This window comes from Engystomops pustulosus, chromosome 2 (assembly GCF_040894005.1).
Source record: "Engystomops pustulosus chromosome 2, aEngPut4.maternal, whole genome shotgun sequence".
In the NCBI taxonomy this organism is placed as follows: domain Eukaryota; kingdom Metazoa; phylum Chordata; class Amphibia; order Anura; family Leptodactylidae; genus Engystomops; species Engystomops pustulosus.
Window position 1 is genome coordinate 157,021,214 of NC_092412.1, and position 72,089 is coordinate 157,093,302.

Here is a 72,089-nt window from a genome sequence, read left to right on the forward strand (position 1 = left end):
GTGAGCAGTGTCTGCATCAGTGAGGAGGGCAGGGTATCTTAACGGTATACTTCAGCTGCCTTCCTGCATGACTGGAACAGAAGTCTTTTTTAAGAGAATGCTGGTTATAATTCCATGGAGAGAGGCATTAATGGAAAATGGATAAAGGCATTAAAAGGTACTATGGTTTGTGGGGTGGGGGTTTCACTGGTTATAGATTATCTTTAATCAGCTCCTCAAAGCTAGTAAAGGTGAACCCTGTAATAACGGTGAATAAAATATACAGTAGTTTTAAACATTGAAACTTCTGAATCCCTACTACGCAGTAATGGACATTGGAGATCCCATAGGTTTTTGTTCCTACAACCTTTCCTGCCAGCCATAACATATAGTCTCTTCCATTTGTGGTTTTCCATTGTTCTTATATGGCCTCTTTGGTATACATTGTAAATTGTTGCATTTTATTACTCTAAAGGGGTTTGAAAGAAAATTCTCATATTTCAATCCCCTAGGTATGTTTCCACAATAAAGGTCATTTTTAGCCCCCTTACTTTACAATTTTACTCAGTTTTATTGCTGTTTTAGCTCCTATATGATATCAGTTGTGATGTGCCTCCCTTCCCCAGGATAAAGAAATTATCTGCCTGCAGCTTGTAGCTCTCCTTAGGATGTGATGTGTTGTTTGCCAGCAGAAAGTCATCTTTGTGTTTCTGAGCTTGTCCTGAAATGCAAGTGTGAGGGCTAAAGGCAGAGAGCAGAGAACAGCACAGCTTTGCAGTGTCAGACAAGATGACTGCCACCCTGAATTCAAAAGATACAAGGTCAGAAACCAGGGGCAACTGAAATTGAAACTGATAGAGACAGGTTGGACTTATATCTGTGAAATGCTGTATTTTTGTTAGTAACACCGAATTAGAGATTGTGTTATTTTGTTATCCTAAGTATATTTAAGAAACTTGTCTTCGTGGGAATACCCCTTTACTGCCTTGAGTAATCCCTGTAGTTATCTAGAAATTGCACAGCCAAAAATGTTCTAATGATGTCTTTGGAGACTTTACGTGAGTAATTGAGTACAGTGTAGATACTTTTATAATGGGGTGTAGACACAGTATAAATGTATAGAAATGTCATCCTCAGTTTCAGGTTTAGCTCATGGCTTCGGGGGAAAGGTAGGGTATCTTCACAGTCAAATTCCTGAAATAGATGACGGTTAAACATTAAAGATCAACGTCAAGACTTTAAATGAGGGAATTCAATTAGCCATATTCACCCCAAGCTAGTACCTCCCTCTTCGGTTTGACCCAAATAGCTTTAGGCATTTTAACACTACCCTATTGCATTCCTCCAAACCATCCTGTGTGGTTGCTATTGCCTTTCTCGCTTAATAGGAGTATTTCTTCTATAAGATCAACACACCGTCTCTGCATCAAGTGTTAGCACACAACACTCCATCCAGTGTCCATGAAGAAGAGGAAAAACTGTTAAAGGAATGAAATCCCTCCTCTTGCTTGCCTTGTGTGCTCTGCTGAAATATGCAGGTAATGTATGTTAATGTTAACTGCAATATTATCATCAATGCATAAATCTAAACCTTTTTGGTTTCATTAGTTCATCTCAAAATATTTTCTTACTGTTCAAGATTTGCTGTAAAATACTTTTTATAAAAAAAGGTTTTTATTTGTGGGTTTCCACATATACATCTTGTTAGAAAAAAAATGCTTTTCATGTGATAAAATTTCAATTATTCCGGTATTACAATATTTATTGTGGTACTTTAAGTTTCTATAATGGTTGTCACAGAAAGTGTTGATTGGTCATTTCACCGGAACCTATTATATGGACACTAGCTTTGACTATTGCTTTGTTAAGCTCAAGACAACTGTGAATCAACCTTCAGTGAAGACAATAAGCAGCTCCAAAATCTAAAAGTAAGATCCTTAATGCATGTGCCAAACTTTATTAGAATCAGTGTCAGATTAAGGCTATCAAGGTTGTATGCAGATTCTGCCCCCACCCATTGGTTACAGTTTTACATACATACTGTACATACAGAGGCCTACCCCTGAAACCTCACACACTAGAAGTTTAGTTAGTGACAAAAGTGGCATCTAGCAACTTACAGCTGTGTTTCATCCAGATCTTCATGACAACTTCTCCTGGCCATAACATATCACTGATGAATCTGCCCTCGATGTCTGCAGCTCCATGCAGCAAATATGTTCACCGCAACTCTAAAATAGCGGTAATTTAAAGTATAGATTCACCTGGATAACAACACCCAACTGAGCACATTGTTCCCAACATAAACACATAAGAATATACTGTATGGCCCACTTAATGTATAACAATGATCTTGAACTAATTACATGCAACACAGCACAATTATAATTTTTTTATGTTTACCGTAATTTTATTTTTTCTTACAAGAAAATTATACATGGCAAAGAAACACAATGGGGCAGATTTATAAAAAGTGTCTTAAGGCTAGACAGCACAAAATTAGATGAGACAGTCTTATTCTGCACCAGATTTATTACAGTGTCTAATGCTGGATGATAAATCTGTCCTAATATAAGACAGTCTAGTCGTACTCTGCACCTCCTATTAGTTGGTATATTTTACACCAGAAAAGGACGCAATTCTGTCAGGTTAGCAGTATTTCTGGCGCACAGACCTTTTTGGTGTGAGACCACGCCCCCTTTTCTTAGGCCACGCCCCTTTGCCAGGCTAGTCCTAGGAGAGCCAGAAACTGTCTAAAACCCTTTATAAATGTGGTGCAGTTTTTCTAGTGCAAAATATGACAGAATTCTGCCATGGACAGATTAATAAATCTCCCCTAATGTTTTGAACTTTTGATTTTCAGGCTCCATATAGCAGGGGTTGGGAGTTTTTTTGGATGCCATAAACATCACATTTTAAAATGTAATTCTTTGAGAGCCATCGGGGGCGTAATTACAGTGGTAGCAGCCATAGTTACGGTTGGGAGTTTTTTTGGATGCCATAAACATCACATTTTAAAATGTAATTCTTTGAGAGCCATCGGGGGCGTAACTACAGTGGTTGCAGCCATAGTTACGGAGCAGAGGGGGCCCGCAGTGTCAAGGGGTCCCATCATCCAACTTGACACACTAAAGAGTGGAGGATGTGCATGATTAAATGTACAGCATAATATGTATGTAACATATATGTGATGTATAGATGCTGTATCTGTGATGTGTATTTGCTGTATGTATATACAGTGTATGGTATCTTTACTGTGAGTGTCTATATATACTGTATGTTTGTATATGGCACTGTATTGTGTGTATATATGCTCTGTGTTTGTATATGGCACTGTATTTGTGTGTATATTCTCTATATGTGTGTGCTTGAGTGTATAAATGTGTAATTGTAACTTGCAGGTGTTAGTATCCAAATATGTATATTTTTTAAGTGGGAAGGGGGGCCCCATGGAGAAGCCTGCTATGGGTTCCTGTCTCTCCTAGTTATGCCACAGCATGCACACAATATGCAGATGCCATACAGTGTGTTTTTCTAAACATAAATTTGGTATAAAACTTTTTGACATATGCTTTGTTCTGCAGAGTCATGTCATGTAACTGCATTGTTACTGTTTCATTATTATTAATTCATATTATTTTATTAGTAATTTGTAAATCCACTTTTGGCTTTCAAACTGACTGGATCCTTCTGGGTATGTTCTCAGAATCAGAGTCCAAAAATATGCGGAATGTTTGCAAGTCAAATTTATGTAATAGATAGCTAAGATGATTGTCTAAAACATTATGGACGTCTCATGTAATGGTTGATGAGATATGAAATTATCAAAAAGTAAATATTCAAAACATGGTTAGCCTATTGCTCAACAATGCATATATTTATGCAATGGGGGATTTATTGCCCCTCCCTCCATATATAGAGACGGCTGGCGTAGAATTGCCCTATACCCTGCATCGGGTGCTAATAAATGTCCTTTTTAATTGGGAACATTGATCCTGGGAGAACTGACAACTGAGGAGTATATTGTACCCCCATTCCTTAATAAACAAGATTACAGGTACTTTCTCCCAAAATGGATCAAATTAGAGCGTGGTGCCCCATTATTCTCACACCTTCAGCACTTAGCTGATGTCCCAGAATGCATACTTCAGCAGTCTAAAAGACAATTATAATATCAGCATAATATTTTTTACGCCCATCCAATCCGATTATATACAGCCCCCTAATTTACTTTAGCTAGGATGCTGTGTGAGAGATTGGTCAGTTCATATACTGTTGCAAGTAGTACTTTCATGCATATTAGCTGTTTTACTGCCAGAAGGGCTTGCACTGCATGTTGCAGCAATGCACAGTGATGGGAATATACATACAGTACACTCTGCCATTGCAGAATTATGCATGAGAAATTCACTCATCTCTAGTGATAACCATTGTACATTTATAAATTATCAATCAAGGCAACAAAGACCTTTTAGCTACTTACCATAAACATACCTCAAAGACATGATTACAATTATGTACATTAAGTTGATGTTTTATTAAGGTACAGTATTCAAAAGCCAAACTGCTTTTCATTTCAGCAGAATATACATTGCTTTCTCCTTATCGTATTTAATGTATTTTTTCTTTTACTCTTTACAGGAGCAGGCTGCTACAGTAAGTCATTTTCATATTTATATGTTTGTTTATACTTCCCATAGCCATATAAATTCCATATTTGTAAATAATTTGAAAATACTTAAAGGAAACCTACCACTTAGAATGGCAGGGGTAAGCAGTAAGTACCGAGCATCAGCTCAGGTTGAGCTGGTGCCGGTACTTACTTTCGTTAGTGTTATAAACCGCGGTACTGCGGTTTTAACACTTTTTAAACTCTAGAGCAGAAGAGGCTTCGGCGCTGTGCGTGACCGTGCACGCGCGATGTCTCCGTCATTTCCTATGTAGGCGCGCGCACGATTGTGCGCACGCACGCAGCGCCGAAGCCTGTTCTACTCTACAGTTTAAAAAGTGTTAAAACTGCGATACCGCGGTTTAACACTAACGAAAGTAAGTACCGGCACCAGCTCACCCTGAGCCGGTTCTCGGTATTTACTGCTTACACCGACCATTCTAAGTGGCAGGTTTCCTTTAAAGCGAACTTAACATTCTCACAAATACAGCTAGTGGCAGGTTCCCATAGAGCCCTAGTAACTATCGGACCCACTTCTTTTAGCTAAAAAGTGTTTAAATATTATATGCCACTTGACTGCAGTAATTTCTTAGACCATAATCACACAGACTAACTACAGTATTATAATAAACTGATATTTTTCTGTAGTGTGGTATTGTATGCCACTTGATTGTAACGATTTCTTAGACTGTGTTCATATAGACTGACTATTGCATAGGAATACCCTGATATCCTGTAGACTAAGTGGCATTATATACAACTTGTTTGAATTGTTTTCTTGGACCATGTTCACAGAGACTGATTGATAATAATTATTATTTTTAAAATTCATCAAATTCTGTATTGCTTTATAGATTTTGGGTAAAATCTAATATATAAATTATTATTATATACAGTATGATAATAATAATAATAATCATTATTTATATAGAACTATTAAATTCTGTAGTGCTTTACAGATTCTGGGGAACATCTAATATATAAAGGTTTGTGTGTGTGCATGCGCACGCGTGCGTCCGCTAAAGGAATCTTTACCGTCGTGTTTACAATCACCAAATTTTGCACAGTTGTTTCCTGTGACTCAGGGAACGTCTTAGACCATGTTTTGAGCCAAAACTTTCACACCGCGCTTTCCAAAATCCACTTATTAACCACAATGTACAGGTCTACTGTTGCTGTGGCAGTTGGAAGCTGAGCCGTGATTGGTTGCTGTTCTGCTACAGGTCATTAGTATGAGCTCAGAGCTTTGAGTGGCTACACAGGCAATGAGTATAAGACACTTATGTGTGAGGTAAGCTGGATAGGGATACAGAGATAGAGGCAGATTTATCAGAAGTGTCTGAGATAAAACTGTTCCAGTTGGAGTGAGAGTGCCCGAGACCGACAGTCACTGGAGTGCCCGAGACCGACAGTCCGGAGTGAGAGTGCCCGAAACCGACAGTTGCTGGAGTGAGAGCGCCCGAGACCGACAGTCGCTGGAATGAGAGTGCCCGAGACAGACAGTCGCTGGAATGAGAGCGCCCGAGACTGTCGGAGACAGTCTGAGACAGTCTATAGATACATATAAAATATTTTATTTACTATCCCAGGCAATGCAGGGAGCTAAAGCTAGTATACAAATAAAATAAGACATTAGAGAGTAACAACACTCATAAAACAATAGGAGGTCTATGAGGATGAGGGGGTGACACAAGAGGTATAAGAGCTTGTATAATGATCCAGGCATTTTAATTGGGATGGAATAAAAATAGTTTTATTAATAAAAACATTACAATAAAGAAATAAACTGATATTTTTCTATAATGTGGACAAAATGTTTTTATATTCCAGTTGACTGTATTCGTTTTCTGGACTGTGTTCACATATAAAAAATTACCTAAGAGAGGTGTTCTATGTAAGAAAGGTGTTTTGTATACTAAATCGCAATACAAAAGGTACCTGACATGTTTATGATTTTTACTGTTTTTCTATTTTTATATGGGTTCTAGGGATAGGGGGGTGATTTGAACTTTTTATGGGTTTTTTTTACTATTTTTCAGATCCCCCTACCATATACTGCCATACTAATGAATATAGAGAGGGCTCTGCTTGTGAGCCATCTCTATACACCACACCTGATGTGTCAGCAACAGGTTAATCTCAACATGTGTAAAGTTGTGACAGGTAGAAATGTACAATCTGCTCCGTTTTGGGGTGACAATTACCGTATATACTCGAGTATAAGCTGAGTTTTTCAGCACAAAAAGTGTGCTGAAAAACTTCGCCTCTGCTTATACTCAAGTCATGAAAAAAAAACAAACACTGTACTCACCTTCCATGACATCAGCCGCTGGGCATACACAATGATGTCAGTGAACGTCTGACATCACCATCCCTGCGACGGACCGTGCAGGGACACAGAGCCGAAGCCAGAGCCGATGCCAGAGCATTGCGGTATAGAAGAGGACCTGCCAGGGGGGCGTCAGAAGGTGAGTACAGTGTTTTTTTTTCCTAAAGGAATTGTACTTCAGCCAAAGGCTGGGCAGGCTGTATACTACGGGTGGGGCCTGGGCAGACTGTATACTACGGGCAGGGGCTGCAAACGCTATATACTATGAGCAGGGGCTGGGCAGGCTGTATACTACAGGCAGGGGCTGGGCAGGCTGTATACTACTGGGGCTGGCTGTATACTGGGAGGCTGTGACCAATGCATTTCCCACACTCGGCTAATACTTGAGTCAATAGGTTTTTCCATTTTTTTGTGTTAAAATTAGGGGGTCTCGGCTTATTCTCGAGTATACACAGTATTATTGATTTAAAATTAACTACCAATGGATCTGTAATGACCCACCCAGAAAGGCATTACAAACTTAACCCACTTCCTTTAAGTTCCTATATCATACTCAGAGCCTGCTTACTTTACTTGGTCATTTACAGGATCACTAACTATCTTCAAGGATGCATTTCTCCTGCTCACATCTGGAATTGCAGTTTTGTTTCCTATCTGCCTGAAGGAAAGGGTTAAAGTTAGAGATATTTAGAATGTCTGTTTTATACAATGTTAATCCTGATCTGCACCAAGCTCAGCAATTGATTGAATGCCTGGAACCCCTCCCAGAGTGGAAATTAATACTCCCTCTGACTGAAGTACCAGAGAGTTGTGTGAGTCTTTTTCCAGAATATAGTTCAGTCGCCTCCAGAGTGATATCACAGCACAAGGTTTGCAGAGACTATCAGCCTGCTACTGCTGTCTCCCTATAGAGGGCTTTCCCTCTACTAGACCTGCAGCTAGCTTCTCCATTATAGAGCCTGCCTAAAGTTGCTTTCCAGCAGCCTACTACATCTCCAACCCCAAGTTACTGCATCTGGGCTGTGAGCCACTACCAGAATACATGAAACCACCAGCTACATTGGACCTGATAGATAGGACCTTTGTACATTAGCCTGTTAAATGAAGCTGTATTGGATTCTTGGAATAAAGAGACTGCTAGTGTTAATGATCATAACATCTGCCTGCTTGTGATACCTGGCTGCTGCTAACTTCACAAGCCTTCCCTGTAACTTCTACCTGGGGATCCCTTTATCGCACATACACCAGGAGTGCCCTAATGGGAACCCTCAATCATATTACGGCCTCAACCTCTTCTTACGTCCCCTCGCTGGCCCTGCCCAGCGTGGAAGAGGTCTGTACACCTGGAACCAAGCTACTCAAGACCCGTCGATTTCTAGGACACTCTTCAGTCAGCCACTCAGGTACCAGGGGAAACCAGCTGCCCCCAGACCATAAGGTCAGTCCACATTGGGTGGATGTTGCAGATCTTCAAAAAGATTTATTAAGGAAAAAATGAAGCATTATAAACTAGTGACACTTAATTATACTTCCAGTCAATATGGTCATAGTAATCTTCTTATTTATGTTATTAATGCTCTTAATAAAAATAAATTTTTATATAATTATTCTAATGAGCCTAAAGGACTATGGTGTGTGTTTCCAGAGCCACTTAGTGCTGCAAATTCACAAGCTGTCCAAATGAGGAGAACCCTCCCCCTGCCTGTGTAATCTAGTAGCATCTGGAAGTGTAGGGAGAGGAGAGACCTGCTCTGTACAGTGTAATAGACTGTGAAGCTACAGCACTAAGGGGCTCTGGAAACACCCATCATAACCCCTCAGACTCATTATCAGAATTAATTTTAAAAATTCATTTTAGAAGTAAAGAGGCCATGGATAATAAATATAAGATTACCAAAGTCACAGTGCCTGGATCTATCACGGTTTATCATGCTTGATTTTGATGGTAGATTTTCTATAAGGGTTCAATACAAGGAAATATAAGTAAAGAGTAAAAACTAAGGAACACGCACACACATAGCCCACACACTGTCTATTCAAATACCACCACCACTATAAACTTAACCAATACGACAATTGCATGCAGTCGATAGATGGCATCCTTGACTTCATAGATATCTTCTTAGGAGATCACACAGACTTGCAGGACAAGTAATTTGAGTGTTTGCTTTCCCCAAATCTGGGAGAATCCCCAGAGGGCAAGGACATGCAGCTACCCTCTGTTATCTTCCAGTTAGAGCTGGGAGAAGGCATTTTGGTGCCCTAGGCATACAAGCAAAATTTTGGATGTGTGGCTGTAATTATGTAATTACATAGGAAGCCGTACAGGAGCCAGAAGAGCAGGATCTTTATAGTGAGGAGAACCTAATGATCCAAATCACTATAAAGAGACGGACGTTCCATCTGTGGGGATTTGGCCCAGTAGAGACCGTGGTAGCGGGGTGCTGGGATGCAGTTCAAGACAGGGACACCAGGGTACAGTCCAAACAGGTCTCGCCTGCGTTTATTGCAGCAAAATTAAACCAGCCTTTACATTCAGGTATTTGAATAAACAAAAGAAAACCTACCCGTCAGGGTGCTAACTATACAAATAGTCCACTAGCTCACACTAAACAAAGATCACGTGGCTGCTCCAGACACACAGGTCAGAGCTGTGTCCTCTCAGCCTCCTTCCACAGAGAGACAACCCACTCAACTCTGCTGAGTCATTTTATCCAGGCTAATTAGGCTGTTCCCATCACCTGTGTCCAAGGTGCTGGACAAAAAAAACCCACCTCAGCACTAAGGCCTTGCATAGAAGCAAAACCTAGGGGAAACATACCGCCCATCCACAGTTAACCCCTTCAGTGTCTCACACATCGTTAGGTGGCAATGTCTGAAAATGCAGCCATTTCACTGTCTTACCTCCATTCCACTGTGCCTGCCCAACCTGCACTTTGAGTGAGCCACATAGTGACTTCACATGGACCTCTTCACAAAAGTGGATGCAGCCGCTTCGGGAAACATGCTCTATCAGCAAAATAGATATGCCTGGAGAGTCAGTACGCAGGCTGAAAGTCTTCACACTCAGCCCTGTGAGTCTGACTCCCCTGGGTAAGTAACCATCTTGATCTCCAAAATGACGTCAGGAAAGCAAGAAACTGTGTAGAGAGAGCAGCAATGACTAGGGAAAAAGGGAAGGAAAAACTCTCCCTTACTCTAAGGCTAAGCTAGTCCCTGCGGGGAGGAAAAGGTACTAAAGTATACAGGGTCTGGTGTGCTAAAATTGAACCCCCAAAAAGATTGCTGCAAGTTAAACTTTTGGGAACTAGCAATCTCAGCATACACACAACTGACACTGAACAGGAAGGAGGGCAATAGGGAGGAGAGGAATAATGGGTAACAACCAAAGCAGGTCCACAAGGCACTCACTATTAATTAAACAGGACAACGGGGAACAGACAGCAAAGTGGTGAGTGAATACAAGAGAACAAACTTCACAGACAAAGTAACTAGCAACTAGAAAGTATAGATGTTCCAACAGAACAGAGCCAGAGATAAGCTGCAGATACAACAATACCAAATACTGAATGACAAAACCAGCCTTAAATGGATTCTGACTACTCCTGATAGGATAATACAAAATAACACAACTCAAACCTAAAAATACCAGCAGGTAATACAGAAACACGAGCAACAAAAAGACGGGAATAAAACACTCAGGCTACATAGCTCAATGGTAAAGAACCAACTAGAAAGGCTAGAAAATGCCGGTTCAAATCCTGACAGTCAGTTTCATACCAGGTCTGCCACTAATAAAATCACTGTACAAACTACCCACAGGAACTTCACTTCTCCCATTATACCTTGTTTTTATCATTCATTGATTCTTGTCAGCCAACTTTATCATATGTGACTCTCTCAGCTGGTATACTTGTATTTATTTTATGATTATCGAGGTTGTATACTCATTTATTTTCTGATTATTATTTATGTGCTACTCTTGGTCATACACTTTTATAGTGTATATATCTGTATTTAGTAAATAACTTTATGACATTTCAAAGACACTATATAATCTATTCCCCAATGAAATATTCTTTTTATATGCCTGAATTTCCTAAACTGATTCTTCTATGTTAGGTCACACGCTTTATTTTTCATTTCTTATCTTATGTACATACACTCACCGGCCAATTTATTAGGTACACCTGTCCAACTGCTCGTTAACACTTAATTTCTAATCAGCCAATCACATGGCGGCAACTCAGTGCATTTAGGCATGTAGACATTGTCAAGACAATCTCCTGCAGTTCAAACCGAGCATCAGTATGGGGAAGAAAGGTGATTTGAGTGCCTTTGAACGTGGCATGGTTGTTGGTGCCAGAAGGGCTGGTCTGAGTATTTCAGAAACTGCTGATCTACTGGGATTTTCACGCACAACCATCTCTAGGGTTTACAGAGAATGGTCCGAAAAAGAAAAAACATCCAGTGAGTGGCAGTTCTGTGGGCGGAAATGCCTTGTTGATGCCAGAGGTCAGAGGAGAATGGGCAGACTGGTTCGAGCTGATAGAAAGGCCACAGTGACTCAAATCGCCACCCGTTACAACCAAGGTAGGCAAAAGAGCATCTCTGAACGCACAGTACGTCGAACTTTGAGGCAGATGGGCTACAGCAGCAGAAGACCACACCGGGTGCCACTCCTTTCAGCTAAGAACAGGAAACTGAGGCTACAATTTGCACAAGCTCATTGAAATTGGACAGTAGAAGATTGGAAAAACGTCCAGGCACTTTTCTCTTCTCTATTTCTGTCTGAAGCAATAAGGTTACTTGAGGACATCTAATGTTACATTAAAACTCAGTGTGCTGAACCTATAATAAATATCATCAAATTTTACTCTCTTACATATGCCTGATGTGTTTTCTCTGTAGTATTTGTTTTATTTAGAAACTCAAGAGTAATACTTTATATATCTGGGATGTGTAGTAGATTATCTGGAGCACCAGATGGCAATAAAATAGTTCCTTATTAGTAAAGTATGCTCTTGTTAGAGAATATTGGTAAACAATAAGAACTGCTGAGTTGTAGGCTTATTGTACATATAAAGATGACACGTTATATAGAAGCAAAGCAGAGGGGAATGATTGAATCAGAGCAGAAATTGATGGAGAACCAAGGTCATGTATGTGCTGGATACAGATGGTGTCCAAAGTCTAACATCATCCGTAGCTGGTTAATTACAGAAACCATAGAGGTTCAAAAAGAGTATGCATTGCGGTCGTCATATGTTTTTCCTTGATGAAGCCACCTTGAGTGATGGAATACGTGGGGTGTGTATCATCCCGGCTTGCCTTAGGTCCTTGGATAGTGATGTAGCACTGTGATATGATCTGACTTGCACGTCACATGGGGATGTTTGTCCTGTTCACTTGAGATCGCAAATGCCTCCGTGTAGGAAATTGGTTACTCACAAGATTTTTCCTCCTTATGATAGTAATTGTCCTTACATTGGGATTCTCTTCCACAATTACTATTAGTGCTACTACACTTGTGTAGTATTTTCTGCTGCATAGAGCCGGCAGCGATCGCACAATACATGCACTGCTGCAGGTGATTCTTACAGGTCCCTGACTGACAAAGGCGTGGATGGGGTGTGTCGGTCGGCCCCCTCATGAATACGGCCAACTGCCAGGAGACCTGTACGACGATCCGACCTCTTATTTGGTAAGAGGTAGGATCGATTAACCTCTTAACGCTCAGCGTCCGATATATCGGACGCTGAGCTCAGTGACTTAACGCTCAGCGTCCGATATATCGGACGCTGAGCCGATGCCGGTTCAGCTCAAGATTTGAGCCGAACCAACATCGGGAAACACGGGGTGCCGGCTGTGACTGATAGCCGGCACCCCAGTGTAACACCCGCGATCGGAGTTGTCTCTGATCGCGGGTGATTAACCTGTTAAATGCTGCGGTCATCGCGACCGCGGCATCTAACATGCATCTGGGGGGTCTTTCCCCCACGATCGGCCCCCCCGAATCATTTTCGGGGGGCACCGATCATTGCTACGGTATCACTGGGGTCCGATCTGGACCCCAGTGTTACCTGCAGGAACTGCCGGTAAGATGGCGTCTATGACGTCATCTTACTGGCAGAGTGCCACCCTATGCAAGTGTATAGGCTGACACTGATAATGCCCTGCAATACATAAGTATTGCAGGGTATTATTATGAACAAGCAATCAGATGATTGCTTGTTCATTTCCCATGGTGGAAAAAGTGAAAAAGTAAAAAAAAAAATTATTCAATAAAAAAATAAAGTAATAAATCACCAAAAATGCCCAAAAGCCCCAAAACATATAAAGAGACATATAACTGAAAAAAAAGTCTAAATCATCACACAAACCCCACATATATAGTATCACCGCGTCCGTAACAACCCGTAGAATAAAAATAAATAATTATTGAACCCGCACGATGAACACCGTAAAAGAAAACTGTTATAAACCCTCCAAAAATTATGATTTTTACCTATTCAATCCCACAAAAAATGCTATAAAAAGTGATCAAAAAAACATATGTACTCTAGAATGATACTGGTGCAAAGTACAACGTGTCCCGCAAAAAACAAGCCATCAACCAGCTCCGTAGCCAAAAACATAACAAAGTTATGCCACTTGGAAGATGGCAATACAAAAATGATATTCATGTCTGGTATCCCCGTTATCGTATCGACCCATAGAATGAAGATAATATGATTATTAGTCTATATGGTGAACACCACAAAAAAAAAAAAGTAAAAAAACCAGTAGAGAATTGATGCTTTTCTACTCCTGCTCTCAAAAAGAAGTTCCTAAATTTTCAACAATAGGTGATACCAACCCCAAAATGGTAACATTGGAAAAAACATCTCATCCCGCAAAAAAAATGGCATCACATGGCCCTAATAACGCAAAAGCGAAAATTTTACAGCCTTCAAAAGAGGCCAATGAGGAAAGTAAAATCCTGGCAGCTGTAGGGTGCTCCTTCCCTTCTGCGCCTCACTGTGTGCCCATAAAACAAGTCACGGCCACATGTGGGGGGTCTCTGTACTTGGGAGAAATTATAGAACAAATTGTATGGTGGGTTTTGTATTTTTATCTTTTGGAAATGTGTAAATTTTAGGGCTAAATGAACGTATAACCGGCACAATTTGACTATTCTAAATTTCGCCTCCATTTTGATGTAATTACTATGAAGATCTCAAGGGGTTAACAATCTTCGTAAAATCTGTTTCTGATAGCTTGAGGGGTGCAGATTTGAAATTGGGTTGGTTATATAGGGGGTTTTGATGCTAAATATGTAAATTTTCATTCAAAACTGTATTTATCCCCAAAATAGTCAATTCTGAAAATCCGGAAAAGCGCTATTCGATTTGTAAGCCGCGTGACATCAAAATAAATTATCCAGACATTTCAAAAATGGTGAAAATGTAAAGTAGACAAAAGGGAAATGTTATTCAGCAATTTATTTAGGTGGTACATCTATCTGCCTGAAAACGCAATGATTTCAAATTTCAAAAATGGCAAATTTTTCAGAAAATTCATCATATTTTCTTTTTTTTTGTAAATAAACGCAAAACTTATCAGCCAAAATTTACCACTAAAATGAAGTACAACATGTGGGGAAAAAACAATCTCAGAATCGTTTTGATAAGTAACAGTGTTCAAAAGTTATAACCATATAAAGCGACGCATGTCAGAATCCAAAAAATGGGACTGAGCCTTAAGCTGTAAAATGGCTGCGTCCTTAAGGGGTTAAAACTATGTTTGCACACGCAAATTGTAAATAATAATAAAAATGTAATAAATATAAAGGGGCTTGGGACAGGATTAGGGAGAACATATTTGGTGGAGGGTATATTCCAGGGGTGATAGGTCGTCTTTAACAGAGCTGTATGAGGGCTTGATACTCCCTAGTGATGGTATTTCATATTCAATGCCAATTAATGGGAAGCTGGAAAAGAAAATCCAAATGCAATGAAATTGTTAAAAAAACACACTTGCACTATTTCTTGGGGACAGAGTTTCTACAGCTTTCACTGTGCACTCTAAATGACACCTTTACTTTATTCTTTGGGTCGGTACGATCAAGAATATACCAAACATATATACAGTACAATCTATCAATCTTTGCCTCTTAAATGTTAGTTGCTAAGTGGTGTAGAAGCCCTGAAATAATCACAAAGGCTAACATATTGCTAGCACTTACGATTATTTTCCCCTTTCTGCCACCTACTTGCCGTTGGGGCTTGGATGGGTTTGAAGGGACATGGCCAGATCAGTGTAAAAATGTTTTTTAAATTGCCCTGGAATAGTATTGTCAGTATTGACAATGTAATATTTATATTTTTACAGATGGTTCTGATCCTATCCTGTGCAGTGATCCTTCCTGTGGTGGGTCATGTACTTTTGAAAACGGGTGCTACTGCGCTGGTGATATAAAATTGTGTGTACCAACTGCAACTGAATGCCCAATGGAAGATAACTCGTGTTGTGACAACCTTGTAAGCTGGTCCTGGGATGAAAGTTTAAAATGTTGTTCAGGTAAATAAAAAATTTTTTTTAACTATTGTATTTGCGCATTATACAAATGTACTAGAATATCAATTCATTTCTATTTTTCTGTTGCAGAAGCAGATTTGTGTAATCCAGAATGTTTCTCTGATGAGGTTTGTGAGGTTGTAAACAATAAGATAACTTGTTCTTGTAATGCCTCCACGTATAAAGGATTAGGTAAGTTTTATTATTCCTCACTATTCCATAGATTTACTGTATAATACTCAGGCCACACAGAGTTAATGTTACTGTTGTCTCTGCAGTGTAGGCAACTTAGAATCAGGTGTTTGTTACAACTAACCACAGATTTCTCTGCAGTCCCCATCCTTGGTTGCAGCCAATGTATTTCAAAGTTAAAAATTTGCATACAACACCTGCTGCAATAACTGACATGCATAAAAACTGCAGATCTAGTCTCTTTCTTTTCAGTTTGTGCGCAGCAGGTTGAGTGTTTAACCCTTTCATGACGTACAGCTATATTGGTCTTAATTCTACATACCCCAAGCAGCACGTGCATTGACGTCATGACAGATGGCAGTGGCAGACTTCAAATGGCTATATCTTCGGGACCTTTTGAGGTTCATTATAAAGAGGTGAATCTACCCTTTAATACTTTGTCAGGATTATGTTTCTATGGGCCACAGTTCCGAAGATATAAGAGTTTGAAATCTGCCCCTCTAGCCGGTCAGCTGAAGGCAGCATAGAGAAGGAGTTGCAGGAAGACAGAGGCTGCAGAGTACATGCTCGCTGTGTGATGCAGTGAGGTTACATCAGGCAGAGGGAGGGTGAGACAGTCCAACAGCCTGTGAATCTGTTACACGGAGTCGCTCTGGGAACCACCCCAGTTCATTAGTGTCATTTTAAAAGTAAATTTTAGAAGAAAGGAGGCCATGAATAATAAAGGTAAGATGCCAAGAAGTCACAGTTCCTGGATCTATGAGTAAGTCCCCCTGGTTTATCCTTGATTGATTTTGATGGTAGATTTTTTTTCTTTTAAAGAAGAGCATAACAGGTATCGATGACCCTTGGTCATGAAAGGGTTAAATGCTATCTGATATCTTAAAAATTAAATTTATTGTAGCTTTTCTATTGGAGAATATGGAGAATATTATAATCATAGGATTATACTAAATGTATCCCTATACTTAGGCCTCTTGCATACAATGGTTTTTAGAGAATGTTATTTTGTTATCCAGAGTATATTTAATAAACGTTTCTTCATGTGTATACCCCTTTAATACATAGACAGTATATACTGCCAGACCAAAATTAATAAAGAGTATATACAAGCAAAAGAAAAACATTCTGAAAAAAGCCAACATCGCTCACCCGATAGGCGCTTCCGGCACCAGCTTCCACTTCTACGACTTGGATCTCCACGTGACCAGCGTGTTCAATAGGGAAGAATCCAAAAAAATACAGCGATCCAGCGCGGGATAGTGAAAAAATCTTAAGCACTTTTATTGGCTTCAATGGTAACAGATATGCAATCACATACGCTCAAGCACTGCGTCCACAGCGAGGGCTTGTGGTTCCTTGCCTACACGTCTCGGGTGCGTTATGCACTCTTACTCATGGCTGAGTAAGAGTGCACAAAACAGTAAAGGATAAGGAATATTATCCCCTTAACGACTTGGCCATTTTGCACCTTTCTAAAACGGCCCTTTTTAAAAATTCTGACATGTGTCACTTTATGTGGTAATAACTTTGGAACACTTTAACATATTGGGGCACAGTCAGTAACATATTGGGGCACAGTAAGTAATTGTAAGTAATTGTTGGATAATGCACTCTTCACTAAGATCGTGCGCCCGATATCCTGCATATGTCGCTTCCCTGCTCAAGTCCGATGGAGTTCACCTTCTTCTTCTTCGTGCATTGAAGTGCTTGATCTTGCGACACAATTTGAAAGTTAAATCCTGTGCCCTGTGCGAATCTGTCGTCCGTCGCCCCCCCTTTTCTGTTGCATGAAAGCCAGCTCAGCTGCGCCAAAATCCGAACGAGTGCAACATAATCCCAGCACAAACACCTGTCAAAGACGCGCAAATCCTGAAATAGGTGCAAAGTCCAACGAAAGTGAGATCCGCAATCCTTAGTAAATAAGCCCCATTGAGGTGATTTTAAAATTTGATTTTTGTTTGTGACACATTGTAGGCAATATGTTTAGTATTTATTTATGAATAAATTTAATTTGATTAAATTTGGTTAAAAAACAATATTTGGTGAAAATTTGGAAAAAATTTTTTCCACTTTTTGGAAAGTTAGCTATATCACGTAAATAACTTGATAACAAACATTTTCCATATGTCTGCTTTAACTTAGTATCATTTTTCAAACATCTTTTTCTTTTATTAGAATGTTAGGAGGCTTATAATTTTAGGTGTCATATTTTCAGATTTTCACTAAATACATCAAAACCTATTTTTGGAGGGACATGGTTCATTAGAAGTGACTTTTTAAGGCCCTTCACAAGGAAAAAGCATCTCACAATTTTTGGTGCAATTTCTCCTGAGTCTGCCAATACCCATTTTGTCATTATACACTGCTGTATTGGTACAGGGTGGTGCTTGGAAGAGAAACAGGGCTATTTTGTTTTTGGAGGACAAATAAAGCGGAAATACTTTTCATGTGTCAGGAACTCAGGATGCATTAGAGAACATCTAATCCAGAGGTACTGGGGCCCTTTCCTTTTCTGTCCAAATATTAGTGTCTTAATCACCACCTCTTGAAAATGGAGAAATAGTATGCAAGAATGTGGGCGGGGACTCTCTTAGCAGACACTTCATGATTCCTCTGTGCTGAAAAAGTGGTTAGATCATCAGGGTACAGGTTTATCTACACTTTTATTTAGCTTCTGAAAACTGGTATCTGACACATAAAGAGAGATGAGACATAATGAGATCCATCAGATGGATATAACGCACAATAACACACTTCAGGTCTGCTATATCTCTAGCAGTCTCTGTAAGGAGAACTCTTACATCCCAACCCTAGTCATAAGCCTCTCACTCAGCCAAACCAGTACACTACGCTTTACTGAAGAGACCCAACCAGGTCGAAACAGTGCTGTCTACAGTTGGGAGTCTGTTCCTTCTGAAATAGATATACTGGTTTGGTTTTAATCCCGAATCATGTCATAAGGCCTCTCGTAGGTCATGCTTGATGTCAAGGGAGCTAAAAGAGGCATGGTTTTCCTTATCCCATCCTGGAAAACTTATTTGCTTATTTTCCCACATCACTGCTACATTAGAGTTATAAAACCCACAGTCAGCTCTGCTAAGGCTACATTGACACACATGTATGGGGGACGTATATACTGCCGACGAATATACGGCCGATGTACGTCCCCCATACACTTCTATGAGCTCACGGCACCTAACCGCTCCGTAGCTCGTAGAAAGATAGGACATGTCCTATCTCATTACGTGATACGGCGCCGTGCGCTGTATATTCCTGTGGAGAGGGCCGGGGGAGAGCAGCGCTCATTTCCGCAGCACCGATGTATGCCCGCCGTACTATGGTACGCCGGGCATACATCGTGTGCATGTAGTCTAATATAGTATATTTAAGAATCTTGTCTTTGTGGGAATCCTTTTTTACGCAAGAAAAAAGAAACCTTATCATGTTTATCTCTCCAATAGCTAAATTGTTAAAACAACACTACAGATGATAAAAATTTGCATTACTTTTACTTATCTATTTTGCTTATGCTAGACCTATTTCTAATCATAAAAAGTCGACTCTATGATTAAACCCTAATGATCCCAGTGCCATAGATATCAAAATCCAATGTGCCTCTCTTTGCATCAACATTTTATTATTTATTAATATCTCCTCCACTATTCATGGAGGGTGGGGGTACAACTTCAATTCCTGTAAAGGTTAAAATTTCAGGATTGCCCTTATGAAATTCTTAAACATGTATTAATCTAGGAACTTCATTTCCACTGGTTACAGATTTCATGTTCTCTAATCCTGACATTCATATTTCTGATTCTTTCCAATATAGAAATGTCTACATAGGCATATTAAGATATAGACCAAGTATTGTGTCTTACATCTTACAAAGTGTTTGAGGGAGATTTATCACTGAAAAAGTGTAAAAAGTTGCAAAAAAAATAGCAAAGGGTTTTTTTGGGTTTTTTTTTTTTGAGTCAAAAAATTCCAAGGGCCTTTTCCAGCCACTCAAATCTGCACTGCAAATCTAGATTTATGATTGGAGATTTTTTAAATTAATCGCAAAAAGTTGCATGGTCACTCCACACCCCTCCTTGCATATGTGCTGTTGCAATTATTTTACTAACCTTGCAATTATTTGTTAAAAATCTCAGAAAGATTTATTAAAGGGCCATCACCACTTTAATAAATCTGAAAAGCAGCGGAGCTTCAAAAGCAGACATAGAACAAAGAGAACATAAAACAAACAGGCAAAGAGCCTGCCTAATGATAAATCCCCCCTTTGATTCTATAGTCTTTGACTCTACAGTGTCAGCCTGATACAGAACAAGATAGAACATCCTAATTAGCAGGCCGTTGCAGCATTATCTCATCTATCTCAACCTGTTGCACTAAGCAGTTAAAGACCACCTTATCATGTTTTAATGATTCTGCATGAGAAGAAGATTGCCCCATCTAGCATACTGCTGCTGCCGGTACTATCATAGCCTAGCCGCAGCACAAACACCTAGGATAAGAAAAGCTCACATCCTAGATATTTAATCCCTTAGACACTGCCTCTGTCACCCATGAGCACACCATAGCTGCAAGTGCAGGGTGCTGATATTGTTGCATGCCAGCCCGGACTCAACTGAAGGATCCCAGGGTTGTCTTTACTAACTTTCTAATAAAATGCCTGTTAATAACTGACCGTAAAATGTCCTCCACTATATAGTGCAATATACAAGAAATCAAGTGATATCATGTCAGTGCCCCTTGAATAAAGTTTAATGCAAAAAAAAAAGTCTAAAAGCAAAAGTTAGATGCAAGACATTCAAAAGTCCCCTGCCCCTTAAAATATTAAAAAAAGGAAATATCGTGGCTGGCGGTACATGGAGTAAGACGTGCCTCACCTCGCTCCATGCACCCAGGCTAACTAACAGCACACAGCGCCAACACGATAGCCAGAATTGTCACCCACAACATCACTGGGGTGATATCCTAGAACCCAGGATGATGGGAAAATCCGAGAAGAAAGCAGCACCAGTTAAACTTCGCCTCGGCCTCAAGATGGCGCCGGAAGACGTAGAGATGCAGCAAGAGCAGCAGGATGTCTCCCCCAACCCATTGACATGCTCCTCTCCAGGATCTCAGAGCAATACAGGTATCGGGAATAGATACCAGACCCTCTCCTCCACAATGGGAGAAGATATAACAGTGAGTACTCCCCATATTAAGATATAGACCAAGTATTGTGTCTTACATCTTACAAAGTGTTTGAGGGAGATTTATCACTGAAAAAGTGTAAAAAGTTGCAAAAAAAATAGCAAAGGGTTTTTTTGGGTTTTTTTTTTTTGAGTCAAAAAATTCCAAGGGCCTTTTCCAGCCACTCAAATCTGCACTGCAAATCTAGATTTATGATTGGAGATTTTTTAAATTAATCGCAAAAAGTTGCATGGTCACTCCACACCCCTCCTTGCATATGTGCTGTTGCAATTATTTTACTAACCTTGCAATTATTTGTTAAAAATCTCAGAAAGATTTATTAAAGGGCCATCACCACTTTAATAAATCTGAAAAGCAGCGGAGCTTCAAAAGCAGACATAGAACAAAGAGAACATAAAACAAACAGGCAAAGAGCCTGCCTAATGATAAATCCCCCCTTTGATTCTATAGTCTTTGACTCTACAGTGTCAGCCTGATACAGAACAAGATAGAACATCCTAATTAGCAGGCCGTTGCAGCATTATCTCATCTATCTCAACCTGTTGCACTAAGCAGTTAAAGACCACCTTATCATGTTTTAATGATTCTGCATGAGAAGAAGATTGCCCCATCTAGCATACTGCTGCTGCCGGTACTATCATAGCCTAGCCGCAGCACAAACACCTAGGATAAGAAAAGCTCACATCCTAGATATTTAATCCCTTAGACACTGCCTCTGTCACCCATGAGCACACCATAGCTGCAAGTGCAGGGTGCTGATATTGTTGCATGCCAGCCCGGACTCAACTGAAGGATCCCAGGGTTGTCTTTACTAACTTTCTAATAAAATGCCTGTTAATAACTGACCGTAAAATGTCCTCCACTATATAGTGCAATATACAAGAAATCAAGTGATATCATGTCAGTGCCCCTTGAATAAAGTTTAATGCAAAAAAAAAAGTCTAAAAGCAAAAGTTAGATGCAAGACATTCAAAAGTCCCCTGCCCCTTAAAATATTAAAAAAAGGAAATATCGTGGCTGGCGGTACATGGAGTAAGACGTGCCTCACCTCGCTCCATGCACCCAGGCTAACTAACAGCACACAGCGCCAACACGATAGCCAGAATTGTCACCCACAACATCACTGGGGTGATATCCTAGAACCCAGGATGATGGGAAAATCCGAGAAGAAAGCAGCACCAGTTAAACTTCGCCTCGGCCTCAAGATGGCGCCGGAAGACGTAGAGATGCAGCAAGAGCAGCAGGATGTCTCCCCCAACCCATTGACATGCTCCTCTCCAGGATCTCAGAGCAATACAGGTATCGGGAATAGATACCAGACCCTCTCCTCCACAATGGGAGAAGATATAACAGTGAGTACTCCCCATTTTCACTTATCCAGTTATTAGATGTAACTAAGTATCTGAGCAGCTGCTCAAAACATTATTGGGAGACCTGAACTCTTCCATTCAAAAGGAGATTCATGGAGCACTACATGCGTTCCGTACTGAGTGTACGAGGTTAGGAGAAAGAACTGCACATGTTGAAACTAAGATGGCCGGAATTTACAGCAGCCCATTATGATCTAGTAGACGTTAACAACAACCTAGAGGAAGAAGTGCGGGAACTGCGTCTTAAGCTGACGGACATGGAACACCGTTCACGCAGAAATAATGTGCGGTTTAGGGGGATCCCCAAGTCAGTGAAGCCGGAGCAACTGGAAGAGTTTCTCACTGATTTTTTTTTGTTGCATTATTACCAGAGATACTCCTCACGCAGATCTACTAATAGATAGGGTGCATAGACTACCCAAAGCTAAAGCACTACCACCAACCTAGAGACGTTATAGCCCATCTCCATTTTTTCCATTTTAAAGACTGTGTGATGAGGGCGGCTAGATATATTGAAGGATTGCCTAAAAGATTTTGGGACTTGTCTCTCTTTACGAATCTCTCAGCCATCACACTGGAGCGTAGGAGAGACTTTCAAGATGCGGCAAAGATACTACAAGATAACAAAATACCTTACAAGTGGGGGTTTTCCTGTAAAATTAATCATCAATAAAGATGGCCAAAAAGTTACAGCTACATCTCCAGAGAATTTGTAACAGCTTTTAATGCAATGGGAGATTTTGCCGAAAGGAGAGACAAGAGGAAAAGCGACAACTCACCCAACGAAACACCTGGACAAGGAGTGGGAAAATAAAGAAAAGGACTGAGCAGCCATATGGGTATCTATGGAATGTGTTCTTTTTCAGGGTGCCTTACCTTGGCTATTGTTGGTTACATGAATGGCTCGGGTACCGTGCCATGTCAGGTATGAAAATGTTTGATACGGCATTCTTAACCCCAAATACATCCCTTGATGGAATGGGTACCACACATGTAATATACAGTATGGTTGTTATGTTAATGTTTTTTATTTTGAGTTCACTAAATAGGACAGCAGGTTTTAAGGGATATAACAAATTCAGGCTACCCATTAGCACTTATAACAATATCTGTGAGCTAAGCTTAATACACAGCATAAAGTGTAACAAACATAATGGGGATACAAGTTATGTCTATTAATGCCAAAGGGCTAAATAGTCCATTTAAGCGATCCCAAATATGGAAAGAGTCACACGCAGCCAAAACAGATATATTATGCGTTCAGGGAACGCATTTGAATCAGGAGGATATCTTTAGACTCCATCAAAAGCAGTACCCTTATATATTTTTTGCCCCAGCTATTAATAAGAAGGGAGGAGTGTGTATAGCTGTTAAGAACTCGGTGGCCTTCTCACTTCTTAAGGCTGAATTGGACCCTCAGGGTCGCTTCGTCATTTTGGTGTGTTCTATCAGTAATAAAGTACTCGAGTATAATCCTAGTTTTTCAGCACAAAAAATGTGCTTAAAACCCAAACTCGCCTTATACTCGGGTAAAAAAATATATCAAAACTCACTTTTACGGATTCCCCTGCTGCTGGCTATATACTGGAGCAGGGGGTTGGCTATACACTGGGGGATATGGGCTGGCAGGCTATATACTGAGGGGCAGGTGCTGGCTATATACTATGGGGCAGGGTCCGGCGGGCTAAATAATGGGGAGGCTGTGACCAATGCATTTCCCACTCTTGGTTTATACTTGAGTCAATAGGTTTTGCCAGGTTTTTGTGGTAAAATTAGGGGCCTCGGCTTATACTTGGGTTGGCTTACACTCGAGTATATACGGTATATATAGTAGTGACAATGCACTTTCGGGATGTCCAAGGGAATGGTAGGTCAGATTATAAATAAAATAGTCTGAGGTAATGGATGTGTAAATGGATTAATACTGATTATATTATAGTATTATGCTTCCCCATATATTTAACATCTTGTCAAAGTTAACACCATATTCTGTTACTTGTAAAACTAGAAAGGCAAATGGAATAATCCCATCAGCAGGAAGAGAAGTCTTTTCTACAGACATGTTATTAACCCCTTCCCGACATTTGACGTAATAGTACTGCATGTCGGGAGGTGTGTTCCCGCAAAATGCAGTACTATTACGTCAAACTTCTGGCCCCGGCTCCTGAGCGGAGCCGGGGCCAGAAGCTGCGGGTATCAGCTAAATATTATAGCAGACACCTGCCTCTAACACCCGCGATCTGAGAATTCTCTGTTAACCCCTGACCGCGGAGTGTTAGGGGCATTTAAAGTGAATAGGACCCCCCGCTGCGCTTACTGGGGGGGGGGTCCGCTGCTCCGATCGCAGCCCCGAGACTGCCGGTGCCCGGGGCTGCGCGATCCTCCTCCGGGAGCCGGGTCCTGCCTTCTGACAGGACCCGGCTGTAACACATTGAGCATGCACAGCATTACATTACATCTGTATTACATTACATCTGTATTACACAGTGTAAGGTGAAGAAGAGCTTGAACAAGCGATCAGTGGATCGCTTGTTCAAGCTAACCTGTAAAAGTAAATAAAAAAAAGTTAAAAACATTACATAAAAACATTTTTTAATAAAAAGAATTAAATAAAGTTAAAGTCCTCTAAACACAAATATTCCCTATACACATGCAATAAAGTGAAAAAAACACAAAATCGCCCAAAAAACCCACATATTTGGTATCGCGTCCGTAACAATCCGTACAATAACTCAGAAACATTATTGGACCCGCTTGTTGAACGCCGTAAAAATAAAACCCGAAAAACATGCCAAAAATTTACATTTTTCATAAAATCGCTACACAAAAGATGGTGATGCAAACATAAATGAGATTTCCTCTATATTAGTTTTTATCCAGTAAAATTATAAAAATAAATGAAAAGCTATATAAATGAGGTATCACTGTAATCGTAGTGATCTGTAGAATAAAGATAATTTAGTATTTTTAGTGTATGGTGTACGACCCCCAAAAAATACAAAAAGAAAGTAAACCAAAATTGACAATTTTCTTTTCACCCACACATTCAAGAGTTAATAAAATCTCATCAATGACCCACTAAAATGAAGTATTTGTAAAGTGCATCTCATGTCGCAAAAAATAAGCCCTTATATGTCCAAATTGCCAAAAAAATAAAGATTGTATAGCCAATAAAATGTGACAATGCATAATCTGCTCTGAATGGCGCAGATTCCCTTCGATGCCCTGGCGTGTGCCCATACAGCAGGTTACCACCACATATGGGGTATTATTATACACGGAACAGATTGGGTATTAAATTTTGTGGAGCGTTTTGGTATTTTATCCACTGAGAATTTGTACATTTTTTTAAAAACACATTCATTTAGCCAAAAAAATTTTACTTTCAAAATTGCAACCGATTTTGTTTTAACCCCTGTAAAACAATTAAAGGGTTAACAAACTTCATAAAATTTGTTTTACGTACGTTGAGGGGTGTAGTTTCTATAATGGGATAATTTATGGGGTTTTGCTTTAATTTAGGCCTCTCAAAGTGATTTGAAACCTGAGCAGGTCCCTCAATAGCAGGATTTTGCGTTTTTTATGAAAATGTGAAAAATCTCACCTAACGTTCAAAGCCCCATAACATCCTACAAAAATAAGAGTATGCATAAAACACCATGTCCACATAAAATAGACATTTGGTGTATGTTAGTTATTAAGTATTTTTGCGGTTATGACTATGTATGGAAAAAGTAGAACATTTTGAAGTTCGAAAATCAAGAATTTTTCCAAATTTTTACCAAATATCTCATTTTCTCATAAATAAATGCAAAACATACCACCAAAATTTTTCAACTAGCATGAAGTACAAAGTGTCACGAGAAAACTATTTTAAAATCACCTGGATATGTTAAAGCGTTCCGAAGTTATAACCACTTATAGTGACACAGGGCAGATTTGAAAAAATGGGCCGTGTCAGGAAGGTGAAAAGGGGCTTTGGTGTTAAGGGGTTAAAATGTCCATTGTTATATCAGTATATAAGCTAAAGTATTTTCACCAGAACATAACTGTGGATGTAATATTCTCTTCCAGGACAATGGGGCACATTTATTTACAAGGGCACTGGAGTTCACTTAAAGTGCATTGTCTGTCTATAATGCTGCGTGCGGCGATTCACTAAGATTGTGCGCAAGAAATTATATTGTGTCGCTACCCCGCAATGGTCCGACAGATTTCACCATCTTTTTTGTGGTGCATCTTTAACATTGGGCGTGCAACACAATTTCAAAGTTAAATACGGCGCTCAGTCGGACCATCTCACGGCATCCCCCTTAAATAGTTTCGCATGGAAGCCAGCGCAGCTGTGCCAGAAAATGGTCACTAACACAATCCCAGAACACACACACTTCTTAAATACCTGTGCAAGCCATTGTAGCCATGAAGAACGTGAGCAGTCCAACTAAAGTGTGTCGCACAGCGGAGCAAAGACCTTGGTAAATGTGCCCCATTATGTATTGATAACTTATTTATAAATTCACATCTTTACTATTTTTATTTACTACAGAGATTTCAGATTTGAAACCTTCAATGATTTGTGATAGTGATGGGATCACAGTCTCGCTCAGTAAGTGCCAACTAACGCAACTTGGCTACAACTACAGCAGCTTCCACATTATTGATGACTCCATTCTGTGCACATACACATATTCAGATGTTATCAACAATTTTCGAGTAGAAAGTATTAAATTAAGAACGACCATGGGTTGGTGTGGAAACATTGTTAGTAAGGTACGATTATTATATTGTTTGTATTTTCATAAATATTATATTTTTTCTCATTATTAATGATTTCTCTCATCAAGGACCTCTCTTTCAATTGAAGTCCAATTGACTACACCACCATTTTAGGAGAAGAACAATAGAAAGTTGATACAAAAGAAAAACCTTAGAATCGGTAGCAGCTAAAATAGACAGCATGTACAGAAGGCTACCTTGTACTTCCATTTTTTCTGTAATAAAAACTAAAGCATTATAGAAGGTCAGGGCTGTTTTTAGTCAATGTGTGGCCCTCGGCAATGCTCACAAGAATGAAAAATGGCCATGTGCCCTTGTTTACCAAAACAGCATGTGTCGGCACTTAATGCAATACTTGTTAATAGATCAATGCACTTGTCCGTTTTTTTAATGGACCGCGCCACTGTTCTTTTACAAGGTAGGACATATTCTAGTCTAAACCATATGTGTGTACAAAAAAGGCATTGGTTTGGTGAAAAAACGTATGACACTCAGAGGGCATTCAAGTTTCTTCTGTGAAATATGGATGGTTGCACTCTTGATACACTTTTGAAACTCATCCATTTTATAATGGAGAGTAAAATAAAAAACAGATGCCAGATGGATGCATCTTGTCCATTAAAAATGGGAAAAATAGGGCACATTTACTTACCCAGTCCTGTCGCGATCCCGCAGTGTGTTGTCCGACGAGGATTCGGGTCTGCCGCGATTCACTAACATTGTGCACCCAAGTTCCTGCATCCGTTACTTCTGCGCCGAGGTCCGCCGGAGTTCACCCTCTTCTTCCCGGTGCATGTGAGTGCTTGATCTTGCGACACATTTCCTTTTTTAAATTCCGCGGTTTGTCCTAATCCGTCAGGTTGTGTGACGGCCATGCCTACGATTTTTGTCGCATGTAAGCCGGCGACAATGCGCCACAATCCGATCGCATTCGCCAAAACCCGGGGCATTTCGGTGCAAAACGGAAATAATTGTGAAACCCGACAAAAGTGCGGCGTTAGGACCCTTAGTGAATGAGGCCCAATGATACAATAAAGCCATAAAAATTTATGTTAATGCAGAATTGGCTTGGTTGTGGGAATTAAACCTAAATCACTTTAAGGGGGAGTTTTTCCAACAAAGCAGTTAAATTTAGTCAGTTTAGAAGGTGGTGTGTGTTAAAAGTTGCAGTCCTTCACCCCTTAAGGACCAGGCCATTTTCATTTTTTATGGTCATGAATGTCTGATGAGGTAAAAGACAGGAGGCTTCACTTTAAATGTAAAGGAAGCAGTGCAAAACTTTTAATAGATGCTTATTTGTAAATTACCTTATTTGATCATTCCTACCATATGCTGCAATACTACAGTATTCCAGTGTATGGAGAATTTGCTAGGGATCTATAACGCCTCCGACTTTGATGGCAGCAGGTGAATGGTTAATACCCGGGGTCGGTGCCTTTAAAAATTAGGGACACCGACACAAAGATAATTTCCGCCACTCCCCTATTTGTAATATGGAAACAGCACTTCAATAACACTCCTTTCCTAATATGCCAGCTTTGCTGCAACAGTTCAGTTGTATGAAATGTGAATGGTTATATAATATCAGCTTAGATACAGTGAGGCAGATTTACTTACCTGGTCCTGTCACGATCACGCGGTGCGTTGTCTGACAAGGATTTGGGTCTGCCACGATTCACTAAGGTTGTGCGTCCAATTTCATGCATGTGTTGCTTCCGCGCTGAGATCCGCCGGAGTTCACCTTCTTCTTCCCGGTGCAGGTGAGTGCTTGATCTTGTGACACAATTTAGTTTTTAAATTCCACCGGTTGTCTGACGGCACGCCCCCGATTTCTGTCGCACGCAAGCCGGTGCCGATGCACCACAATCCGATCGTGTGCACCCAAAACCTGGGGCAATTCGGCGCAAAAATGAAATATTTGGGAAACCAGATGGATTCGCGGTCCGCGGACCCTTAGTAAATGAGCCCCAGTGACTTAATTCTATGGTAGAACATGTATAATATTGTACACATACAACCTATACACTTTGTAATACACCAGTATTATATCCAGAAATGTCTTCTCCGAATGTAGTGAAAACAGAGTAAAAGAAGAGATTGTAGCACTTTCGGGCAGTGCTGTGCCAAGATCGTGTTTTAACCACGAGACACCTAAAAACAAACGTCAAGATTGACAGTTTGCCTGCATGTAAATCCGTGATCAAAATGTGGTACAGTTGTCCAAATGGTATCAATGGAAATGTAACCTTATCCTGCAAAGAATGACACTTTGCCTAGCTCCACACTCCAAAGTATGAAAAAGTTATGGGTATCAGAATATAGCAATGCAAGAGTATTTTTAGGGTCATAGGTAGTGGACCCACTGAACTATCGCGAGCGCTGACAACTGGTAGCGGAGTCTAAGTTGCACCCGGTTTTCCTCAAAGCCCGCCGCAAAGCGGGTTGGATTTGCTGCGGCAGGATACCACCAGGCCGCTCCACAGATGCGACTTTGCTCGTTGTGGTGGCCATGGCAAGGTATAAAATCGGCAGGCAGAGACAGTTGTGGTCAGGCAGAAGGTCAGGACTGGTGGCACAGGATCGGAGTTGGAGACAGAATCAAGATCACAACAGGAAATCACTATAAACACATGAACAACAACTGGAAAGGTTTCTGCGAGGCACAAGGCACAAAGATCCGGAAGGGGACACAGGTCGGCTATTAATTAATCGTCGTCATGCTGGCCCTTTAAATCTTACAGAGCCGGTGCACGTGCGCCCTAGGGGGCAAGGACACGTGCGCTGGAACACGGGGACCACTGCTGGAGCGAGGGAAGGTGAGTGAGGCTGCGGCCAGGCTCCAGAGACACAGAACATGGGTCACAGGAGTACCCGTGACAGTTTTTTTGTAACCTTTTTTAAAGGTATTCAGACACAGAAAATATATAAAGTTGGTATGAACATGATTGTACTGACCCAAAGAATAAAGAAAGTGTGTTATCTGGACTGACTGGTGAAAGCTTTAAAAGCAAAGCCCATGAAAGAAATATCCCAACTAAATTTTTTTACCAATTCCACTTTATTCCAGCTTCCCAGTACATGGCAACATGGCACATAATAGTAGTTGTGATTTTACTAGAAAGCAAAATTTGGCCTGCAGTTACAGAGACCTTATACAGCTTTGTACATGGAATAATCAAAAAGATATGACTTGAGGGGAGTGAAAAAAGCCCTGCCATCTGACCTGATAGACTAAAGAATGGAGGATGTGCACCATTATATACATATTTTACTGTAAATTGTACAGCATAATATGTATATAACATATAGGTGATGTATATATGCAGTATCTGTAATGTGTATATGCTATATGTGTGTAAATATGCTGTACATTTGTATATGGCACTGTATGTATATGGGCTATTGGGCACATTTACTAAGGGCGGTGCGCCAGTTTTCTGGCGGACTTTGCACATTGTTTTAAGCGCAAACTCTGACCGAAATGTGTTGCACACCCTATGTTAACTGTGCACCAAAAAAAGTGGTGCACTCTGTTGGGGCAGTGCAGTGGGAGCCCGATTTATGAAGAACGTGCGCCAGAAATCCTGAATCTGGCCCCCTGTACTATACATAGAAAAACTGCACACATTACAGCTTGCACTGTTTTTAGTAAATGTGTGCATGAGTTAATAAATGTGTGATTGTAACTCGCATGTGTGAGTATACAAATATGTATATTTTTTAAGTGGAAAGGGAGGCCCCATTCAGAAGCCTGCTATGGGGCCCTGCCTCTCCCAGTTACGTTCCTAATTCTAAATAAATCTAACTAGAGATGAGCGAGCACTAAAATGCTCGGGTGCTCGTTATTTGAGACAAACTTTTCCTGATGCTCGAGTGCTCGTCTCGAATAACGAGCCCCATTGAAGTCAATGGGAGACCCGAGCATTTTTCAAAGGGACCATGGTTCGGGAATAAAATGTGTTATTTAATTGAAATAGAACGTCTTCTGATAAGTTAGCAGATGTATGCAAACATCTGCAATCTATTCTTCACTGTTCCGCGCGTATATTATCTCCCGACAAGAACAGTGAAGAATAAAATAAAAACAGTGAACACAGTGAACACAGGATCATTTAAGTGAAAAACACAGTGAAGAATAGATTGCAGATGTTCTGCACATCTGCTTACTTGTCGTGAGATACGCTGTCCCGGGATCCGCTCCTCTGCTTCCACTGAAGTCTCCCCGATGCCGTCTTATAGATGTTTATGTACTGGATGAAAAGCGAGACCAGAAGGTAGATGAAGAAGAGGAACTTGAAAAGAAGACTCCCGTCCAGCGGCAGGTCAGGGATGCGGCAGTGACGCACCGGCTCGGGGGTGATCAGGGCGGTTATCGGAGGGGCGGAGAGGCCAACAGCTCTGCCATTCCTGTTTCTTAACCCTGTGCCATTGCCACACGTCCCGCCAATCAGAGTCTACAGTGAGGGCAAATCGGATCGGCTCAGTTGCTGCCGGCTTGGACCCCTTCTTCCGCCGGGCATGACAAGGTACCGGTACACATCCAACAGTCAGCGCCAGTCCGACACATACAACACAGCGAGCAGGAAGATTCAGCTGCATGCAGCGGCTCAGTCATTAGTGGCGGCGGGTGCGGGGCTGTCTGCCGCATGTCGAGCCCATGCAGGGTGCACGTCTTGGGGGAGGGTTGCAGGGGAGCTGGACACCCCTCTTCCTGCAGCCTCGGTCTCCCCAGATTTCTGCTTCCCTTTACTCTCCGCAGCTGCCCAGGAGCTATATATTGTTCTTCACATTTTGTTTGCACCGTTCCACGCCCTTCCGACAAGTAAGCAGATGTGCCGAACATCTGTAATCTATTCTTCACTGTGTTCTTCACTGTGTTTTTCACTTAAATTATCCTGTGTTCACTGTTTTTATTCTATTCTTCATTGTTCTTCACTGTGTTTTATTAATTAAATGCTCGATCTCGAGCAGGGGAAATACTCGTCCGAGCAACGAGCCGTTTCGAGTACCTTAATACTCGAACGAGCATCAAGCTCGGACGAGTATACTCGCTCATCTCTAAATCTAATCATCAAACAAAAATGACATAATAGTTTTAATGGAGGAAACAATTGCAAAATCACTAAAATATAGCCATAAATCAAAAAGACAAATAGAAAAAGCTAGGGCTAATAGCAGGGCCGTCGTGTTTGAATCTAGCTAGTTTTATATTTGATTTATGTCTATGTATTACAGGCAGTCCCCTAGTACAAGATAGGTTCTGTAGGTTTGTTCTTAAGTTTAATTTGTATGCAAGTCAGAACTGTATATTTTATCATTGTAAGTCCAGACAAATTTTTTTGGGTCTCTGTGACAATTGTATTTTAAAAATGTTGGATTGTCATAAGAACCAGGATTAACAATAAAACTTAATTGCAGATACCTTTAGTATGTTTATTGTAATCTAGGGCTAAAGTACAGTTAATTACCAATTACCAGAGGTCTGTCTGTAACTAGGGGTCGTCTGTAAGTCAAGTGTTCTTAAGTAGGGGACCGCCTGTATAGCGAGATTGTACAGTGATTATGAAATTGTTTATTAATTTAATTTTGGTTTTGCCTATTGAGTTGTTGGTCCTCTGATCTTCCTCTACTTTAGCAATTCCCTTTGATTACCCATAGATACCAAGGGACTTCTAAATCCTGCACCCATCTATCTTGATCCTATAGTCTGACAGTGAGCACTACCCATCCAATTTTCACATTATTATTGCGTTTTAGCAAATGCAATGGAAACGCAGTGTTACCTCAGCATGTGATCCTGGTTGGAACCTTTGAAATGCATTTAAAATGCATCAAAAACCACAAGTGTGAATGCGGCCTAAGGGTGGAGACATGTCTGGCAGTGTCATAAATCTCAGTGTACAAGTAAGGCCTCATTCAGATGGCTGTGTGCTGAAACAGCTGCTATCCAGTCTCTATCTCTTGTGGTGCAGCTGGCAGGCCCAGGCATAGTGTGGTGGGACTTGGTGTGCCCTATGGGGGCCATGACCAGGACACCGTTTTTGAGGGTAGTTCACAGCCTCTGCAAATGGTCGTTTGCATAAGGCCTTGGGTTGAAGGATTAGTGTTCAAATTATGAGACATAAATGGAGAGTAGAGTGTTTTTACAGCAGCATATGGGTGCTCTCACCACTGTGACTACAACCTCTGTAGTTACCCCACTGGCTCTATAATATCATTACATACTAGAGAATTAGAAGGGACTACGGTGTATGATATTTATTGAAACCATGACCCCATACAATACCAGGTGGGCCTTCAGGATTTTGGATGTTTGACATGGTGTTTTTTTTCCATATAAGCTTAAAATGGTAACTTTAATCTGTGTTCTATAAAATAAAGGCATATATGTCATATTATATTCTCTTACACAGGTTAATTCATCAAAAATCTTTATCACCAATACTCTCTACATTGATCCGAATATGGGACCACTCATTACTAGAAATCCATTTGTTTATAACTTTACATGTGAATACAATCTGACAATGCAAACCAGCTTAAACTTTTCACCCTACCCTGTCCTAAGGTAAGAAGCTTATACAAAGCACACTGAAATAAATGTTCTTCCTTTATGTATAGTATTGGTGGTAATGCATTTGATAAATCGGCCACATCACGTTTGTTGGCATTGACCTGAAAAATCCATGTACGTATGACAATTTCTAAGTGTACCATGTCCCAAATTTATAAACAAAGTATGCCAAAAAGAAGAGTAAGTTATGACTTTCTAGACACTTTTGTCTGTGCACTAGATGTGCACTAGAAAGGGCATGGCTTCAAAATAGTGGAGTGTTAGACAGATGTAGCAATGAGAAAAGCACAAATTTGTAGCACAAAACTGGCATAGGCAAACTAAGAGGTGGTTCAAAGATGATTTTAAACTATGCTACATTTATCATCAAGCATGAGACACTTTGATAAATCTCTTGCAGTCTAACTGTGCAATGTCTTATCTTACACATTTAATAAGTCTCCCTCGATAATGGAGCCTGGAGCCCCTCAGGTTCATTTGAATAATTTTTGCATAGTTTTTTTTTTGTAAAAACATGGGAATAAAAAGCTAAGAGAAGAGCAGATTCTGCCAGTGGGAGCACATGCCAGCACAAAAGTGTGTGTGTGTTTTACAATCCTTCATCCTGGTAGTAAATATCCTTGAAATTGAATAAAGTCAATACACATATAAGATGTTACAAGAAAAGCATAGATGCTCATAATAAGGATAGTCAGACCACACATATTGGCGGGCATTCATCAATTGTGGCGCAGGGTTGTTGTTTTTTTTTAGAGCACAATTTGTGTGGTAAATTAGACTGGGATTTTAGATTGTGGCACAAGGGCTTAATGAATTGGTGCACAACCATAAAGTATCTGAACTGACTCCACATTCATGAAGGTGAAATGGAACTTGGCAGACCAAGTTTTAGCTTGTCTATTTGTGCAACAAAAATTGCACCCAAAAAAGTGTTGGGAACCTAGAAGCGCAAGAAAAGTGACTAGATTGAGATGAGCAACTAAAAAAAGTTGTGAGCTATATTGTGATGCTTCATAAATATGGCGTACAGCAAGTACAAAATAAAATCCGCAAAAAAACTGGCCGCAATTGTGTCCAATTGTGCACTGTAAGAGCAGTTAAACTCTGGAACTACGGAACTCTCTGCCACAGAATGTTCTGATGGTTGAGATGGTGCTGGATGCCTTTCTAGAAAGCATAAATGTCACGTGGGAACTAATTATTTGATAGAACGCTGATGCATGCATTCATTTTTACTGCCATGTTTGGACACATATTTTAAATATTGGCAAATAAGCATCAACCTTGGTTGGACCCGATAAATTATTTTTTTGTACCACAAACCCTCTTTAATATCTATCAACCATATTCTTTTCTTTTGACTAGATCAACTTAGATTCTGAACCATCTGGTCATATTGTAAGATTATTTGTTTGGAAACTACCGTACTTATCTCTTTCTCCATAGCTAAATGTGAAAGTACATGGAAGAAATAAAGCTGATGGCTTAAAAGATGTGGAAATTGTAGGCTAAAAGCTATCTTTACTAATAAAATGATGTTCCCAATATACAGTTCATGAAACTTGGCTACAGTATATAAAGAACATTTTCTTCTTTTATTTTACAGCTCAGTTATTTTACCCTCACAAGGTGAAAGTGGATCATACACTATCACTCTTGCTGCTTATTCAGAGGCAACATTCACAGTTCCAATACAAGTTGGTGAAAAACTAAAATTTGGATCAAATGTTTATTTGGGATTGTTTTCTCCCGATATGGATGGAAATTTATTTGCATTAAAAGTGGAGAAGTGCTTTGCATCACCCACCAGTAACCCAAATGACCTTTATAATGTTGTGTTTGTAAGCGGAGGGTAAGTCAAGTTGTTTGTGCGCATCATAGGTAACGATGATGATAATGTCATGGCACATTATCCATAAATGTGTGCATAATAATATGGCCCTGGGCTATTGAACATGACATGAACTATATATATATTATATATATATATATATATATATATATACACACATGCAAAAATGATAAAAATCATTACATTGATTATGAACAATGTAATTTGATCTGTATTAACAGCAACTCCACAAATGGCAATATCCTGACTACAGTCATAGAAAATGGAAATTCTACTGAGGCCAGAATCCAAACCAATGCATTTTTCATTCAAGGATACACAAAAGTGTATATATTTTGTGATGCGAGGCTGTGCAACAAAACAAGTGAAGTTAAAGTGGTAAGTATGAGGGCTACTAATTATAGCACAAAACTCTCATAACCAGGGGGGGCAATTTTAATCATATATATATATATATATATATATATATATATATATATATATATACACAGTGTGTGTGTATGTATATACACTCACCGGCCACTTTATTAGGTACACCATGCTAGTAATGGGTTGGACCCCCTTTTGCCTTCAGAACTGCCTCAATTCTTCGTGGCATAGATTCTACAAGGTGCTGGAAGCATTCCTCAGAGATTTTGGTCCATATTGACATGATGGCATCACACAGTTGCCGCAGATTTGTCGGCTGCACATCCATGATGCGAATCTCCCGTTCCACCACATCCCAAAGATGCTCTATTGGATTGAGATCTGGTGACTGTGGAGGCCATTTGAGTACAGTGAACTCATTGTCATGTTCAAGAAACCAGTCTGAGATTATTCCAGCTTTATGACATGGCGCATTATCCTGCTGAAAGTAGCCATCAGATGTTGGGTACATTGTGGTCATAAAAGGATGGACATGGTCAGCAACAATAATCAGGTAGGCTGTGGCATTGCAACGATGCTCAATTGGTACCAAGGGGCCCAAAGAGTGCCAAGAAAATATTCCCCACACCATGACACCACCACCAGCCTGAACTGTTGATACAAGGCAGGATGGATCTATGCTTTCATGTTGTTGATGCCAAATTCTGACCCTACCATCCGAATGTCGCAGCAGAAATCGAGACTCATCAGACCAGGCAACGTTTTTCCAATCTTCTACTGTCCAATTTCGATGAGCTTGTGCAAATCTTAGCCTCAGTTTCCTGTTCTTAGCTGAAAGGAGTGGCACCCAGTGTGGTCTTCTGCTGCTGTAGCCCATCTGCCTCAAAGTTCGAAGTACTGTGCGTTCAGAGATGCTCTTCTGCCTACCTTGGTTGTAACGGGTGGCGATTTGAGTCACTGTTGCCTTTCTATCAGCTCGAACCAGTCTGCCCATTCTCCTCTGACCTCTGGCATCAACAAGGCATTTCCGCCCACAGAACTGCCGCTCCCTGGATGTTTTTTCTTTTTCGGACCATTCTCTGTAAACCCTAGAGATGGTTGTGCGTGAAAATCCCAGTAGATCAGCAGTTTCTGAAATACTCAGACCAGCCCTTCTGGCACCAACAACCATGCCACGTTCAAAGGCACTCAAATCACCTTTCTTCCCCATACTGATGCTCGGTTTGAACTGCAGGAGATTGTCTTGATCGTGTCTACATGCCTAAATGCACCGAGTTGCCGCCATGTGATTGGCTGATTAGAAATGAAGTGTTAACGAGCAGTTGGACAGGTGTACCTAATAAAGTGACCGGTGAGTGTATATCACATCAGTTGGAGCATAATCAATGAGATGGATTTGGAGGGTTCATAGCTGTTGCTTCATCTAGCTTTCATTTATATTCCGCATACATGCCAACTCTATACAAGTATCTGCATAAATAAAACAAAATGCATGTCCACCTGAGCTCTAGCTAAGGCCTTATGTGCATTTGTATGCATTGTGCGGCGCATATACCCCAGCATGGACGTGCCCAATAGAAGGCAATGGGACCCTGATTTAGCCACATGTACCTAAAACTGTAGCTTCCCTTTCTGGTTTAAGGATAACAGTAGCAAGTTACCTTTTGTTAGTTCAGCATCTCACTGTCTGAGAGAACCTTATATAGAGCAGCTACAGATAATATAGGCCCTGTCACAGCTACATTCACTCATGAGCTGTTGGTCTGTACTTATGCAGCCCAATTCTAAGAAGTATAGGTGAAGTCACTGCCTTACACATTCTCGTCCTATGCTCAGATCGGTGGGTCTACCTTGTTGAGTACCTGGTCGATGTTCTACATAAAACTTGCCTTGTAACGCCGAAAAGCACCAAGTAACTCTTGCATTTTACCCTTTAATTTGGACCATCCAATTTTAAGGGGGTGTGAGACAAGACCCCAGTAGATACAATACATTAAAGACTCTTTCTCACTCACTTACTTAAAAGCACTCACTTTCCTTATGATAGCATAATTACTTTATGTAGATGTCAGATTCTTGCTGAGGTACAGGTGTTCTTCCCCATTAAACTCTTCCCCAACATTAGAAGCATCTGTCTGTAGTATAAAATCTTTTATAAAGTCTGTATGTTGGTGACAGAAGTCTGTATGGTGGACCAAGCAGATTCATAGCAATACCCCATGGCCATGGAGTGCTAATTTGACTCACTGGGCCAAGACTAGAAAAACTTGTCTACCACTCTATAGATGCCCACCAGAAAATGTTTCTCTATATGTTCTCTTTAGTTTATTCAACCCCTGGATGTCCCAACTAACAGATGAGTTCCAGTACTCAGTTCTAGACATAATACTGGGGTACAACACACTGTTCTATTATGTCACCCTGTATGTACTGCAAAGTGAGGATACATTATTAATCACTTTTCCAGACATTAGCTGTATTTGGATCCTTCACTTGTTTTGTACTAAAGTTTTCACTAGAAACTTGTAACTGAGAAGGACCTTCTGGCTCCAATGATGCTTTTTGTATTTTCCCCAAAATCCCAGAGGAAAATCATGACCAATCACAGCACTTTAATAGTTAGAAGTTTTTAGCCACACCCAATAATAATAGTTTTCACTATTAGTGCAGTAGTTCTAACACCATGGATATAAATCACACCCAATTGGTGGATCTGGAGTCCGTCAGGGTCCACAAGACTGACATGTACTGTTTTAAAATCACAAGACTCAATTAAGAAGAATCTAGAAATGACCTATAGTTGTAAACCACTCCACTATGGATAGCCGGTCATCCACAGTGTTTGGGTCAGAGAACGCAACACAATGCTATATCTTCACAGGCAGGGTACTGACAACACAGATAACAAATTCCAAAACTTTGGCCTCAGCAAGATCTTCTGGTGCCAACAAACTGAGCTGGAAGAGAGTATATATCTGCAATCTGGCTGGATTAAACTACTTAGCCGACACCTGGGACCGGAGTCTAAGTGGCACCTGGTCTTCACCAGAGCCCGCCGCAAAGCGGGATGGACTTGCTGTAGAGGAGTAACACCAGGTCATTCCACAGGTGCGACTAGGTAGTAATGCAGGAGACAGTCTGTAGCCGGGGTGACAGCAGGGGAGCTTTCTCTTCAGGGGATGGCTTGAAGATCCGGCAAGGGTCACAGGAAGGGGCAGGAATTTATTACAGGCCAGCGCCAATTATCGGCCGCAGGAGCAGCGGAGGCTGTCGCTGGAGCCAGGGAATGTGAGAAGCGATGGGCTCCAGGGGCACATGGAGGAACACGGGTGTGCCCGCAATCCAAGACAGGGATTGTGGGAGCACCCGTGACAAGGGATGGTGTGGCGGAGATGAACAATGAATGAGGAGACCGAGACCTGAGATTCTACCTCGTTGAATCTTTTATTGTTCTATTTCAGCCCATCTGTTCTATGATACAAGTGACCACAAGTGTTTCAACCACTCTTAGATAACAGCTAGTCATTACTTTGAAGGATATTGTGGGGCTTTTGCAGTCCCATATAGATTTGGCCATTTGTCCATGGTATGTGTTCAGTATACTCTTAGAGATACTTAGTGGAAGTTGACCCAGTTTCTGCCTGGATTAAGTTGTTGGATACATGGTAATACAGAGGAAATCATGGATAATTCAATTACAGCAAGGTTTTTAGGATTTTTGGGTTCTGCTGGTGTTCATAATTTTAACCTTATGGCAATTCCATTATTTTAGTTGTTGAGCTCCTCTAATGGAGAACAATAGAATGAGGCCCAGTTCATATCTCCGTTATTGCATCAGTTATTGTAGGCCAAAACTAAGTAATTACAAAGAGAAAAAAAATGGAAATGTTTTGAAGATCTACACAACACTCTAAGTGGGCTAAATAGGTTTCAGCAATCCATCTCACTAATATAACAAAGATACCTGGCACTCCTTATTGATGCAAAATAAAGAATACAGCATATAGAAATCCAAAACCTGTTAACAGTGCAACATTTCATCAGACACTAGCATGACAATTCATTAACAAACAGGATAAGAATAATATACATACATAGAAGGAGGATGTAGATATGTTGTCATAAATGACATTGATACATTTGCCTAGGTCTGTTAAAATCACAAATAGAATGGATGATGTGGATAGTGTAAGACCTGTGAGGAAAGAACAGGAAAATGTTAACATTTTATAAAGATAATGGGGCTCATTTAGGAAGGGTCCGTCGGAAGCACTTTCGTCGGGTTTCCCGCTGATTTTCCGGCGAATTGCCCTGGAATTTTGGTGCACGCGATTGGATTGTGGCGTGTGGGCGTTTGCTTGCACGCGACAGAAATTGGGGGCGGACCGTCAGATAACCGGACGGATTCGGAAAAAACGCAGAATTTAAAAACGCAATTGTGTCGCAAGATCAAGCACTCACATGCACCGAGAAGAAGCAGGTGAACTCCAGCGGACCTCGGCGGGGAAGCGACGGATGCAGGAACTGGGGTGCTCGATCTTCAGGAATCACGCCGGACCCAAATCCTCGTCGGACAACAGCCACGGGTTCGCGACAGGACCGGGTAAGTAAATCTGCCCCAATATCTTTTAAGATAATACAATGTAACGTTACCACATGAAATGCTATAAAAAGCAGTAGTAGAGATAATCACTTGCGTATGGTAACAGTAGTAAATGGCTAAGGTGAACTCTACCCAAAAGGTAATGGCACCATTTATATACAACGGTGCAAAACTGCAATGCTGCAACATGGTATACCAAGGGTTAATACTTACCGAATTGCAGAAGGTAGAGGGGAGTATAAGTACAGTGCTCAGAGACCACTTTTAAATGAAACTTTGTTCGGACTCGATGACCCCTCAAAGACAGCTTGATAAGTCTGCCTCAATTTATCCAAAAGGCCACTCGCAACAGCTGTCTGTCACCACCACTGTGGGTCTGGGTGGATTCATATGTTCCAACACTTTAATCCAATGATACAATGTTTTGCTTGATCAAAGTGATGTGGTATTGGTAACAAAAGTTTTTTGCACCCAATATTGGATTTATGTTTGGATATGTGCTTCAGTATATGCCAAGTGGTTTTACCAATATATACAAGACTGCAAGGACACTTGATAAACCACAAATTAAGATTCACATGTAAAGTAATCTTTGATGGGATAAGAGACACCAGTCACAGGTAGTAAATTTTATTTTCCTTTTGAACATTTCCATATTAAGAACAGTTCAAACATGGAAAAGTCCCATGTGGTAGAACTCTCTCCAACAAATTTGATGGGTGTTTGAAACAAGGATGAAAATGTTGTTGAGTTTGTCCAAGGATGGATTTGTGTAGTTTATAGAGAGATGGTATGGATGGGTAAATGGAATTCATAAATCACTGATTTTGGCCTGTTTTGTTCTATGGCAATTGATGTGTGAAAAAGGCATTGCACTTGACTTGCACGCGTCTCAGAGTGTAATGCGTTTTTGATGCATTTCCATAGACGTGTATGGTGCGTTTTTCACGTGCTTGACTTCCAAAAGTAGAGCCATGCTGTGATTTAAACGTGCTTTAAAAAAAAAAACTAGCGTGTGTGCGTGAAAAAAAATGCAAGTCTGCACTCTGACCCATTGTAATCAATGGGCTTTTTCAATACAAGTTCTGCACATCAAAAGCACGCGCAGCACATGCGTGTGAAAAATGCAAGTGTGGAAGGGGCCTTAGGAGGTTTGGTGTATAGTTCAGTAGAAAGATTAACTTCTGCCTTTAATTATCTCTGCTACTGTTTTTATACCATTTCATGCTGTACTGCCTCATTGTAGAATTTAATAGAATCTTTATAACATATTAACACGTCTCATTTTTTTAATGACTTCAGGCATTACTCCATCCACATCATTTATTTGATTTTTGCAGATGTAGCTAAATATATCATTGCCACTTATCACAAGATATCTACAGCCTCCAATATATAATCACTTTTGTTGATCTTTAAGTGTATACATCCATACTAACTCTCTTTCTTTCTCGCTCTCTCTCTCTCTCTCTCTCTCTCTCTCGCTCACATCAATAAGAAGCGCCAAATATATTTGTTATTCCAAAATAATGGTGGAAATACTTGAATCTGTTATTTGTGATTAACCACACCTGGTTTTGGCTTGAAATAACTGATGCAAAAAACTGACGTAACAGTTATGTGAACTGGCCCTAACCTGATGCAAAAGTGTACGACATTAATCTTGATACTCTTTTCCATTTACAGTGTGAACTTACACAAAAAGCTGATTCATCACGACTGAAAATACAACTAAATTTAGGTAAATGCTTGCGGTGCCTCCAAATAAAATACATGCAGTGCTTTCAACTAAAATATTTTCAGTACTCACAAAAACGTATATATAGTGCTTCTAAATATAATACATTCAGTGCCTCCAAATGAAATACATGCCGTGCCCCCAAATGCAAAATATGCAGTTCCTTCAACTAAAATACAAGCAGTGCTTTCAACTAAAATATATGCAGTGCCCCCTGAAAAATATATGCAGTGCTTCCAACTACAGTACAATGACTCAATTCAGTGCCTCAATGTAAAAGCGTAAAGTGTTTCCAAATTATATATTTGCAGTGCTTCCAAATGATATATTTACAGTGCCTCCAAATGATATATACACAGTGGGGGCTATTTATCAGAGCTTCTGCGCCCGGACACTGGTGTAGAAGCCCTGAAATAATCACAAATGCTACCTTATTGCTAGCACTTACAAGTGTTTTCCCTTTTCGGCCACCTCCACGCCAGGGGTGTATGGAGGGGCGAGGTATAGCGGGCGGTAGGGGAGTAGGCCGGCATGGGCCGTTCCCGCATGCCATACCTCAAAATGTAATATTTGCAGTGCAATAAAATACATGGAGTATCTCTAAATGAAAATATATAACACTATCAAATTATATACATACAGTGCCTTAAAATGTACAATATATGCAACACCTTAATGTATACATTCAGTGCTTCCAGATGCAGTGCATCCAAATAGTAAATTCTACACATTACACCATATGGGACTTTATGGTGCACAAGTAGGATACTACTCTGTCACATATGTAGAAGGATAACTTGGGACTCTTGAATTCATTTAAGCTCTTTTTTTATTATAATAAAGTGCTAGCAATCCACAAAAATTTTAGTTTTTTTGGCAAAAGTGCGTCTATAAATTCCACTCAATCTCCCCAAATGAGATATAGATAGTAGGGGGTTATTTATCATTAGACCAGCTCCTTGGGACCAGTGAATACCAAAGTAAAAAATCCAGTACAGAATTGGTGCTTTTCTGCTCCTGCCCTCAAAAAAAAGTTCATAAATTTTCAAAAAATGGGGATATAAACCCCAAAATTGTAACACTGGAAAAAGCATCTCATCCTGCAAAAAATGCCGTCAAATGACCCCAATAGCGAAAAAGCTAAAATTTTATAGCCTACCAAAGGAGCCAATGAGAACTATAATCCTCGCTGTGCGCCCAAAAAACAATGGCCACATGTGGCGTCTCTGTACTCGGGAGGAATTGCATAACAAATTGTAAGAGGAGTTCTCTTTTGGAAATGTGTAAATTTTAAGGCTAAATAAACGTATAACCGACAAAATTTGACCATTCTAAATGTCACCTCCATTTTGATTTAATTACTATGAAGATCTCAAGGGGTTAACAACCTTTCTAAAAGTTGTTTCTGATAGTTTGAGGGGTGCAGATTTGAAAATGGGTTGATAAATGGGTGTTTAAAATGTTAAATATTTAAAATTTAATTCAAAACAGTCCCCAAAAAATGTAATTCAAAATTATCCCCAAAATAGTAAATTCTGAAAATACTGAAAACTGATATCTGATTTGGAAGCCACGTGACCTCAAAATAAATTATCCAAATGCTGAATTATAAAAAAAATAAATTATAAAAATGCTGAAAATGTAAAGTAGACATATGGTAAATGTTGTTCAGCAACTTATTTAGGTGGTAAATCTATCTGCCTGAAAGCAGATTTTGAAATTCGAAAATGGCAAATTTTTCAAAAAATTAATGATTTTTTAATTTTTCTTGTAAATAAACTCAAAACTTATCACCCAACATTTACCACTAAAATGTACAACATGTGAGGGAAAAAACAATCTCAGAATCGCTTTGATAAGTAACAGTGTTCAAAAGTTATAACCATATAAAGTGATGCATGTCACAATATAAAAAATGGGGCTGAGCCTTAAGCTATAAACTGGCTACGCCCTTAAGGGGTTAAAGGAAATCTAGGATCAAGAATTGTAAACCATAAACACTTTCATACTGGTGTGTGCCCCCTCTGGCAGGATCTGCTCTTTAAAAGGCTTTAAAAATTATGCAAATAAATCTGAGGGGCTTAAGGCTCAATTGACAGCTATGGAAAAATTTGCACCAACGTGTAAGTATGCTTGCTTCACAGTCCTGGATCCTAGTGGTAGATTTCTTTTAACACGTTGTATAAATGATAAACTTTACATGAAATTTTCAACTAAGGTAAGTCTTCAAGAGATACCATCTCTGAAATAATGCAGGATTCTGTTACCACAGCTACTTTTTGTCAACTAGTAGTGTTGTTAAAAATTGTTAAATCAAAAAATATTTTCCCCAAACTCTCCTGACATGTATAGTCTGTTCTAGCTCTGTCAACCATGCAATGGGCCCAAAATTCAGTCCATTCTTAGCAGATCATAAAATAGGCATTTTATGCAGACAATTACGAGAGCGCCACTACTTACATCCTGTGTTATCAATGCAGCGCCTACATCATTCTGTATAAGCCGGCATGGAAGAGCCCTGGAGGATAGACAGCCAAGGGAGTGCCAGTGAGCAAGTACTTTTTTTTATTTTATCCTACTTCATAGATGGATGAGGTGGGGGTGTATATAAATAAATTAGGGGTAGGGTTAAATATAAATTAACAAAGGCTGTATATAAATTGAATGGGGGCCTGAATTGGGGTAGCTTTATATGTATATAATTAACAAGAGGATGCTCTTTATAAATTAATTAATTAGTAATGGGGAATAGTATATATATATATATATATATATATATATATATATATATATATATTAGGGGGTGTTGTATAAATATGTATATATTGATTAGGAGATGCTATATCAGGCATGGAATAGGGGATGTGTGGGCGTGCCAGGCAGGCGGAAAGTGTCGGAACGCAGATGCTGTGCCCCTGTAACCACACATGGGCACAGCTTTAAGACCTGGAGCGCCGGAGAAAGTAAGTACAATTTTTTTTTCACAGCCCTCCCCAGCCCACCTGTAGAGTTAAGAAAGTAGGACAACCACTTTAAGTTTTACTTTGTAATTATAGAGGACATAAAACAGCAGGATGCCCAATATCAATTCATCCTGGGTCCCATGGCATCCTTAATTTAGCGCTGTACATTTCGCATGACTTCCCACCTTCGGAATACAGGGAAGTCCTACCTGATTTGCATTAACACCACACACACAGTAGAAGTTCTTCACCCTGCCGTGTCTCGCTGCCGTTCCCGCCAACCAGTGGTATGTGCATAGAGCCTGCACTGCAATCATCTTTTGTTTTCGTCTCCCCTGGCATCAGAAAAGCTCCTAGGATCACACATGAAGAATCACACTCCCAGGTAAATGTCTGAATTGCTATTTATTCTATATATCTATCTATATATATATATATATATATATATATATATATATATTTTTTTTTTTTTTTTTTTTTAATAATGTTACAATATGCTAATTGTATATTTTCCCACTTTTTTGCAGCCCTTAAACAAGAAAACCTCAAACCTTTTCACATTTATCAACAGCAAGCTACAATTTCCTATAATACTATGATGTGTTTGATTTGTTATATTTGTTTTATGTTATTGGACTTTCAAAAAGTGGACTGAAATTGTGCCTAAATTTCAGTTCATTTTTTCTCATCTTTTGGGTCATATGACTAAATAGGGACCTTCCTGTTATATACTCTTGTAGTGGGTAAGGTAACAACCATTTTGCGTCATGACCCCCTTCCATTGGCATACAAATCTGTATTGTAACCCTGCCTACTCAAAGAAACTGGATCCCTACTCTTTTGTTTCTCTCCATGCCTTCTAATGCCATACGGATTGCTATTGTTTCTGCCGGCTACAGGTATGTGTCTGCATCCACCATCACCATGCAGCAGCACACTAGAAAGTAAATTTATGTAGAGCTACATACATATTTATTCAGCCAACCCACATATATAACCATACAGTATAGTATTCCCTTTCCCTTCTGGCCATCGTGGTGTCCTTTCCACTTTCAAGTTTAGAATATTCCATGCTCTCAGGTGAGGGTAGCCACATGGCTCTCTTCTCATTACAAGTTGTCAATATGTTCCAGTACTCATTCCTGTTCCCCAAAAATATCCAATACAGTTAACAGTGTTGAAGGTCATAAGACAATTAAAGTGGAACTTTCAATTTGACTAATACAATTCTGATAACAAAACAAGCAAATACTACAAGAGTATAGGAGGAAAATCCCAGTAAATTTGATTTAATAGAAAATGGATGGGTCTTACCAGTCTCTTGTATACAAGTCAGGATCACAGGAACAAAGCAAGGGGAGATAGGCATATAGTCAGGATACAAGATACTGGATGGAGGTGTGCATAATTAATAGCAGAGAGAACCTTTGTAATGAACACAGAGCCCAAGGCTAAGTAACATCTTTTAAAAAGTCTATTTTTTTTCAGGAATCACAGCGTGTCAAGACTAATGAAGATACGTGATCTGGATGAGGACAGGTAAGCATATTTAGTTCAAATCGCTACCACGCAAGTGGTAGATTTCCTTTTAATCCTCACTTTCAATATGTATAGCGCTGTATTACCATAAGTGACTGAACTATATGATTCAATGCCACATTTGCACTGAATATTTCATAGGACATTAAAAAATTCTGTTGTGCTTCTTTTTTATTTATTTTCTCTTTCTCTCTCAACCCTTTTTCAGCTTGGTATCTGCAAGTTATTTTGTCCAGTGCTAGAAAGGTTTCAGGGCATTCAAAATTGGTAAGCATTATTTCTTTTTCAGTTTGTTTCTGTCTCTTGTTCACTCTTCCAGGAATAAGCATAATTAATATTTTAATGGGTCATTAAAATAAGCTAATATCTAATTAGTAGTGGTGCTGGTAGTGGAAGAAAGCTTCCATGCCAAATGCCAGATAGAAAATTTTTATGGGAGAGAGTGTGTATTTTACTTGGGGCTGTATGTTAGAGAGAAGAGATGGTTTTTACATAGAAGGAACTGGATGATGATGTACATGAAGACAATCAGCACATGGCAGGTCTTACTGACATAGGGGGGATTTATCACCTACTGGCACATGGCACACCAGTAAAGTATGTGACACATCCAGTATGGCCAGTGTTGTGGTAAGACATCATCTCAGTGGGACAATGTGCAGTGATGTTATACACGCAAAGATATTGTACAAAAATACATGTAGGACACTGAAAGGGAATCTGTCATTCCAATTTACCCACCCAAAATAAATACATCATAAACAACTATAACTAAAAAGTATAAATGGTTGCTTTCTATGGCTGAAATGTTACAAAATCAGTTTGTAAATTTATATGCAACTCACCTGAGGTGAGTCCAATGATAATAATTGAGTCCTGTCTTCAATGCCTTGCCTCACTAGTCCTGACAGGTTTTATTGCTACCAGTACTGTCTGCCAATATTCAACTACAGACATGTACAGCTCCGTAGGAAATGCTGTGTCAAATTTTTCTCTCAGTGCCTTGCTGTAGTGTTGAGAGCACTGTTTTATCATTCAGCACTTCATGTCATGTGACCAGGGTGATGTCATCTAAGGTCCTTTACCCTTCTACATTTACAAAATCTATCCCATGTATGTATCTGATCACATGAAATCACAGCATGCCTCAATGGAGACATGGGGAGAACTAAAAGTCCATGGAGGCATGCTGTGATTTCATGTGATCAGATACTTACATTGGGTAGATTTTGCAAATGTTATGGGTAAAGGACCTTAAATGACATCACACTGGTCACATGACATGAAGTGCTGAATGGTGGGAAGAGACTTGCTGCAGTATGCCAGGTAAGAGAACAAAGTTGGTTTTATGGGGATGTGAGGGAAAAATTTTTTTAGCTAAATGAAGAGTGGCATTTTCACTAGCTGTGAAAAATGTGGTGACATGCCACAGGTTCTCTTGAAGGCTTTTAATTAACACTCAATGCCATACATGTGCAGCACTAAGCGGATGCCGGTTCAGAGCTGAACTGGCATTGGTAGCCGTGGCGTCTCAGCTGTAACAGCTGAGAGCCTGGTGTAACACCTGCAGTTGGAATAAGACTGTTTTAACCAGTTAAATGCCATGGCCCATACAACAGCTGTATTCAAACTGTCTCCTGGGGGGGTGGGATCAGCCAATATAGGACCCTGTAGATGACCATAGTCAGTGCCTGTAAAATCCTGCCACAGGTTGGATCTTACAGTCTCTGCATCAGCCTATGTGTCTACATAGACTTAATACTCGCAATATATCATCCGATTGCTTGTTCATGTCGTTTGTTCATATTGAGACTAATAAAAAAGTAAAAATATGCTTTATAATAAAAAAAATAAATCAATGCATGACTAAAAATGCCCCAATACCCCCTCTACATGTAAAAGTGACATATCATAGAAAAAAAACACCACAAAAATCCACATATTTGGTATCAATGCATCCTCAATGAACCATACAATAAAATGCAATGATTATGGAATCTGCACGAAGAGCCCTGTAAAAAAGAACCACCAAAAATGTATGATTTATACCTATCTTTATTATAAAAAATGCAATAAAAAGGTGACAAAAACCGTATCCACTCCAAAATTTAGTGGTGTAAAAATTACAAAACAGGGAAATTAACCCTGTTTTTCTTTTTGTCTATGTTTGGCGTTGTTTTGTCGCAGTTGTGGTATGAATGCTGTTTTGCAAATTTCCATTGCGCCAAATGAAAATAAGACAAGGTAAAGTCACTTTCACATAGCCCCTGCTTGTCAAATTCATTATTTGCAAAGACTGGTTTTCACAAAACTGAATTCATGATTTGCAATTTGGTGCAAATCTAGAAAGAAGGTGATGGACAAATTATACATTTTTTCAACACATTGGGGCATATTTACCAAGCTCTGAGCGCCAGTTTTCTGTTGGAATTTGTACATTCTTTCTAGTGCTAACTGCTTGCACAGAAGGGTCCGTGCCACATTTGTGTCACATGCAACCCTTTTGTGTCGCGGCTGCACAAAATTTCTGCACTGAAGGGGCTCAGTTGGTGGACAGTGTGGCAGATTTAACATGCAAAGTCTGACAGAATTGTGTCGCATTTTAAAGATGCACCAAAAAAAAAGCGGTGTACTCTGTCGGAGCTGCACAGAGGGCGCCAGATTCATGAAGAATGGGCGCCAAAAATTACGTTATATTCTAAAACCTAAAGTTTAAGAAAAAATAACAAAAAAATCTGACTAATAGAACAATTTGGAATATGCTACTATACCTAGAACAAAAGAATAAATTACAGAATTGATGTTTTTTCTTCCCCCACAACAAAAAAAGTTAATAAATTTGCATCAATAAGACTTAGCCACCCTAAAACAAGAAGACTTTCTCCTGCTGGCCAGCCAACTGCCTTCCTAGCCTCAGAGGAAAAAGTTTACCACCAGCCTGCTATTTTCTGCTGTTGGAACCATAAGTTGTTTAATAACCTTTGCTCATTTCTGGCCTGCTGCTACCATCACAAGATATCTCCCTCATATCATCTGCCGTGCAGTGCCTTAAGTAGAAACTCGCATTGAGTTTGAGTTGGGAATGTTGCACAGGCTCTAGGAACAGACAGGTAACACAGACAAGACTGTGGGGCCTGAGACTAACCCTCTTCCCAGCTGTCCCTGCCTACTTGCCTCACTTATCCTTGTAATGGACAACAAGTCAACATTCCCTCCCTGTTCAAAAGTGCAAATCACAGATGAAGATAATACAAACACAGAGTTTGGAAATAATGGAATATAAGGAGCTTTATCCAAACATCAGCAGCAGACCAGACCACACACCAAGGTAGTGCTATGAGTGGAGGAAGTCTGTCAGCAGGTTAGCTATTGATGAATCAGAGAATAGCTGCAGGAGAGTGATGCTGGTGGTGCAAATCAATCTAGGTAGTCAGCAAACAAAAACCAGCAGTTTCTGTATCTTTCTTTCATTCTTATTTCTGTTTTTTCTTTGCCTTAATCTGTCTTTTTTCTTTTTATTTATCTTCCTTTTGGTGTCTAATTAAATCTTTCTTATGTTTTGTCTTTTTTCATTTTACTTTCTATCTATCATTTTTCCTGTCATCATAACCATGGATAATCTATTGTATATTGATGAACATTGCACATGGCAAAAGATGCAAGACCATCACCTTATATATTCTAACTTCCCATATATTGTGTTGCAGATCTGAATTGTACTGAATTGAAGATCAGCATGCCAGGGCGTTATGATGCTGCCTGTCAAAGCTTTTGCAGGACAATGGATCCATATGTTGTCAGATTTTCAAAGGACTTAAACAAAAATCATCTGATCTTGAGAAAACTGGAATGAAAGGAATCAGTATCCAAAATATTTAGCACAAACAAAATTCAAAAAAGGAGAAAAAAAAGGATAAATGCCAACACTTCAAAATCATAATGCTGAACTGTTTGAAGATCAATGACATCTTAGAAGCAATTAACATTAGTCCACCAAAACACTGGTTATATACAGCCTATAGACATAATGGGAGAGATTTATCATACCCAAATGCTCACGCGCTGGCTCTTCATGAAATCCCTGCCCCTCCCACCTCTTGAAGTGTCTGCCGGCCAGGTATGTCTTACCTACCTTGTGAAAGTTTACTTGCTGCAGCAAATGCACAGGTGCAAGGTGTCCCTGCTCACTCCCCCGCTGGCCGTGCCCACTTCACACCCCTCTACATTGCCTTGGCATGAATAATCACAATTACTGTCAGATACTAGTAATTGCGGACATTTCAGGGCTCGCATGCCAGAAAACTGGTATACAAGCCCTGATTTATTGCCTCCCTTATGGCTATAGTATTGCTATTGTACACCATTTATTCATCCACCATTGAAGGGATGCAAGACTATACATATGCCTTTATATGGAATAAAGATTGTAGAATGGAAAAAAGCATTGATGAACAACATACACATTTTGTCCATACATCCTGGATCGACTAGGCTCTTCTGATCCAAACCCATTGTTTTCTATAAATACAGTGAGAAGATTCACGATCAGTATGAAACTAATACATTTTTTACTTCAATGAAGCACAACTGTAGTATGGAAAAGAGAAGTGACTAATTTAGGTAACAATCCAAACACACATATCTGAACATATCAAAATCCATAGTAAATCCAACCTTAGTACATACATACCTAGTCACTATGGCCAACCAAAGTGTCCTGTACATGGAGTTTTAAATATCCTCATCTGTTTGTATAGACCTTTAGCACTACAAACTTAGCCTAAGAATTGTACTTAAAGGGAATACAGCTAGTGACAGGTTCCCATAGAATATTATTAAGTAAGTGACACCTTTTTTTTTTAGTTAAAAATAGTTTCTCTTACATTCCCATAAATCAACTTTATGTTATCCTAACTGGCATCAGAGGGGGCATGTCCTGCTCCACCGGCCACTCCTATGCCCCATGCCTCTTCTGAGCTTGTTATGTGACCAGGGTGATGTCATCTAAGGTCCTTTCCCAGTAAGATTTGCATCATCTACCTCACGTATGTATCTGATCACATGAAATAACCTCTCCATGATCCATGGAAGCATGCTGTAATTTCATGTGATCATGTCATGTGACCAACGTTATGTCATCCAACATCCTTTACTCGTAGGATCTATCCCAGGTATGTATGGGATCAGATACATACCTGGGATATATCCTATGGGTAAGGGACCTTAGATGACATCAACCTGGTCACATGACATGAAGTGTCCAATAAAGTAACAGAGCTCTCTCTAAATGTTCCACACACCAGCATGTCCTAGCAGTGAGGTCTGTCAATTAGCAACAAGGAGGCAGGGCAAGCCAAGCTAAATTTAATTTGCAGGACTGATGTGTGTCATTAGACTCAAGCTGACTACCAGTTCTGGTGGAAGTTGACATCTGGCAGTCTACAATCGCTCTGCGATGCTGGTAAACTCTGGATAACATGATTAATGTGGAATTCCACCTCATGGGCACGTCGCACAACAGTCGGTGAGTGGGTAGTTGGAGGCAGCGCTGCCCTGAGAGTGGCAGCATCTGTGGTCAACTTTCTGAAATGCGCACAGATGCAGCGCATCTTCGTGAGCAAATCAGACAGATTGGGGTCTTGAGGAATCGCTGAACTATCAGATTTAACACATGGGCCAGGCATGGCACATATGTCAGTCTGCCGAGTTGCAGAGCCCCCACCAGGTTACGGCCGTTGTCACACACAACCATGCCTGGCTTCAGGTTCAGCGGTGCCAGCCACAGAACGGTCTGCGCCGTGATGCCCTGTAATAGCTCTTGGGTGGTGTGCCTTTTATCGCCTAGGCTCAGCAGTTTGAGCACCGCCTGCTGTTGCTTAGCGACGGCACTGCTGCTGTGCCTAGAGCTACCGACTGATGACGACATGCCCACGGATGGTAATTCGGAGGAGGTGGAAGAGGGGTGGGAGGAGGCATAGTAGGCCTCAGAGACCGTGACCGAGGTAGGCCCCGCAATCCTCAGCGTCGGCAGTGTATGACCTGTCCCAGGGTCAGACTCTGTCCCAGCCTCCACCAAGTTAACCCAATGTGCCGTCAGCGATATATAGTGGCCCTGCCTGGCAGCACTCGTCCACGTGTCCATGGTTAGGTGGACCTTGTCAGAAACGGCATTGGTCATGGCACGGATGATGTTGTCTGACACGTTCTGGTGCAGGGCTGGGACGGCACATCAGGAAAAGTAGTGGTGGCTGGGGACCGAATACCGAGGGGCGCCCGCCGCCATGAGCTTGCGAAAGGCCTCGGTCTCTATCAGCCTATAGGGCAGCATCTCCAGGCTCAGTAATTTGGAGATGTGGACGTTGAGGGCTTGGGCGTGTGGGTGGAACTGTATTTCCTCTTGCGCTCCAGCATCTGGGGTAAAGACAGCTGGACGCTGCGCATGGAGACATTGGTGGACGCCGTGGAGGCGAAGGTGTGGTTTTCAAGCGGGAGGTGTTTGTGCCGAGGTCCTGGGCAGGGGGCTGACTAGCAGAGGCAGCAAATGACACAGGGGAAGGAGCAGTGGTGGGCCCGGCCGGAGGTGAACAGCCTTGGTTCCATTGAGTGGGGTGTTTAGCAGTAAGATGCCAGCGCATACTGGTGGTGGTTAAGCTGGTAGTGGTGGAACCCCTGCTGATCCTGGTGTGGCACAGGTTGCACACCACAGTCCGTCAGTCATCCGCTTTTTTTTTAAAGAACCTCCAGACTTCAGAAAATCTAGCCCTCGCCACAGGAGCTTCACTACGTAAAACATTTGGCGCTGATGCACCAGTTCTGGCCCTGCCTCTCCATCTGGCCCCACCAATGCCTCTTCCAACCTGTTCTGGTATAGGACTTGCCTCCGTCTCAAAAGCACTGTGTTCACCCGGCCTATCAACCCAGCTTGAGTCTGTCACCTCATCATCCTCCGATCCCTCAGTCTGCTCCCCCCTTGGACTTCCTGCCCTGACAACAACTTCACCACTGTCTGACAACCGTGTCTCCTCATCGTCCGACACCTCTTTACACACTTCTTCCACTACGTCAACAATGTCTTTATGACCCACAGACTGCGACCGTTGTAAAACCTGGGCATCGGGAAAGAGCTCAGCAGCAACATGTGGTTTGTGACTCTGGGAAGGGTCCAGAAAACAGTTCCTCAGAGTATGCTGGATGAAATTCCAAATGTTCCTGGGAGGGGGCAGACTGGGGGGAAGGAGGTTGAGCTGGAGGAGTGCTGATTTCGGTGACATGGGTGGACTGCGTGGAAGACTGACTGGTGGACAAATGGCTAGAAGCATCGTCCGCAATCCACGACATCACCTGTTCGCACTGTTGTGGCCTCAACAGTGCTCTACCACGAGTCCCAGTAAGTTGAGATATGAAGCTAGGGAGTGTAGCTCTGCGGCGTTCCCCTGCTCCCTCATCAGCAGGTAGTGTCTCACCCTGCCCAGGCCCACGGCCTCTGACCCCTGCAGTAATTGGACGCCCACGCCCTCTACCCTTAGCCCTCGGGTTCAACATTTTCCAAATTAAAGTCTATTTTATAGACAAAAACAGAAATATAACCTGTAATTTTTTTTTTTTTTTTATAGAACAAAACGTGCAGAAGAAATCAGACAGCAGAAGATGATTGCAATGGCTAGTTTCTAACCAACACTGACAGCACACAAAAGGATTTTGTGCTGTGACTGTCACTTTAACTTTTGAAAAGTTAAAAGTAATGTAGCCCTAACAAGAGCTGTTGGGTTCTTGGAGACTCACTCCTGCCTAACAGTAATCTACTAGAACACCCTAACGCTATCCCTGACCAACAGCAGCTCTATCCCTAACGGCATCCAGACAGAGAATGATCCAGCAGTGACTGTGGCATTTTTAAGGATGCAGTGTGGAAATGTGCTGTACAGAGCTGAAGACATCTGTCCGCAAATTCAGCATTGAGAAGTCATGGCCATGAGAGGTGGTCATCTTTCTGATGGAGCAGGTACTAGATGTTACTAATGTCTGTGTCACCAACTGCAGGGTCGCATCTGCCATGAGGCGAGATGAAAATCTTGCTTCAGGCGGCAGAATGTGGAGCCCTTTAAAGAGCGGCAAAATATGGCACTCTGATGTGGGCGAATCGCCCACCAGATAAATAAATCGCACCTGTCTCTTTAAGACAAGATTTATACGTGGAGCGATGCAGCGCCTTTCCGGCTGCTGGCGTCGCTTCATTCTATGCAGCGACACAGGTGGTGGATGATGATGTCACCCCGCCTGTGTCACTAAGAAGAGCCGTGTTAGAAATGGAAACACCATTTTTAAAAAATCAGATCGGGTGAATATGGGGGGGGGGGTGCAGCAGCAGTTCATAATACAATTCATGCAGTTTTGCGCCGACAACTTCGGATAAATGTGCTGGTGCGTTATCGTGGTGAAACAGCACCTTCTTTTTCACCGAATGCGGCTGTGTCTCCTTCAATTTTTTGTCGAAGCTGTTCAATAACTCACTGTAGTATTGTCTAGTGATCTTTCTCCTTTTTTCTAAAAATTCCATGTGGATGACGTCATTCCCATTCCAAAAAATCGTCGCCATGACCTTTTCGGCTGATGGGACCGCCTTCATTGGATTCACCGGGAGAAATCCATTGTTTTGATTGTTGCTTAGTTTCTGGTGTGTAATGATGAATCGCCAATCCGGTCAACATACCTATGGCCTCTGATACTTCGAGCACTTCCGTTCGCCAATCAGCGAGTATCATGTCGTGGACTTTTTGAATGATTTCCTCGGTAACCACGGTAACCACGTCTGTCTTGGTTGCTCCTCATAAAAAACGGATGTTCGCCCACTTTTCAAAGTTTCAATTCATTGAACCAATATCTGTGATCATAGATGGCGAAGTGTCCATAAACAGCATCCAACTTTGCTTTTATCTCCTCGCATTTTTTCCCATCCAAAAACAAAAAGCAAATTACCAAACAATCTTTTTCCATCTTAGCGAAAATTACGAAACACGTCTTACTCAAATGGCTGCCAAATCCAGACTAACCTATCAATCAGTCTGCAATTTGTTTTGCCGTCGTTTCATAGAGGATCGCCGCTCCCCGTGACGTCATTGGGGAGCGGCGATCCATTGCCATGGTAGCTTCGGGTCTCTCATATCAAAATATGATAATGGTTTTTCACTGCGTTTAACCCCGTATGGAAAATCGCGCCCAAAGTCGAAAATGGCACTTTTTTGCCATTTTAAAAAAAGTGAAAAATTCTGTAAAAAGTGATCACAAGGTTGCACAGTCCTAAAAATGATAGCATTGTAAAAGTCATCAAAATCTGCAAAAAACGGCACCACCCACACCTCCATAAACCAAAGTATGAAAAAGTTATTAGCGCCAGAAGATGGCAAAATCCCCCCAAAAATTTTTGTACAGGAGGTTTTAATTTTTTTTAAATGTATGAAAACATTATTAAACCTATATAAATTTATCATAAAGTTATAAAGTTATCCCCGTAATCGCACAGACCCAAAGAATAAAGTAGACATGTCATTTGGGGCGCACAGTGAAATCTGTAAAATCCAAGCCCACAAGAATACGGCACAAATGCGGTTTTTTTACCAATTTCAGTGCATTTGGAATTTTTTTACCGCTTCCCAGTACACGGCATGGAATATTAAATACCAACATTTTGAAGTGTAATTTGTTACGCAGAAAAAAAAAGCCATCACACAGCTCTGTACATGGAAAAATAAAAAAGTTACAGATTTTTGAATGTGGGGAGTGAAAAATGAAAACGCAAAAACGAAAAAGGGCGGCAGCGGGAAGGGGTTAACATTGTCATGTGACCGCAATTCTGTTTTTCATTGTGTGCGGTTCTCAGACAAAGGTGGAAAATGCAAGCTCAATACTATACACACACAGAATTGGGGGATATTTACTAACAGAAAAAAATGTATGTAGTTATGGCATCCCTTTCTTTGTATGGAGACACAGTCATGACGATCTATTGCTATTTACGGTAGGGTCAAGCAACAATAGAGTCATTGCTGCTGTAGGTTCAGCTTTGACATAATCACATCAGAGCGACCCAGCTGCTGACATCACATAGTGTTGTAGGGACATCTAGTGGTTTAGTGTTCGTACTGCACCTGAAATTGCTATCAGCATTTAAAAAAGCATAGAGTGGGACAAAAAAAAAATATGAGGCACTATAAGAATTATTTTTTTTCATATTTGAGTTTGTTTTTATTTCTAACAGATGAAAGTACAAATACAATACAGGTAGTAAGAAACACAGTACAATACAAACACATATGGGCAAGCAATTTCGGCCTGAACATAAACCTATCCCTAACATGGATCACTTTAAAAACAACAAATAGCAAATTGGTGAGCTGGGAGCTCACCGGAAGGTCAAGGGGAAGTGGCAACCCGGTGAGAGGAGGGGGTCTGGAGGGAGGTGGGGGTGGGAGAGCCACATCCCCCACTGGGCCTAGCCTTTTCTTGGGGCCTGGAGGCAGCTGGGGCCCAGAATACTGGAGTGGCTGGTGGTTGTGGCGTAGGCATGCTAGTGTCACGGTGCTTGGTATGGGGACCGGAGGGCTGTCCCACAGACTCAGGCAACGTTGTGCAAAAATAACTTACAGTTCTTTATCCGAACAACAGCAGGCAACGTGCCAAACGATCTTGTACAGATATCGGATTATTGGATAGTCTGAATTACTGGAGAGTGGTCATGGAGAGTGAACCTCAGGAGTTTGTTCACCAGCCTGGTTGCAGATGCAGGCTGGGAGGTAGCTGTGTCCAATGCTGGAAGCTGCAGCTTTAATCCTAGGAGGTAGCTCTGTGTGAGACACTGAAGGTGTATCTCACACTGTCTCTGGTCACTCAGTGTGTCTTGTGAAAGATGTGCTCTCTAGGAGAGCTGGGTTCCAAGAGCCTTTGTCACTTTCTGTCCAGGGGTTTTGTTATACTCTGGTCAGGTGGTCTCACTCTCCAATCACACTCCTCGCACAGCAGCCTCCGCGCATTACAAAAATTCTGCGCTGCGTCCACACAGCTTAGGGAAGTGAATCCTCAATACGAGCCGCTGCGCACAGCGCAGCTAACCAACATTTTCAGTGCTTCCCCCACCTCCTGCCTAACCTCCCAGCCAGCCAGTATCATCCACCTACAGTCCGTCCATCGGCCGGTCCCAAACTGGCGCCGCCTGAGGCGAAAATCTCAACTCGCCTCATGGGTGGTGCGCCCTTGTACAACCCTCCAGCAATTAATAAATATAGCTCTGTAGCAATTAATAAATATATCCCCCAGCGATTAATAATATCCCTCCCTGTAACGCATGCCATTTTTTAAAGATGTAAGAATAAAAGAAGATTTTTAAAGAAAGTGGTGCCAACCTTTTCTTCTCTCATCTAAATTATGATTAATAAATATTCAAGATGTGTTCGGGATGTCCATGCAGCCGGAAGATATGTTGGAAGAACAAACTGGCAAGACGTGGAGCAGATGGAAGACTGGGAAGGGGAACAAAATGGGACACCTTGGAAAACCGGTCCATCACCACGCAGATGACAGTTTTGCCAGAAGAGAGATGAAGGTCAGTGACAAAGTCCATAACCATGTGAGACCATGGGCGACTGGGTATCGGCAATGGAACTAACAGTCCAGCCGGTTAGAGGCAAGAGGGCTTGTTATGGGCACAGGAGGAGCCGAATCCCACGAAATCCTGAACATCTTAGACCAGGTCTGGCCACCAGTAGTAGCGGGAGATGAGGGCCACAGAACGATGCACCCCTGAGTGCCCAGCCAACCGCAAGAATGTCCCCAAAATGGAATCCTCTTCTGGAATGCAGGTCGAACATATGTATTGCTGGAAGGTAGCTGCCGAAGATCCACCAGAGCCGCAACAACTAGTTGTTCAGGAGAGATGATGTGCCGAAGGGCCACCTCTTCTCCAATGACATCCGAAGCACAGGAAAGGGCATATGCCTTGATATTATTTTCCGCAGGACGGAAATGGATCAGTAGGTTGAAGAGTGAAAAGAACAGTGACCAATAGGCTTGCCTGGGATTAAGGCTCTGAGCCATCTGGATATACACAAGGTTCTTGTGGTCCGTGAACATGCAAACCGGAAGAAGAGCTCCCTCCAGTAGATTTTGCCATTCCTCCAGGGCAAGTTTGATGGCTAACAGTTCTCTATCTCCAATAGAATAATTTCTCTCTGTGGGAGAAAAAGTCTTGGAAAAGAAACCGCTTGTAAGAGTTTGGCCCTTAGGGCCTTTCTGATTGAGCATTGCCACAGCAACTATGGAGGATGCGTCCACCTCTAGATGAAAGGGCTTCTCTGTGTCAGGCCTAGTGAGAACAAGAGCCGAGGCAAAGGCGGACTGAACCCATGAGAAGGCCTCTTCAGCTGCCGAGGGCCAGAGGTGGGGATTGACACCCTTTTTGGAGAGCGCCACGATGGGAGACACCAGAGTGAAGAAATGTGGGATAAACTGCTGGTAATAGTTCGCAAAACCCAGGAATCTCTGTATAGCTCGTAGTCCTTCTGGGTGCGGCCTCTGAAGAACTGCAGACAGTTTAGCAGGGTCCATCTTGACATATGAGTGGTGGGTACACCAAGATGTCGTCCAGGTAGACCATGACACACGTATACAGGAGATCCCTGAAAATGTAATTAACACACAGCTATAGCATTAGAGTCCAAATGGCATCACTAGGTACTCAAAATCTCCATCTCTGGTGTTAAACGCTGTCTTCCATTCATCTCACTTGAGGATCCGGGTGAGGTTGTAGGCCCCTCGAAGGTGCAGCTTGGAGAAGACCTTGGAACCACGCAAACAGTTAAAGAGCTCTGTAATCAACGACAGGGGATAGCAGTTCTTAACCGTGACCATGCTAAGCCCGCGATAGTCTATGCAGGGACGCAGGGTACCGTCCTTCTTGGATAAGAAGAAAAAATCTGCGGCAGCCGTAGAGGAGGATTTGCGTATGAAGCCTCTCTGCAGGTTTTCCTTAATATACTCAGACATAGCGGCAGTCTCGGTAACTGAGCAAGGATACACACGACCTCTAGGGGGAGAGGCACCGGGCAGTAGATCCACATCCACATCAACATAGTCCTGGTCACAAATAGGCAGACCCTCCAGGGACTTGGGAATCATGGAGGACATCAAGACAGGAAGAGAGACCGCCATGCAACGAGACTGACATTCTGATCCCCAACGCAGGATCTCCCCTGTCTTCCAATTAAGAACTGGAACATGGAGTTGTAGCCACGGAAGACCCAGGAGGATAGATGATGTGGAGCATGGCAACACATAGAAGGACAAACTATCATTGTGAAGAGTTCCCACTTGAAGACAGATGGGTTCACTGCGGTCCCGGACTGGATCGGAGAGAATCTGTCCACTGACTGAGGAAATGACAAGAGGCTGCTTGAGAGGAACCACCGGAATGTTATGCCAAGAGACCAGAGTGGCATCCACAATGTACAAGAAAGCTGAGACTTGCATAGGAGTGCGGGTACCGACACTGAGGAACACAGGAACTGTAAGGCATGAAGAAGCTTTTTTCACACCTAGGGACGCTTCTCCCAAGAACCCTAGGTGCTGGCGTTTCCCAGATGTTGGGGGCAGACAGGACAAGCCCCAATGAAGTGCTTAGGACTGGCACAGTACAAGCAGAGATCTTCCTGAAAACGTCTGGTATGTTCCTGGATGGAGAGTCGGGCTCTGTCCACTTGAATAGGCTCCTCTGCAGGCAGTGCTAACGGAGGCTGGAGCAGCCTTTGGAAGACAGGAGCCAAGCGAGGTAGACGTCGAAGCCAAGCTTGCGGATGCTCATGACGCAACTCCTCAGCATGCTCCATGAAGCACACGTTGATCCGAGTGGCCAGGGTGATGAGACCACTCAGAGTAGTCGGCAGATCGCGCACGACCAATGGGTCCTTGACTTGAGACAGGGCTGCATCATTGCAGGAGAGCTCGGAAGCCAAGGCATGGAACTGGACAGCTTACTCACCCACGGACGCGTCCCCTTGGTGCAGTTTCAGCAGCAGCACTTCAGCTGAGGAGGCTCGTGCGGGTTCCTCAAACACGGACCGGAATTCCGCCAGGAACGCGGTATGGGTAGCCGTGACTGGATCGCCTCTGTCCCAAAGAGGAGTTGCAGGCCAGGGCTTTGCCCAGAGAGAAGACTGAGAATGAATGCCACTTTGGAGCGTTCAAAGACAAACTGGGAAGGCATCAGTTCAATGTGAAAAGAGCACTGCGTGATAAAACCCCTGCACAGCTTGGAGTCTCCATCATACTTGTCAGGCATGGAGAGTCTGAGCCTTGGTTCAGCAGCCACTAGACAAGCCATAGTAGCAGGAGAAATCGTAGGAGCTGTCGCTGGAGCTTGAGTGGCAAGCAGCTGTTGCAGCATGACGGTGACTTGGCCAAGCTGTTTTCCTTGCGAGGCAATCTGCTGGGACTGCTGGTAGAAAACACAAGTAAAATCAGCCAGTCTTGGAAACGGCACCTTGGCGTGGTCCATGGCCGGATCTTACTGTCAGGGCTCGGGGTCAGTGAACCCCCTGGACCACCGTGGGAGATGACACTAGCCGACCCCTGGGCTCGAAATCTAAGGGGCACTTGGTCTTCACCAGAGCCTGCCGCAAAGCAGGATGGTCTTGCTGCAGCGTGGTGCCACCAGGTCATTCCACAGGTGTGACCAGCCTGCGGTGGCAGCCATGGTTGAGGTACAGATGAGGTTCAGAATGCAGGCTCAGAGTCAGAAACAGGCAGATAGTCAATGCTGGCGACAATGGAGCGAAGTCAGAGGTGAGGTCTGGGGTCACAAATGGAGATCAAGGCAGAACAGGAATGGGAACAAGAACAATCGCAAGGGAAGCTTTCTCCAAGACTGTGAGCTCAAAGATCTGGCAGGAAATGTTGGGAGCAGCCAGCTTAAATAGGAAACCCTGAAGTGCCAGCGCCAATCAGAGGTGTGCTGGCCCTTTAAATCTTCGAGAGACACCGTGTGTGCCCTAGGAAGTGGGAACGCGCGCCGACCAGCCAGCCCGGAAGCAGGAGCGCGGAGAGGTCAGCGAGGGCTGGGGGACGGGGCACCGAGGAGAGGGGCCCGGGTGTGCCTGTGATCCGAGACGTTGATTGCAGGGACACCCGTGGTAAAGGTACCCTTCCGACAATACATAAAAAAATTGATAGACCTGCTCCAATTAACCATACCACAGCAACTTTTCTCACAGAAGTAAAAGGCTGGGGTGCCCCCTGTGTTCTATAATTTTTGTATTATCCATTAATACAACAAATGGGGATCCATTGAAATCTTCTATAATAAGGGAAAACCTTTAAAGGCCAGAATCATCAACTCTGTATGGCACATTGAGCCCCCTCTCATTCCCCACTACTCACTATGCAGGCAGCAGATCTAGCACTGCAATCTGTTCCTACCAGTTTCCTAGAATATCCATCCAGAATATTAATCTGAAAACATGGCATACACAGGGGATAAATACCATGGCTGTTTTAGTGAAAGAGGGGAAACTTGTGCAATTCACCAAACTGGAGGAAGACTTCTATTTACCCCACGGGGAGGTTTACAATTACCTCAAAGTGCGCAACTTCCCACACAATAAAATAGAAAATGCCCGTACTGTAAGTAGACAAGTAGTTAAGAGACTTCAAACTTCAGAAACCTGGAGGAAAGGGATAACTTTTTTCTATAACTGCCTAGGCAATAAAAAAAACATGCAGGCACATGAGATGGTATTACAGTCCCTCTAGACTATTTAAGATGTTTCGTTCCACACCCCAGAAAAGCACGCAAGTGCACACGCTCTGGTCCTGCCCAATGGTTCAGAGGTTGTGGTGTCAAACCTACAATATTCTCACACATATAGGTATTTCCTCCACAGCATTTACTCAGTCATAGCTTTACTCCTATTTTTTGCAAAGAATGTGGGCACTAAAATAGAAACTGTCTCAGATTGTTAACAAGAATTTGTAAACAAGTTGTTAACAACATGTAAACAATTTGTTAACAAACCCCAAATTTGTAAACAACGTGTTAACAAACCCAATCTGTAAACAACTTGTTAATACAAACCCAATCTGTAAACAATCTGTTAACACAAACCCAATTTGTAAACTTGTCAATAAAAATCTGTAAACAATTTGTGAACAATAAATTGTAAACAACTTGTTAACAAAAACAATTTAATTCAATTTGCTTGTCTCGATATAATATTCAATTACAATAGTTGAAGACCAATGTTTAAGACATTTAAAAACATATTCATGCATAAGAAAATAGCGATTATATGTAGACAAAAGACGCGATTATACATAGACAAAGAAGTAAAACATGAAATCCTTTTTTAAGATACTTTCATAAAATTCCCAAAAGGGAAAGAAAACAAGGTTCGCAGATATTTGATAGATGAAATCTATATTTGTTGATTAACATATATGTGTTGAGGTTTACGACCAAGGGGTAAGTATTCCAGGAGGTTTGTGTTTTCAGGTCATAGGGCCCTATGCCTGTAATACACGTTTTTGTATAAAAAAAATTAAAACTAAAATGAAAATTAAAAATAAAAATAAAAAATAGACAATAAAATTTGTTTCTTTGAGCAGCTTTCAATCTTTTAAGACAATTTTAGCCTTCATTTGGTACCTTTATGGTTTGTAATATGCGACTGTTTGTTATATTATTTGGCACTCACGGTTAGTTGAACTGGAAAGGTTGGAAATTGATAAGTGCCACTACAATATCCCCAATCATAGCTTTACTCCTGATGGAACTAGATAGGCAGGCGCGCAAAATGAGGGCTTTAACAGCATTTATACTCATCTCTACCAAGCTTGTCATTACCAGGCATTGGAAAGAAAAGGCAAGCCACAAGATAGGCGGGGTCATACTGCAAATAAACAGAACATGCCAGTACAAGAAAGCTATCTCCTTGCAATCCAACACGTACAACAAATTTGAATCACAATCATATTTTAAGGTATAGAGCGTATGTGAAAGAACCTAAGGCCATAGAGAAATGTATGTTCAAGTTAGGATTAGTAGTTGACATTTCCTGAGCTTACAGGGACCTAGACTCTGTACGAATTTCTAATTTCTAAAAAGGAAAACCGCCCTGGTTTCCTTCAGACCGAACACACGGGCAATGGGACAAATAAGCAGCAATACTAAGCAATTGTGGATGATTAGTAGTAGAGCATACATCTAATCAATGTTCATTTGGCTTTGCTTACATCTGGCCTACGAGCCAGGTACATTTTTTTTTTTTTCCTGTTCATAGTTATTGTGGGAAATTCAATAAAAACATTTTTTAAAAAGAAAAAAAAAAAGAAAACGAGATTACACATCAGCAACCACATGGAGTTTCCCAGGAACATGCCTGGCCCTGAAAACTAGGATTAGTAGTTGACATTTCCTGAGCTTACAGGGACCTAGACTCTGTACGAATTTCTAATTTCTAAAAAGGAAAACCGCCCTGGTTTCCTTCAGACCGAACACACGGGCAATGGGACAAATAAGCAGCAATACTAAGCAATTGTGGATGATTAGTAGTAGAGCATACATCTAATCAATGTTCATTTGGCTTTGCTTACATCTGGCCTACGAGCCAGGTACATTTTTTTTTTTTTCCTGTTCATAGTTATTGTGGGAAATTCAATAAAAACATTTTTTAAAAAGAAAAAAAAAAAGAAAACGAGATTACACATCAGCAACCACATGGAGTTTCCCAGGAACATGCCTGGCCCTGAAAACTATATTCGGTTACAAACAGCGTAGTGCCAAAACCTGCAAAGACCTGGACTTGAGGCTTTTCAAGACCTGAACTGTATTTTCGTTGACAGACCAAAAACGTATCCTTTTATTCATCATCTCATTTCATAAAAGTTTTACAGAAACTACAATTGGAAAAAGCTCAAACAGCAACCGGTTCTTTGTCAACCCCCAATCTAACCATTGCAAGGACTAGCGTTCGACAGAGCATTTTTTGCCAAAAATAGCACCATAACCTACCGACCCCATCGCATCCATGTGCAATTGCAAGTCAGCAACTTTGGGTTCCAGGAATGCTGACACACAGCTACAGTAAAAGCAGCAATTTGGTAACAGTTACACTATAATTTATTAGGTAATCTAGAACTTCTATTCTTTTGTAATCCAACACTGGACAAACAAACAAACAATTACCACTGTGGAAAACTATCAAAAACAATGGCTGGCTCAGCCAAATGGGCTACTTATCAGTTACTAGGAAGGGGTAAACAATATTGTAGCTACCCCAGTATCTCACAGTGTATAGAAAAGAGTAAGAGCGTTCTTCCATCACAATGGTCTTACTCTTACCATTCAGTGATACAGGGCAGGGATGAAAACGTCTGATCCTGTCTTCAACATGGAACAGAGGGTGCTAGGCCTTAATGCACTTTCCCTAATATCCAAGTAACTCCCGCCCTTACAAGGACAGTCCCAGAAGACTAAGCGTAAATCCACACATATTGCACCTCCCTGATGCGTTTCAACCAGAAATCTCATCAGAGGCAGAGTCAAAGAAACAAATGGTGCCTTATAGACAAGAAATACAAAATATAAATACATCCACAATGTATATGTATTTTTTCATTGTATCTACTAACTTTTAGCAAAATTGTTATTGCTCCGGCTCCCGCAGACCAGGAAATGATAGAAATGCTGGGACAGAGGTTGTGGAGGAGGAGGTGCTCAGTGAATATGTAATTTTATGCTCTCCCCATCAGCTACTGTCCTGTAGGTATAGTATATTTATGTAAAGTGTACACAGTGTGATGTACTGTTTATATTCATGTCTACATTGTATATTGTGTATACTGTAAATGTATTCTGTGCTGAACTATGTATACTATGCATGTGTTAATGTATATATAGGGTATGCTGCATGTATTCATGTCTATATTGTGTGTCCAGCATGTATTAATGTTTATATAGTGTGTACTGTAAATATTTATATGAAGGAGTACTTATGTGGCCCATTTTCTAGAAGCCCATTCAATTGTACAGAGTGGCCTTCTTGGATGGGACAAAATACATCATTCGACACATCTAGATCACATAAATGGTACCAGCTGATGGTGAATATATACTAAGGATATATGTGGTAATTTCAGATACATGATTACATGATATTAGTACATAGTACATCAATTAGTTTCTAAATACATCAATAAGAAATAAATACAAGAATCAATAAAAAATGAAAATTAGAATGAAGTGACCATAAAAAATGTGGGAGGAGATATCCCGAGAGTTAGGGCGGAAACCCTAAATCTCGATATCATTGAAAATGTGCTCAAAAATAAATGAAAATGATGCAAAGATTTATTGTTCCAAAAAATATATATCCTTTTTACAGACTTTTTCATCCTTATTTTTATAAATATGAAATTGTGGCAAGTGTAAATAATTAGAAAGTGAAGTAAGAAATAAAAAAAGGGGAAGAGGTTTGAATTATACAAACCAAATAAAGTGCTAGCGCCAAAAATGCTGAAAAAATGTGCCAAGACAATGTGTAAAAAGATTTTTATATACACAGTGTGAAGTGTATCGCGAATGTTTGAAAAAAATTCAAAAATTAAAAATATAAAAAATATTGTAAAAAATAGCGCATACCTACCATACAATAATTACCCAAGTATAAAGATACCATAAAAATCGCTGTACCAAAACCACATATCAGAATACTAAACACTACCCGGTTATATATGCAATATCCCTGCCAATGTGCATGGCAGAGGAGTAGTTGTGAATAAGCCCCTTGTACCATTCAGTACACCAAGAGGGAATATGCAGCGGTAGATGCTGCCTGAATAGGCAAGGGTTAACCTGTTTACTGATGTCATCCAATGATGTTTCACCTTTGTAACTGGAGTGTGATTGGAGAGTGAGACCACCTGACCAGGAGGAGAAGTGACGGTTGGAGAGTGCCAACAGTCAGTGCAGTCAGTTAGAGGAGTGAGTGCTGACAGAGAGTTAGTGCTGAGCTCTCACCTCATGAGCAGCTCTTTAGGCTCAGCTCCTGACTGAGGAGCAGCTCTTAGCAACAAGCTTTAGGCCCAGCTCTGAGAGAGAAGGCCAGAGCCTCTACAGAGCACACAGTGAGAGGTACTGTGTCAGTCCACCATCATCTCAACCAATCCAGGAAAAAGCTGCAGCTTCCAGTGTTGGACACAGCTACATCCCAGCCTGCCCCTGCATCCAGGCTGGTGACACAACTCCTGAGGTTCACTCTCCACGATCACTCTCAGTAAGACTACCATCTGTAAGGAATCGTTTGGCACGTTGCCTGCTGTTGGTTCAAATAAAGAACTGTAAGTTGTTTTTGTTCAACCTCTGCCTCCGTCTGGTCCCTGCTACTACAACTACCACCATCACGGGCACCCTGTCCACCACACAGAGACTTATACTCTAGACACCAAAGGGTTGCCCCAGGGAGATCCGCTATAGCAGCCTCTCCCTCATCATTTCTTGCCAACACCACCCTGCTGGAGACCTGCCAGGCTGTAGGACAGCCCTCCGGTTCCCCATACCAAGCACAGTGACACCAGCGTGCTTAGGCCGCAACCGCCAGCCACTCAGGTACTGCGGGACCCGGCTGACTCCAGGCCCCGAGAAAAGGCTAGGCCCCGGTGGGGGATGTTACAAGTGGCGTCACAAACACAGGATCATTACTTCTGTGCCTTATTCTGGCACTAGAGACTATCCTTTATTGAAAAACTATTGTGCTGCCTAACCCTGCTACCATTCGGGTATAGGCCCAAGTGATTTAGTGCTATATTTCACATTGACTTTATTACTGCTGCCAAGCGCTGTCAAGCATCGCTCCAGCAATCAGGGGGTTAATCCCTGCCAACGGACTCTGTAAGCTCAACTACAGTTGGTGCAGAGCGGTTGAAGCATTTACCTCACAAGGCTGTGGCGCAGCAAGTATTTCCAGCCCGCCAAATCCTCACTGGCGGGAACTCCAGAGTCGTCACTAGGCTCCGCCCCCTGTGCGAGTGGCGTGAAGCACCGTGGAGGAGGAGCTGGAGCGTGTGCGGCCGGCAACAAAGAGGGTTAATCGGCCATCTTGGATTTCGGCGCAGGCCGCGCCTGAAGCCTGCCAGCAGCGTGCGCCTCATCCGGAGTTCCGGCGCACGTGTCCTGCGACTGGAGGAAAACACAGCTGAGCATCACCGAGCCCCTGCTGCCTGCCGGACATCGGGAACGTCCTTCATGCACCGGAGCTGTCCTGTCACCGCGGCTGATCCTGAGTGAGTACCGCTGGGGAAGTTAAAGGGGGGTAGAGATTGTTTCCGACGCTATGTTATTGGCTCACCTCCCAGGGAATAGTGACTGTGTCTTAAAGTGCCCACGTCCCATTCTAGCCATCGCCCATAGCAACGGACATTGTGTAACCCTACAGACTTCCCTCAGCTAGGCCAGTCATGTCCGCCCAGGACGAAGATACGGGACTGGAGCAGGTCCCGTCCCCTGGTCCCTCCTCAGGGTACCGGAGCATGTTAAGCCCTCCAGAGAGTCCTTTCACCCCTGCTACAGTCAGGGTCCCTGGTACCCCCACCATGATGCCTATGACTATGCCATACTATCCAGGGGCCCCCTGGTTACCCCACTACGAGGGAGAATCACACAATCTCCCTGAATTCAGGGACAAGTTGTTAGCCACCTTCGCCCTGTACCCGTTCACAGAGGAACAGAAAGTGGGCATCCTAACCGGGCAGTTGAAAGGACCCGCTCTCCGGGAAGTCAAGTCTTGGCCCCAAGAACAGTGTCAGAATGTGGTCCAAATTCTTGATAGGCTGCGCAACACCTTTGACAAGTGTACTGCCTCAGAGTTGAAGCAGCAATTCTTCGGGAAAAGACAGAAGCCCCAAGAGTCCCTCCGAGACTTTGCCCTCTCCCTACAGGAGACATGGAAGGCCATAACCCGTCTTGATCCCAAAGACGCTGAAACCTCTGATCAAACCCTGAGGGAACAATTCATTAATGGACTTGTTGATAGAAATCAAAGGTGTCAAATAAAAGATCATCTCTTCTCAACATGCCCAGGCCTCCTTTCTTGAGTTTAAGGAAATTGCCATTGACATATTAGGGGATCGACCGCCTACTGGACCGCAGAAAGAGCCTGAATCCGTGGAAATGGAGGACTCTGCTCTAGCTTGCCATCCAACGCAGTCGACATCACATACTCCTGCGGCTACGGAAGTTGCTGGCTTAGCAGGACAGATCCCAAATCTGGCGGACACCCTGCATAAAATACTCGATCGGTTGACCCAGTTGGAAGTGACTGTCTCCGCTATGAGGAAGAAACCTCCAGAGAACTCTGTACGGTCAGCTACCCCTCGTGACTCTCCGGCCAAACAGCGCCCAAGAGAAGTGAAGTCGTTAAGCACCTGGAGTGAGAAGAAACCCCGCCAGCGGTGCAGCTACTGCCATAAATATGGGCATGAAGAGGATGGATGTCGTCAGTTAAACGACAAACCCTTGGAGCTAAGGGACGACCTCCAAGGGAAGAACCTGTAAGTCCCCGAGATGCTAACTGGGTGCCCAGGTTCGTGGGGACTCGCCCCATGGTTCATGTAACCATCAACGGAGTTACCCTACCGGCCTTAATTGATACCGGCTCTCAAGTGACCACCCTCCGAAGTGCTGCCTTCGAGAAATGCCGAGGAGGAGCATCCTTAGTCCAGCCTCCCAAGGCTTACGTGAACATTATTGCTACGGACGGAAAACCCGTACCCATCCGTGGCTACTGGGAGCCCACGCTAACCATTGGAGACACTGAGTTAACCAGACAGGGCGTAGTGGTGACACGAGTGCCCGAAAACGGTAACTTCTCCCTGGTACTGGGTACCAATGTCCTCCGCAACTGCTACCCTGAAGTGCTGAAGGCTCTCCACGACTCCCTGCCAACAGTGCCCAACGGTTCCCGGAAGGTAATTCAGGAGACTATGCAGGTTCTAGCGGCGCAACAGAAGTTTGCTGGCCCTAATGGTGAAATCTGCAGAGCCCGGATCAAGGATCCCCAACCTGTCCGCCTTCAACCTGGGACTGAGACGTTAGTATGGTGTCGAGGCTGCATGGGCGTCCAAGGTCAAGACTACCAGGCGATAGTAGAACCTCTACCAGCTGATGAAGACCTGCCCGTTCTAGCCGCCCGGAGCCTAGTCACTGTATCCCGAGGACAAGTACCCATTCGACTACTAAATGTGGGAGACTCCACAGTGGATCTGAGAAAGTACCAGGCCGTAGCCACTCTCTTCAGCGTCCATCCTGAAGACTTGGTGGAAACCTCTCTGTCTGCCTCCCAACAGTTGGAACTGAAGCAAAGTGCTGAAGGTGAGCCTGCCGAGCAATCCTGGTGGCTTGAGCTCAATATTGGAGACGACGATTTTACTCCTGCAGACCAAGTACAAGGTGTCCTGGATGTCGTTATGAAGCACCACCAGGCCTTCAGCAAACACCCACTGGATTATGGGCAGACTACCCTGATCCAACATACCATCCCTACTGGCTCTCATCCTCCTATCAAAGAAGGATACCGGCCCATACCTCCAGCCCGCTACCAAGAGGTGAAAAAGCTGGTACAAGAGATGAAGACAGCCAACGTTATCCGGGAGAGTCACAGCCCATGGGCTGCCCCGCTGGTCCTTGTGAAAAAGAAGGATGGAACCCTTCGATTCTGTGTTGACTATAGGAAGATCAACAATATCACCCACAAGGATGCCTATCCTCTGCCTCGAATCGAGGAATCTCTCGCAGCCCTAGGGTCAGCTGCCTACTTCTCTACCCTGGACCTGACCAGTGGCTACTGGCAAGTGGCCATGGCGCCGGAAGACAGAGAGAAGACAGCTTTCACCACCCCAATGGGCCTGTTCGAGTTCAACAACATGCCGTTCGGGCTATGCAACGCCCCAGGCACATTTCAACGGCTGATGGAAAGATGTTTGGGTCATCGAAACTTCGAGACCGTCCTGCTATACTTGGATGAAATCATCATCTACTCCAAGACTTATGAAGACCACCTCCACCATCTGGCTGAAGTCTTCCAAATCCTGACCCAACATGGGTTGAAGGTCAAGCCATCCAAGTGCCACCTGCTACAACCTAGCGTCAAGTACCTGGGACATGTGGTGAGCGCTCATGGAATTGAGCCGGATCCAGAGAAGATTGCAGCTGTCCACGACTGGCCTACCCCATCAACCATACGGGACATCAAAAGCTTCCTGGGATTTGCCAGTTATTACAGGCGTTTCATCCCGAAGTTTGCCCAGCTGGCGGCTCCCCTGCAAGAACTTCTAAGGGGCCTGCCAAAAGAGAGCCAACGTTCCCGAGTATCCATTGAGTGGACAGCCGAACGAGAAGCTGCCTTCCAGATGCTCAAGCAACGGTTGACTGAGCCTCCGGTGTTGGGATATCCAGACTACAGTCTGCCTTTCACCCTATACACTGATGCCAGCAAGCAAGGCCTAGGGGCTGTACTATCCCAGCTCCAAAACGGAACTGAAAGGGTCATAGCCTACGCCAGCCGTTCCCTCCGAGAACCGGAGCAAAACGACCAGAACTACAGTTCCTTCAAGTGGGAGTTTCTGGCGTTAGTCTGGGCTGTGACCGAAAAGTTCAAGGACTACCTGGTTCACTGTCTTCACAGACAATAATCCCTTGGCGCATCTGAACACCGCTCGTCTTGGAGCACTGGAACAGCGGTGGGCCTCCAGACTTGCCAACTTCAACTTTACCATCAAGTACCGGGCTGGTAAGACCAATGACAACGCCGACACTCTGTCCCGTCTCCCTGACCAGTGGGAGGGACCCTCCACGGATGCTCAGTGGGAAGATGTGGAGATGCCAGCGTTCTATGCCCAGTTTGTGCGTCAAGATGCCCAGAGAGTTTACTCCTTACCGTCAGAGGCAGCGCCAGCTACTGCTCAAGAAGAGTCAGAGCCCCCTGTGGAAAAGGACCTCTGGATAAGTCTTCAGGCTGATAGCCGCGCCATAGGAGAAGTAATGGACTATCTCTCTAGTGGGCGAGTGCCTGAAAGAATCAGCCGCAGAAGAGCTGATGGAGAACTGTCTCAATTGTGGCGCCAGAGAAAGACTCTGAACATGCACCAGGGTCTGCTACAGAGAAGAACTCTGGACCCTATCACTTATGACCAGCTGTACCAGATTGTGATTCCCAGGAGGGACGCCAAGATAGTACTGGATATGTACCATGACCAGTCCGGACACTTTGGCGCTCAGAAGACTGAAGCCACCCTCCGAAGGCGCTTCTACTGGGTCAACATGAAGCCCGACATCGAA

At 42.0% G+C, this 72,089-nt stretch overlaps 1 protein-coding gene and 1 long non-coding RNA gene across 3 annotated transcripts; both read left to right on the forward strand.

Moving 5' to 3' along the window:
• The first annotated feature begins 1,371 nt into the window (after nucleotides 1-1,371).
• Nucleotides 1,372-45,568, forward strand: LOC140118779 (pancreatic secretory granule membrane major glycoprotein GP2-like). Of its 2 annotated transcripts, XM_072137096.1 has the most exons (10): nucleotides 1,372-1,517; nucleotides 4,621-4,635; nucleotides 15,351-15,539; nucleotides 15,627-15,728; nucleotides 26,850-27,073; nucleotides 33,493-33,647; nucleotides 35,260-35,505; nucleotides 35,727-35,883; nucleotides 42,164-42,218; nucleotides 44,696-45,568. In XM_072137096.1, exons 1-10 carry the CDS (start codon nucleotides 1,469-1,471, stop codon nucleotides 44,764-44,766), a joined length of 1,263 nt encoding a protein of 420 aa, XP_071993197.1. In that variant the 5' UTR covers nucleotides 1,372-1,468; the 3' UTR covers nucleotides 44,767-45,568. The 2 variants fall into 2 exon arrangements, with proteins under 2 accessions (XP_071993197.1, XP_071993196.1); XM_072137095.1 differs by having other exon boundaries at nucleotides 42,164-45,568.
• A 100-nt stretch (nucleotides 45,569-45,668) lies between these two features.
• LOC140116635 (uncharacterized) lies at nucleotides 45,669-51,402 on the forward strand. The gene is made up of 3 exons (XR_011852872.1): nucleotides 45,669-46,717; nucleotides 46,926-46,984; nucleotides 50,425-51,402. It is a non-coding gene; the product is annotated as an uncharacterized lncRNA (long non-coding RNA).
• Nucleotides 51,403-72,089: the final 20,687 nt, after the last annotated feature.

Excerpts from the sequence above, each read along its gene's own strand:
- LOC140118779 (XM_072137095.1), top strand. The coding sequence starts at position 1,469 with ATGAAATCCCTCCTCTTGCTTGCCTTGTGTGCTCTGCTGAAATATGCA. Across the intron at positions 27,074-33,492 it reads GTGGAAACATTGTTAGTAAG|GTTAATTCATCAAAAATCTT; the intron begins GTACGATTATTA and ends TCTCTTACACAG. Across the intron at positions 35,506-35,726 it reads GTTGTGTTTGTAAGCGGAGG|CAACTCCACAAATGGCAATA; the intron begins GTAAGTCAAGTT and ends CTGTATTAACAG.